The following is a 72,089-nucleotide window of genomic DNA, read 5'->3' as shown; positions in this document are numbered from 1 at the left end:
TCTTAATCTCCACAGAGGTGGTATCAGTTTATTATGCACAATTACACATGCTTAAAGGAACAAGAACACATCTTAACACTAGACACCTTTGGTGGTGGTCTTTCTAAATGCAGCTCTTTTTTCGTTCTTTTCATACTTTTGTTCTACTTGACCTAGTAATAAGTCCATTAGGTACATCCAATGTAATTTATAACGCTTTCAGAATGTCTTATGAACTGCTATTCAGTAAATTCCAATCATTATCTTTTTGACCTTTCTAGCAATATCATGTTTATATAAACTCAGCTATACATAGAAAGAGTTGACAAAGTGTTTCATGTTTATTATTTCCACAGTTCCCCTGAAGAAGGGAGTTTCCCGAAATGCATTGGGCCTTCTTTAAGTTGTGATAATGTTACAAATGTGCAAATATTTGATTGACAGTCATGCTGATTCAACTTTGTACAACAGTAGCGTTATATTGATTGTGTTTTGGTATAAGCAAATACTGAGTTCTTGAATGGTTTTTTGATTACTGACAATGCATATGAATACATAAAATAGAATCAACATTTTTTCAAAAAGTGTATTTCTTGATTGATTATTGGTGACCCAAACTAGGCACAGTTTAATGTCTTTACATTGATATACTTTACAACTTGTTGTGCATTTGGTATACTAGTGGGGATTCCACCAGAAGTTGTTCTTTCAATTAGGCTGACTGCCTTCCAACCAAATAGCACACACATTATGTTAAAATAGTTTTACACACAGAGTACTTGGGGCCTTATTTATGAAGGCCTTGCGTCAGTTTTGCGCCGCCGGTGCGTCACTTTTTGTGACGCACCAGCGGTGTAAAAAATGCGCCTCGTTGCGCCATATTTAAAAAGTGACGCATCTAGGTAGATGCGAAACTTTTTAAACCCCTGTGCCACATTATACCTGCGTCAGGTATAATGTATGCAGAGGGGGCGTTCCCCAGCAAAAAGCCTCGTAATAGTGACGCAGTGAAATCTATGAGATTTCACTGCGTCACTTTTAGGACGCTGTTGCGTCAAAATCTAGCGCCTGCCTCACAGCAGGCGTAAGACTGACGCAGGCCCTTTCACATGGGGCTTTCCCCATGTGAAAGGATGCATTGCTGGAGTTGCGTCACTTTTGTGACACACTCCAGCAATGCGTCACTTTTGCGCTTACAGATACGTCAGAAATACTGACGTATCTGTAACTCCTTGCAACATGATGCGTCATACAATAAATATGACGCATCAGGAATGTCGTAAGGAGTGTGCAGTGAAAAGTGACGCATCGCTGTTTTCACGCAGCGATGCGTCACTTTTCATAAATGAGGCCCCTAGTATATAGGAAAGGTGTGCGCAGGCAATCATCTCATTGTTCTACTTTTTACCACACCAGAATAATTTTGCAGAATATGAAGAATTTTGCATTGCAAATATTATGCTCAAAATTTATTTTTCTATTTATTTTTTTTGTGTACCGAAGAAGAGCCCTAGAGAGTGAGCCTACTAAATATACAAAATCAAACCTTCCATGTGCTGAAGTCTCCTACCTGCGCTTTGTTCATGCCTTGGTCATTTTTTATTTGAGATTTAGAGGGAAAGCATCACTCTTCCTTTGCATGCAATCTCTGCTGCAATTCCACTCTTGAAATCTTTATTTTCTGGGAGGAATCAAGTAAGTTCAGTTCAGTTATTTGTAAAATGTTTTGTGGAGTCAATGCGTTTTTCTGATTATTAATCATTTTATTCCACTTTGAAACCCATTTTCAAGGAGCATTGACATCAGCTGTCAATGTAATTTGTGTTCATTTTTGTTTTTCCACTAATATATATTTCCTGCTATATTTATTTGAGCTTGTGGCTGATTGTAGTAGTCTGTGGTACACATTTGTTGTTTTAATTTAATTTAATGTTGGCATGTCCCCCCTGGGCCCAGGAAGGAGACCAAGTATTGTTATATTATTGTTTTTTTATTTGTGTCTGCTCCTCATTTCTCCTAAAGGGTTCCCATGGGCCCTAGAGGGGCACCAGGTATTAATTTACTATTTTTCCAATGTTTGCCTGCCTGCTTCCCCCTAATTCCCAAAGGCGCACTATGGGTCTGAGGGAATTGTTTCAACATTATGATGATGATGCATTGCATTGGCAAGAATTAAGTCATCTCACTCTCTCCCTTCTTAATTCTTAATACCTACAAGTACATGAGAGGATGCTGACTGGGCCAGAGAGAAGTCGTGGAATCAGCTGACCCTTGTCAAGGTTCCACTCACCTGATGTCCAAGTCTTCTGCCAGAGTGAAGAGAGTATTTCCTACTCCCTTGAGACTAGTTTTGAGAAGTGATAAGTGTGTTCTCCACAGAAATTCACATCAATTTTTCAGGATTAATATCCATTCTTTCCAGATTGGAAAGCCTAACAAAAACATGTTTTATTTCTGAAGAATTATATTTTCGCATTTGGGACACTGTAATTATTTGGAAACTACAACCATTTACGTCATAAAGCTAAACTAGCCTTGAGAAAGCCCCGGCGCAAATCGCCAAGAGGGGGCGAAACACGTGTCGGCTGTCCTTGTCCTATGAACAAAAATAAAGACACTTCACTGCAACTATAAATGTCTCTGTCCTTCATACTACAATCTGGAAAGAATGGATATTAATCCTGAAAAATTGATGTGAATTACTGTGGAGAACACACTTATCACTTCTCAAAACTGTTTCTTTACTTGAAGCCCAAGAGGTCCAGAGCTTCGAGTGTGTCTCCACTCACTTACCAACACAACTTATTCAAGAGTTGTTCAAGCCTTGAAATCCTTGGACCTTTTTGCTATCCCATTTACTCCCTTGAGACTAGTCCTCAACACTCGATTCAAGAATGGGTGCTGGCAGTTAATCTGAGGGGGAAGGGGCATTTGAATAGATAGAAGAAAGAGGGTTTTGTCACCTCGCGCCTTCTAGGGAGAAACACTTCATGGATGGAATGGACTCCCTGTCCCTATACTTAGGATTCCTGATTTAGATATCTCACTCAGCTCACCAATGCCTGAGGGAAAAGATGCAAGAAGTTTTATAAGAGTTTAGTTACCCTCCTTCTGCCATTCATAAAAACTATTATCTCTATTACAACACACCCTGAAACAGCACACTAGCCACAACTCACACATCATGAATCCAAGCTGGACAATGTTTACTGCTTGGCCTCATGCAGTGTGAGTTGCAGCTAATGTGTTGTACTTGACATGAGCTAAGGTGTCACCTACGAGGGAGGACTGCCCTGAACCATGAAGGATCCAGGGTTTGAAATAACATATGAAAATCTTCTCATGTTGGAATTTAGAGTCAAGAAATTAGCCTATGTTATTTTGGTTATATATAACAAGGAGGTCCTGAAGAAGTTCACGGTGGTAAATGAAACGTGTTTGCTTTGTTATTGGCTGTAACGTTTGGATTTTCATGACCATCACACAAGCAAAATAAGAAGATATGGAGCATGCTACACTTTGATGCAACACATGGTTGTAATTGTAATTGTAAATCGGATTTATAAAGCGCAGCTGCTGCCCGAAGGCGTCTTGTCGCAATAACGAAAGATGAAAGAAGGGACATTAGTGCTGGGTACAGGAAAAAGAAAAGATTATTTAGTTCATGCAGTTTGTGTAAATAGCCTCGTCTTTAAGCTTTTCCTGAAACTCAGCAGGGATGAAGCTGTTTTTAGGGTAATAGGTAATTTGTTCCAAAGCCTCGCTGTTGATCTGAAGAGGCTCCTACCTCCCCAGGTAGCCTTCTTGAAGGAAGTAACTACCATGTTCCTAGCCAATCCTGACCGCAAGGTTCTGTTGGGAATGTACCACATTAGTTTGTTCCTCAACTGCACTGGTCCTAGACCGTTAAAAAATTTAAAAGCCATATAGAGTGCTTTAAACTTACATCTCTGCCTAACCAGTAGCCTGTGCAGTATTTTTATAGCTTCTTTTGCTGATACATGTTTGGGGATCTGTAAAATGAGACAGGCTGGCACATTTTGTACGACCTGGAGCCTATTGACCAGACCTGAGTTGATGGTAAGATAAAGGCTATTACAATAGTCTATCCATGAGTGGACAATGGCCAGGGTCACTGTTTTCAAGAGTTCCCCTGGTATGTATTTCTTAATTTTATTGATTAGTCTTATGGCACAAAAGGAAACAGATGTGATTTTGCTAATTTGTTCTTTTAATTTGAGTTCTTTGTCTATGATGATGCCCAAGACCTTTGTTTTGGTAGAGGGTGTGGGCAGCGCATTCAGTACTGGTGGCCACCAGTCGGGCGTCCAGAGGGAGGGTTTGTTGCCAAAGATAATAACCTCTGTTTTTGATGCATTCAACTTTTACAGTTTCCATCCATCCAATCACTCACATTCTTCATACATACACTAAAAGCCTCTCCCGGGTTCTTTTCTCTTTTTTAGGGACACCACAATTTGTGTGTCATCAGCGTATGAAGATAGGGAGAAATCCGCCTCTTTTATAATCAGGGATAGTGGCACAACATATAAGTTAAAAAGTGCGGGGGCTCAGGGCTGAGCCCTGAGGGACTCCACATGGTAGGGAGAGCTGCTTTGAGATTGACTACCCCATTGTTACATTTTGCTGTCGATCTATTAAAAATGATTTTAAAAGCTCAAAGGCTGTGCCTTTTACTCCTGCCTCTTGAAAACGGACAGCTCTAATGGCTGACTACGCCAGAGGCCGCCGAGGTGTCAAGCAGCACTAAGGCAGCCGATCCACCTCGATCAAGAATTACACGGGTGTCCTCAGTTGCTATGATAAGGGCAGATTCAGTACTATGATACTTCCTGAAACCATGTTGTGTTCCATCTAGCAATGAGTTTATTTCAATGTGTTCTGCGATTTGTTTCTTCATTAATTTTTTCATACATTTGGCCGTAAAAGGGTGTCTTGCAATAGGACGATAATTGCTGGGTTCAGTGCTGTCCAGGTTGTCTTTTTTTTAGGAGTGCAAGAATTGAGGTACCTTTCCACTGGAGAACACTTTATTAATAATTTGCCCCAAATGCCCTGCCAGTTGGTTGGGTATCAGATGCATTATTCTAGGCGGGCAGGGGTCGTATGGGGAGCCAGACTTAATTGTCAGGATAAGTTCTTTTCATTGGTCCTCCGAGGGGTTTATAAATGTAGAAAGGCTATTTATGTTTTTTCTAGTATCAGATGTATGCTTAATCTGAGTGTTGTTATCTGCAAATTTGTCATAGATATTGACCACCTTCTTTTGAAAAAAACTGGCCAATAGATCGCAAAAGTCTTGATTTGATTCCATATGACCAGCCTTATTAGGTTTGACCAACTTATTGATAACCGAGAAAAGGGTTTTATTAGTAGTGCAAGCATTTTTTATGTGCTTAGTGAAGTATTCTGTTTTTGCTTCTATGATATCTTTCTTTTTTTTTTCTTTTTTTAAAGTCCTCATTGCCCAGGTGTACAACAGTTAAGACCTTGATCACTTCTCAGGGGTGCCTCTAGTGATCCTTTGGAGACCTGGAGTGGTACACTCTACACCTTGCCATCTGTACTCTACCATTGGTGCATAGTTACCCAACGCGCCATTGGCTACCACAAGAGCATTTGGCAATATGGTGTAGAGGCCAAATCATTGGACTCAATTGATTAGAAACTGTGCCCATTCCTCATAGGGAAGCCAGAACACATTTCGCTTACATTTACGTGTACTATCAAGCATATTAGAATATTTAGCTGAAGCCAGCTATTCTATTTTTCTAGGGGGATTTGGCTTTACCCAATTTTTACAGATTTCCCTATGATACATGATTATTTGTAAGACCAAAAAAGACCAGCTGCTCGCTTACCTGGGGAGCTTCACCGAGTATAGAGCATATTGTATTATTCACGTCCTGCCAGAAGCCTTGGATCACTGGACAAAGTATAAATATGTGAGAATCATCCCCTTTCACCTTGTTGCATTTAGGACATCTAGATGCTGTTCCACTCCCCAATTTAGACAATTTATACAGGGTCCAATAAACCCTATGGAGACAAAAGAGGTGGTTCTGCCCTAAATTGGCGGGTCGAACTGTGGAATATAGTATTTCACAAGATGCTTGCCATAAATCTTGAATCTGTTCTCCTGGCAAGCACTTCTCCCACAGCTCCACCAGCAGGTTGAAGTCTCCCTCTTGTTGAATATAAGACGATAAATATGAACATTGCCGGCGCCATCTTGTGTAACATAGGCCTTTGTGTGCGCGTAAGCGGCAACCATTTTGGACATCACGGTCATTTCATACACTGCTGGTCCCCTGTGTGTCACCCTGACCCGCCATCATCCCCCGCGCTCTGATTAAGCCCGAGCACACATACTGGGGTCATAAAACCATGTCAGCATGGCAGTGCCCCGGAGTCACTTCCCACGCCAAACCCACTTGTCCTTTCATCCTCCATGCACAGGAAGCACCCTTTTATAACCTCCTTCCCTGCACCTGGCCACTCAGTCCACTCCCAGGCACTAACCGACCCCTGTGGACATTTGTTATTGCCTACACATGGCAGGGCTTGTTTCACCAACAAAGGAGCCTGACTTAATCAATAGCCCAAACCCTTAGATCTGACCGATCCCACGTACTTTTAGATCCTGTTGGAATGTCCAGCTGCGAGATAGCGATCATCTGTTACATCTGGATGGGGGACGATTGCAGCAAGGTCTGTGTGGGAACTAGCTTAAGGCGGGGATTCCAAGGATGTTTGAATATGCAATAAAGTGATGTCAGGTATGTTTTACCATGTAATAAACAGACAGAAAATAGTATAAAAGGCCATGCCACAGAGATGCAGTTATAGCACTTCCTGACGATAGCCCCGGTGTCTGATGTGATGTACTCTCCTCTAGAGCAATAAACTTGTTCTTCGCCTTCCAACATTCAGCGCCTGCCTCGTTATTTTGATCAGTAATCTTAGAGTGAATTAGAGGTGGTTTGCACCAAGCGGCAACGAAAGTCTTGGGAGTCTCGCTGCTTTTCATCAATTGGCGCACCAACCTTGGGCCATCAGCGACACGTGGGTCCGGTAGAGAGGTCCTAACGACGGAGTGAACGTCTGCAACAATCGGGAAAGTGCACTTGCCTGAAAGAGACCCTCGTCTGGTGGACGATCATCGGTTCCGAACGGACCTCCCTCGAGTGACCTACGGTCCTGACTGGGACCTTGCGGGAACGCTGCATCTTTGAAGTGAGAGGACAAACGGGCGCTAGAAGGGGACGACGAAGAAACTGTCCAAAATTGTCCGGGTAAGGTCGTGATACACGACAGAGAATAATTGTTTGATTGTATTGAAATTGTTCGCTCAAATACTAGTATTCTGTTCTTTGAAGTTATTGGTAGTAATTGAGGTATTCCCTGCTTGCAAACAAGCGTGAAATAGGAATATTCCTTCTTTGCAGGCAGCGATGGACAGGTAGTGCGGACCTTCGTCCACGACCTATTGAGATATTTATTTTGACCGCTTGTACGTCATGCTTGTCTTCTCAAAATTGTTTGTTTTGGACTGGACCTTTTGTTAGAGGTCAGTCATCCAGCACCGCTGGAGGGCACCCCTAACAAGGACATGTATGTCAAATATGGAGTAGCAAACTATGGCACAAATATACTAGAAAGGACCGGATAAATCAGTGGCCACTGACGGGATCTTTCGATCTCGCTAAAATAGAAATCTTAGAAATAGCGCTCTTTAAAAAGAAAACTACGCAAGCCATGCTCGACAACTTCGGCCTATGGGGAAAAGAAGCAATGCAACGAAAGAAAAGAGATGAAGCCAAGCAGGATGAGGAAACACGAAAGTCTGCTTACCAGAACTGTAAAAAGTTAGAAGATGATATCAAGAGTGCTTGGTGGCCACGCCCACGAGGAACATGGCGGCGGGCTGAGTGCCGGTCGCGGCAGCACCGAGGTGGTTTCCCGATGACCAAGTGAAGACACTGCAGCATTGAGGTCGCGAGATTCTCTATGTTAAGGTGAGCCTACGATGCGCCCTTTCCCCTTAATTTCCCGAGCCTCAACTAAGCCGATCCCATTGTCTCTCCCATCGAGGTAAACGGCCGTCTCCGTGGACGCTGCAGCTGCAGCGGACGGCGCTAGGACCTGCGCACCCTAGGATCCGGGCCCGGACTGGGCTTCTGAATCGCCTGATGCAAGCGAGTGGAAAACATCTCTACTGGGGAATGCTGGCGAAGTTTGTAAGCCAGGATGCGTATTTCACCTAACTCGATTTTAAACTCTGCTTAAGAGATCAGCAGGCGGCAGATTTAAATATGCCTCAGCCCAAGAGCAATATATTACGGTAAGGTGGAGAACAAGGGGGGAATAGTGGCAAAAGTCCTCCATATATCGTACATTTAAGCCGAGTCTCGCAATCTACTTGACTTTCCTTTCCTCTGAGGTCGGGGCAGGTTCACCCACAGGCAAAAAAAAAAAAAAAAAAAAGAGTGTCAGGACGTTCACAGACCTGTGCTCTCTATTACCTATGCTGGAAGAACGTAGACGGTATTTTTGGAGCAGATTTCGCTCCGCACTTCCTAGGCTCAAGCTTGGGAGCCTGGCAGCACATATACCCGAGCAATTGCCCCACAAAACGGAGGCTGAGAGAAAGAAGCTCTACTCTTGCAGTAAGGTGTGGGGAGAAGGGGTGCAATGTGGTAGAAACTCAAACTCAAATATCTACCACCGGGAGGTGGGGTTGTATGGATCCAACGCAGCCCGGTCTTCCAGCGTATAAGAACAGTGAAGCCTCAATACAAGAGCGGGTTGTTTCAAAATGCTCTGAGTCTGAAGGGCCAAAGCTGAAGCTGAAGGAGTTTGTCACACTTGAGACTACTGGGTCGGCCAACGCTGTTATAACCTCAAATCCAGTAAAACAAGGAAATATCCCTTCTACAAGGAGAAACAGGTACCAGTTGAGATCTAGGGTAGAATTAAAAGGGAAGGGGGCTTTAGAATTTGAGGAGAGGGAGCGACCTATGCCACTAACCCCTTGTAAAAGTAAAAAGAAAAAGATTACCTTAGTTAAAAAACTTAAGGGAGTATCTCATGAGAGTCAAGTTGTGAAAAGTACCCCCTCCCTTAAATCTTTTTTCAAAGTCCTAGATCTGGCTAAACGCCCCCCAATTTTGTCGGAGGACAACATTGGCATTGTATCCTTAGAAAATCGTTACGGGGTTTTAGAGAACCTGGGAAATATGGAAAATGCAGAGGAGAGAACAGAAAGGCCGAATATAGCGAGTCCAGGGCAGCACAAGGTTCAGCCAAATCCACCAGAGGATGAAAGCACAAAGGTACTTCTAGGATCAAATGCTCAGGCCAACCTAAATAAAGCACCCCTAGCAGATAAGGCGCGAGGAAAGCAAGATACTAGACCCAAGAGTCAGGCTGTACATAGTAGCTCTAAGGAAGGCGAAGACGGGACAAGAAGAAAAGATGTAAGCAAAGACAATCCACCAGATTCTGTTCAAATGACTTTAGGAACAAGGAGAAGGTCTGAGGACTCATCTGAGCAGGAGAGTGATCGGCTAGGGGATCTTTTTCGATCCCTAAGATGTGATATGATGTCGAAATTTGAAATATCGGAAAATAACCAAAAAACAATCCAGGACAGATTTGACGCGTTAGAGTCAAAGTTAGAGGAGGTCACTTTGCGTACAGGGAACCTTGAAACAGAAGCAGCTGCTTTGAATAAAACTGTACACAGCAATCAAAAGGACATAGAATTTCTTAAAACCCAAAATAGATCACTGGCTATGGACATTGAGCGGCTGGAGACTCAAGCCAGGAGGAATAATTTAAGGATCCTGAAGATACCGGAAGGGGAAGAGTTGGAGGACTTAAAGGGATTTGTTTGTAAACTTTTGAGGGATGGTGTTTTAAAAGATCGCCCGGATATAAACCTGGAGGCAGAATTCCAAAGGGTACATAGAGACCCGTACAAGAGATGCTCAGATAGGAAAACACCAAGGAAAATCCTAGTAAATTTTCAAACTTACAGCGTTAAGGAACTCATTCTAGGAAGATCCCTCTCAAAATCAGACTTACGTTATAAATCCAGTCCTTACATTATAAGGTCCGACATTGGTGCAAGAACGGCACAAAGACAATGGGAGCTGGGCACCAGAATGCCGGATTTAAGATTACTGGGAGCGCATGTTCAGATGAGGTTCCCGGCTATGCTCAGGATCATGTGGAAAAATAAGACCTACAGTTTCACACAACCAGAAGAGGTCGATAATTTTTTGGACCGAATAAAAAGCGAGCAGGAGGAATAGTAACAGATAGAACTAGCAACTACTTTAACGGAAGAATATAATAAAACAAAATTAAGAAAAAAAAAAAAAGGGAAACGTTAGGTAAATATAAATAGGCTGTATGACAAAACTGAGGGACATGTTGATTTATTTGTGATTTAGTTTGTCTCGCCAAAATACAGTTAAGGTCACGGGCACCACCCGGTCGCTCCGAAAGGCGAAGTCATCGCCAGGTATGTTGGGGGGGTTCCTCAGGGGGGAGGGGTTCAAGGGGTGGGGGGTGCAAGGGGGAAAATAAAAAATAAAAAATCCTCATATATAAATAATTATGCACTGAATAAAGGCTTGGATGGGCATGATCCTGTATTAGACCCATGATTAACCTATATAAACTTAAGGTCCTGTCATGGAATATTAACGGTATAGGGGAAAAAATAAAACAGAATAGAATTTGTGAATTCTTAAAAAATTCAGATGCTCAAATTATAATGCTACAGGAAACACACTTAGAGGCTGCACTATGCAATTCTCTCTTTAAGAAATCAAGGTGGGTTCAAGACATAATTAGCTCTAGGCAATTAGGTGTTACAAGGGGCGTTTCTATTATAATTCGAGCGAATAGCGGGATAAGTCTGAGAAAATTCGAGACAGATCAATCTGGAAGATGGTTAGTTGCGGAAGTATTTATTCAAAATACCCCCTATACAACTGCAGTGTACTACGGTCCAAATGAGGACAATCCGGTTCCACTGTCTAAACTTGAACTAGCACTTTTTACGACAACTGGTCCTTTAATCTTAGGTGGTGATTTCAATTTGGTCTTCGACCAAAAATTAGATAGAACTTCTAAGGCGAAATACCATGCTCCCTTCAAATCACTTGCCACTTTAGATGTCCTAATGAAAGATTTCACCCTAGTAGACGTTTGGAGAAAAAAATATAAAACTAAACCAGGCTTCACTTTTTACAGCAAAAAATACAAGAACTACTCTAGAATAGATCATCTTCTAGTAGATCAGCACCTCCTTAAGGATATTAATTACCTTTCCTTCACACCTACAGGTTTATCAGACCATGCTGTACTGGAAATGGTAATTGAATTGAACATAACTTTGTTAAAACCTAGGTGGACACTGGAGAGATCACTCCTACTAGATAATCAAATAAAAAAAGAAGTTAATGAAAAAACATCAGATTTCTTCACGATGAATTTAGGATCTTCCTCCTCCCTGGTTGTATGGGAAACATATAAAGCCTATTTGAGGGGAGTTTTAAGCTCCCTAATGAGTTATAAGAGAAAGAGCATACAAATAAAAAGAAGGGAAGATTTGGCAGTAATAACAAGAAAGGATCAAGAATTACAAAATGCAATTTTAGAGAACTCCAGCAGAGCACACTTGATAGAGAAGGAACTCATCGATTTACAGCTTCAATTAAAAGTATCGGATGAGAGAATTCTTAAAGAAAAATGGGAGTCTAGCAGATTAAAAAATTTTGAGTACGGAGAAAAATGTGGAGCCCTCTTAGCTTGGAAAGCCAGAGAAGAGAGAACTAGAAATAACGTCAAAGCCCTATTACAAAGACAGACAGGAGAATTGTTGGAGACAGACATAGAAATCAGAGAAGAAGCAAGGTCTTTTATGAGACGTCTCTACACTGAGGATAAAGATCCTAAGGGGGAGGATTTAGAATCCTGGCTGATAACAAAACATCTGCCGCAAATACCCGAAACGGATAAGGTATACCTGGAAAGTGAGATAACAGAAGGGGAAATCCTGGGTCAATTGAAGAAAATGAAAAGAGGGAAAGTGGCAGGCTCAGATGGGTTGCCAGTGGAGATCTATTTGGATAACAAAGATCAATTAATATCTCCATTAAAGGAACTTTTCAACCTTTTACTGATTCAAGGTTTCTCAACACCTCCCTCATGGGGAGAAGCCATTATAACGCTTATACCAAAACCAAATAAAGATGTTAAAAGAATAGAGTCTTATAGACCCATTTCTTTGCTGAACACAGACATGAAGATTTACTCTGGTATCTTAGCCACTAGACTATCGAAGGTTATTAAATCTATAATCCATCCTGATCAGAGAGGCTTTATCCCAGGGAGACAGTTAAATGAATTAACATTTCAAGCAATAGGAGCTATAGACTACGCTAACGTTAAAAATCTTCCACTGGCCCTGGTCGCCATAGATGCAGCTAAGGCCTTTGATCAGGTCAATTGGAAGTACCTATGGGCCTCAATGGCGGCATTTGGTTTCCCTCAAATCTTCATAAAGGCGGTTAGATCTTTATACTACAACCCAAAGGCAAAGGTTTTAGTCAATGGAATTCTATCTGAGTGGTTCGATATATCCCGAGGTACTAGACAGGGCTGTCCCTTATCCCCTCTTTTGTTTGATGTTTATATGGAGCCTTTTGTTTGTGGGATTAGAGAGGACAATATTATTCAACCTTTTTTGCTCGGAAATCTGCCCCTGAAGGTGGCGTTGTACGCAGATGATCTTCTTTTATATACTTCTGACCACTCAGTAGCAATACCGAGGTTATTTTACTTATCGGAAGAATTTGGGAAACTGTCAGGTTACCAGATAAATAAGGAGAAAACGGAGATCATGGGATGGAATAACAACACACTTATATCAGGCGCAAAACAGAAAATGAGGTACCTAGGAATCTATTTAACCCAATCATTAAAAGATATTACATCACTCAGTTGGAATATGGTGGTTAAAGATATTAACAAAACACTAATAAGATGGGGAAACCTGCCCCTGAATATATACGGTCGAGTCAACCTCATTAAAATGACTATCCTTCCAAAATTGACTTTCCTATTCAACTGTATCCCCTTATCATTCTCACTGAAAGACATTAATATTTTACAGGGTAAAATTGGATCATTTATATGGGCCTGTAAATCTACAAGAATTGCATGGAAGAAACTGAGGAGGGGTTTAAGTATAGGAGGGCTAGCCCTCCCAGATCTCCTGTCATATTGTCATGCATTTCATTTCAGAAATTTTAGGCTTCTTGCAAATAAGTTAGATGCATCATCACAGGGCCGCTTGTTTCAAGCCTTATTAATTGACTTACCTTATGACCATGATTATTTTCTGTTTAAATTCGGAGACCAGAATTTTTTTTTTTAAATTCGCCTTAAAATCTTATTGACCGCATTAAAAAATTGGGGGTTCATCAGGAAGATATTTGATATCCCATATTACCATACACATACCCCAATATGGGACTCTCCTGGTACACCTTTATGCCTCCAAGATCAACTGTCACAACCTTTGAGAACTGCGGGGTTAAAAACATGGGGAGATCTCTTGGGGGATTCGGGCCTGGTGAACTGGAACTCTTTAGCACAACTTACTGATGGGCAGTTGACTAGGTTCAAATATTATCAACTGTCCGCCTGGTGGTCCAGTCAAAATATGCAAAAAGAGAAAGACACAGATATACTTGACTCTATTGGAAGGAGGGGGAAATGGGTAAAAGAACTTTCATTTTGGTACAAACTGTTGATCAAAGAAGAGGAGAGCAAAACGAATTCAGAGGTTATAAATTTATGGGGACATTGTATATCTGACATCCCTGATGAAGTTAATAATGTATGGCTAGATTCCTTTTTTTGTCACTGAGGTTAATTAAACCAGCAAATTTAAGACGAAACCATCTATTTACGGCTTATAGAGTATATTGGACTCCGGCCAAACTGCATAAGATCACACAAAACAACTATTATTGTCCCCGATGTAAACATAATGCAGCTGACGATATTCATATCTTTTTAGAATGTCCAGTCATTCAAGACTACTGGAAAGCGGTAATGGATTTTTTAGGTGATGTACTCTCAACAACTATTATTTGTTCCCGTAGACTTGTTTTTTTTGGTTTATCGAAAGATTATGATATCAATAGTCTGGACTCACAGTTTATTTTTTATATAATAATTATTGCTAGGAGACAAATTTGTATGGAGTGGAAGTCAGTGTCTCCTCCTAGGTTTGCAGAATGCCTGAAGTATATAATGGAAATCTGTAAAATGGACTTGGCTGGTCGAAAAGAGAACACTGAGAACGTTTGGTCTAAATTGGTGGTCTGGATAAATAGGTGAACGGTCCTGTGATTATGCCAGAGGTTGTGTCGGTCCTGTCCTCCACCAGGCCTAGGGTGCCTAATATAGGCCTGGAGGAGTAGGATAAGGAAAGAAGCCTACCTCTGGGACATCCCTGTATGCTATGATACTGTCTCCATGGCGGACTCGAAAAACAACAGTATAAGAGGCAACAGCGAGACCCATCTAGAGCAAATATATTCTGGTGGCAAATATGAGGACAAAAAAAAAAAAAAAAAAAAAAAAAAGAAGATGATATCAAAGAAAGAGAGAACGATAAAAGTGAACAAGAAGCGAAAATATCGGGCCAGTGCCCTGTTAGAACGCCTTCAACTCTGTACCCAGAGTTACCGGCTAAACAAAGAATAAACAATGATCTCTTACTGGGTCCCCTGATTATCTACATGCCACCTCCTTATGCAACTAACCATTCCATATTACAGCAACAAGAACAGCAAGGTACCAGCGGAGACACCACGATTGTTTCCGCTCCAATCGAGCCACTTACACCCAGTGCCTCATCAACGAACGCATTAGTGATAATAGGACCAATAGAAAAAGTGTTACACCGGGTTCCGCGATTAAGTACACACGAGCGGACAAACATTGATAAGATAGTCAAAACCCTTGTGAATAGGAGAGAAACAGAAGAGTATGTGACTGACATATGCAATTCTTATGACGCAAGCCACAACCGGTTCTTAATTGTGCGCTACTACGCACTTGCTGCCTATGAAGAGAAATATCAGGATGTAGGAGGGAGGCTAATGGCTCTTTATAGAAAAGTTGACATAGGAGACGAGAACAACAGCGAGGTAGAGGAACTCTTCTTGTCCACGTTAGAAGTATTCCGCCACCTCGTAGAACAAGGGTGGATAGATGCAGACAGAGCATCGAAGCCAGTGACTCCCCCAATAGAGAAGCTAGATAACATGATGCAGATAAAAGAGGCTGCCCTATATTGGGTCCCCCCTAGAGGACAAGGGACTCGTGATGACACAAATCACCAGGACGCTAACGGGAAGGTAGTGTACAATTGGGTCTATCAGCCATGGGACAGGCAGGACATCCTGACATTCTGTAAATCTCTTCCAGATTTACGGAAGAATCCCACTGCCTTTTACACCGAACTAAGTACTGCTTTCGGGTCCATGATAATGACACTTGCCGACATTGACTTGTTCTTCGGGTTATGTTTGCCGGCCGATGTGTGGAAGCAGATCAGAAAGATAAACCAAACAGAATTGTTCGGTCATACCTGGGAACAACTCGACACATTAGACAAGCAGCGGAATCCTGGCCAAAAAACAGTTAAAGCTATATTGGACCTCCCCGATAAAATAGTGCAGAAAGTAAAAACATTGATACCAGAGAAAAAGATAGACTGGTCCATAGTGACAGCGTGCCGCCAGAAACCACAGTAGGATGTCTCCGAGTATTTCGCGAGATTCAAAACAGTGTTCTCTGACTACAGTGGACAGGACATGTCCACTGCGACCAGACGCCACTTATTCGTGCAGATTTACGTCAAAGGATTACTACCGGAGGTATCGCAGAAATTACAAACTAGCGAAAGTAGTTGGGCAGCCTCTAAGCCAGCGGAAATTCTCCAAATGGCCCAGTATTGTGAGCATCAGAAAAACGAGAATGACAGAGCCACAGAAAAGAAAAAGAAAGATTTGAAGGAAAGAGTAATGATAGCCCAACTTCAAGGGGTGAATACAGGACGGGAACAGTATAAAGGAGGATACCAACAGAATGTCCCTAGATTGCAGGCCCCTAGAAATGACTCAGTGACACCATATGTACGACGCCAGGACTTAGGACAAGACCAATGTGCATTCTGCAAGGAATACGGACACTGGAAATCTCAGTGTCCAGCCTTATTAGGAGCTAGTAGAGGAAGAGGGATGAGAGAAATACCACATGAACAGGGAGGAAGATGGTGTGGAAGAGGGTATGTGAACGAAGCTAGCAAAGGAAGGCCAGGAAGAGTGAACGCATTTGATCGCCCTAGACAGACCCAGTGCCAACAGACAGATTATGACAATATGTATAACTTTGCATAGGATAGCCAGGGGCAAGGGAGGGATCCAGTCAAGCTCTATGTTGACCAGCAAGGCCCTTATGTCACCGCAAATGTCCTGGGCACAGAGTCGCCATTTTTGAAAGACACAGGAGCAACACCTAGTGCACTATCCAAATGACTGATTCCACTGGCACCCTTGTCTGGCTCATATATAACCTCAATAGGATTTGACAGTACTCCCTCCACCAACCCTTTGTCCAGACCGATCCCCTTCAAACTTGAAAACAATGTTATCCACACAACATTCCTTCACTCCTCCAGCACCCCAGACGCCATTATGGGTGGTCTGGATCTACTGAAACACTTCTGTGCGACTATCAGATGTTCGCCAGACGGAGTACGATTCATCTTATATGACAATCACCAACACCCAAGAGATAATCCATCCCAACACATGTACCCCATTTCCAAGGCAGACACGTCCCTACTAGACACTTTACCCTCACATCTGTGGGCTAGGGCTGATTCTGATGTAGGACGAATGATGATCGACCCAGTGCACATGACTATACAGCCAGACGCAACTTTACCGAAAATACCCCAGTACAAGATATCGCCAGAGGGCGAGAAAGCCTTGACCGAAATCATACAGTCACTCATAGGGACAGGAGTGGTGGAAGAGGTAGTGAGCAATGTTTGTAATAGTCCCATTCTACCAATCATAAAGAGACAAGGAGAGGAAGATGGAAAGGCCTACCGCTTCATCATCGACCTGCGGGAGGTAAACAAAATAGTAGTACCACAGTATCCAGTAATTCCTGACATCACCACCATCCTAACCCTGAATCCGTCAACTGATACCACTTTCACTGTTATAGACCTTAAGAATGCCTTCTTCTCCATACCCATTCACCAAGACAGTCGCTATCTCTTCGGATTCACTCTAATATCCCGCTAATATAGATTTTGTCGAGCACCCCAGGGGTACACAGAGAGCCCAAGCATCTATAGCCAGGCGCTCAAGAGACAGTTAGATGGCGTTCAATTACGGACGGTGTGGTGTTGATACAGTATGTGGACGATATCTTTCTAGCAGCAAACACCACTCCACTAGCTTTCACAGCCACCATACAACTCCTACACTTCCTTGCAGACAATGGCCACAAAGTTTCTCGAAAGAAATTGCAGTTCTGCCAGCCACAAGTGACCTATTTAGGTCACCTCTTATCGAAAGAAGGAAGAAGACTCACACCCGACAGAATCCAGACAATCCTAGACACTCCCATTCCCAAGAATCAGAAGCAAGTCCGCTCTCTGATAGGCCTCACCTCATTCTGCCGACAGTGATTACCAAACTTTAGTCTCACTGTAAAACCCTTTCTCTGCCTCCTAGCCAAAGACACCCCCTCACCTTTTCCTTGGACACCCGAATGCCAGTCAGCATTCAAAGAATTGTGAGATGCCCTCTGTTCAGCTCCTGTTCTAGGTACCCCAGACTACTCCAAACCATTCTTCCTCTACACTCATGAAAGGGAGGGATGTGCATTGTCCGTCTTAACACAGTCGATTGGTCACAAACATCACCCATGTGCATACTTCTCTGCCACCCTCGACCCAGTAGCTAGAGCGCTGCCAGCATGCTTGCGCGCTGTGGCGGCTGCAGCCATATCCATACGCCAGAGTGAGGGAATATTGCTCTCCAACTCCATCGCAGTGTTAGTACCCCATGCAGTCGACACACTACTGAATCAGACCAAGACCCAACACCTGACTAGCGCACGACTGACAGGCTACGAGTTAACCCTGCTAGCACCACACATCACCCTGAAGCGATGCACCACTCTCAATCCTGTGACATTGTTACCCCTACCCGAGACCGACCCTGGTGTGACTCCACTGCATGATTGCGTAACCCTCACTGACGAACAGACAAAGAGTAGAGTAGATCTCCGAGACACTGCCTTTCCAGAACCAGACGGGGAACTATGGGTAGACAGCTTGTGCCTTAAACTTCCAGATGGCACCACCTCAGCAGCATATGCCGTAACCACAACCCGAACCATCCTAGAGACAGCCCGCATTGCCCAGCGATCCGCCCAAGCAACTGAGCTCATTGCCCTTACACGAGCGTGTATTTTAGCGACTGGCACGACAGTCAACATATACACTGATAGCCAGTATGACTTTGGGGTGGTTCATCATTTTGGGCTCCTTTGCAAGGGAAAGAGGGTTCCTGACATCACACGGCACACCCATCCTACATGGAGATCTAGTCTCAGCATTAACGGTAGCAGTCCTCCTCCCCAAGCAGCTAGCAGTAATTAAGTGCCAGGCTCATAAGAAAGTGACCGACCTCATTGGCCAGGGAAATGCACTAGCTGAAATTACTGCCCGAACCACAGCCCAGGACAGAACCACGACACGGATGTACGTGACCAGGTCACAAGCAGAACAATGGACTGAAGCTAGAACGACTGTAAGGGACATACAAACAACAGGCACACAGGACGAACTGACTGAATGGGCTCGGGTGGGACTAAAAGATGAGGCTGCTGAAGGACAAAAGACAAGGGACTCATGATGACATAAATCACCAGGACGCTAAAGGGAGGGTAGTGTACAATTGAGTGTATCAGCCATGGGACAGGCAGGACATCCTGACATTCCGTAAATCTCTTCCAGATTTACGGAAGAATCCCACTGCCTTTTACACCGAACTAAGTAACGCTTTGGGGTCCACGATAATGACACTTGCCGACATTGACTTGTTCTTCAGGTTATGTTTGCCGGCCGATGTGTGGAAGCAGATTAGAAAGATAAACCAAACAGAATTGTTCAAATGTCTGCTGCCAAATGCCTATCTGATCCCTATAGTGACCATTGAACATTTACCCGCACACATAGGATCTGCCCCCATGGCCGAATTGATCACCAGGGTATGGCATAACAGCAAGATAACAGAATCCGCAAAACGCCTAGTGCAACAATGCCTAGTATGTCTGCAACACAGCCCAGGGAAAGGGACTGTAGTACCGCGGGGAAGGTTTGAAGTCCCCGACCATCCCTTTGAAGTCCTCCAAAAGGACTACAACCAGCTAGAAAGGTGCCGCGGTCTTAAATACGTACTGGTGATCGTGTGTGCTTTTAGTAAATGGGTGAAGGCCTAGCCACAGCGAAGGTGTTACTAAAAGAATTCTTCCCCCGATATGGCCTTAGTAGAATTTTATGGAGCGACAAAGGCCCCCACTTCGTAGCAGAAGTTATACAAAGCATATTGAAGGGGTTGGGGGTAAAGCAAAGGTTCCACGCCGTTTTCCACTCCAAATCAGCGGGCCTGGTAGAGAGACACAACGCCACACTAAAACTGAAGCTAGCAAATATAGTCGCCACAACTGGGTTGAAATGGCCAGACGCTCTCCCACAGGCATTGCTATTAATGCACTCCACCGCAACGAAACACCGACTAACCCCCTATGAAGTGGTCTTTGGCAGGCCTATGTACATTTGGACGGCACCAAAACCAACTTTCATCCATGATGTCCCGGACATACTAATGTCTGATTACTTGTACAAATTGACGAACGAACTAACTCTTATCCACCAACAGGTGCTGCATGCCATTCCAGATGTGTCCAGGGGCCCAGGACATGATATCCAGCCTGGGGACTTCGTGCTGACTCGAAATTTCCAGAGGTCGAAGAGTCTAGAACCCAGGTGGACGGGCCCCTGGCAGGTCCTGATTACCACCCGAACTGCCCTTCGAGTGGAAGGAAAGAATAACTGGGTGAATGCGCACCATTGTAAGAAGATACCTCCAACACTGACGGCCCCCGGAGAAGTGAACACCCAAGAAGAGCTCCTGACGAAAGACCGACCCACCCTGAGTTGCTATCCACAAACAGAGACACTTGAATTGGCAATGTTTCCCGACCCCACGGTACCATTCAAGGAGGGGTACAATTTAAGATCGACGAAAGGAGAGTGCTGCGACAAGCAGGCCACTAACTGAGTCAAAAGTCTCAGATCGGTAGCTAACATTAAAAGGCTACTGGGAGATATGCTAGACGAAAGTATGTGGTCCTGCCATTCATCGAGTCTCTTGAAGGTGATGGAAGATCCCGGACGACGGAAGAACCACTGCCATGACTCCAAACTTGCCAAACTGCACAGTGCAAAGACAATAACTCTTGTGGCAGCATCTCTCACCTGCCTCTTGATGATTGTTGCCATCTGGTACCTTGAAGAAAATGCTCCCGCTTACAGGACAATGTCACCCACCATGCAACCCACCACCAAGAAAGAACACTATCGGGTGTCACTGTCACCGCGCCTCAGAGAACGGCGCAAAGAGTTCTGGAACAATTATTTTGTACAATTGTTGCGCCAACACAATCTTGCCGCAATTGCCACCAACCATTGGATCTGTGTGTTGCTACCTCATGCCACTGAACATTCCATTCCTTTCATCCCTTCACCCTTCTCCGTTCATGGATCCTGCCTTGCCTGGTTAATGCTCCTGCAAGAGAGCTACAAAGACAATGCCACGTCCGATGGGACCATCAAACAGTTTTACAATGAGTTCTGGTTGAACAAGACAGGGAGAACCTCTGCTCCCTTCTGCCCTCTGACTTCGAATGCAACCTTTTCTATGAACATCCCCGCCAAAGAAAGAATTGAAATGCAGGTGTACCACAACCCAGCCAGACCCACCTTTTCCTATCTGAAGAAACGAACTGCAGCAACTCTAACAGTGCCCTATCTGTGGTGAACGTCTCAGGCCTCGTCTGCATCGAAGGCCATAGGACTAAGTTCGTAGGTCACAGCTCTTGCCAGATAATGAGGACTATGAACACTGCCGACCCCTCTTCATTTGTTGCATCACCCAACATGTACTTTATCTATGGTACCAAAGCCTACACATGGCTCCCAAAAGGCTGGGGGGGCACTTGCTACATTGCCTTTGTTCTGCCGCCAACCTACACAGCATCTGCAATCCATCACAGAGAGAGGCGGTCCAAAGACACAGAACAAGCATACTCCGCCGCATCACAGTTCCTTGATGCAGCAAAAGGACTTGTCCCGCTATGGGGCCTGATGGCAAACAGCCGAGCCATCCGACACCTATCACTAGCAGCGGAAACAGCCTTGAACGTCACAGCTGGTCCCCTCACGAACAACACAGCCGAACTTCAGGTGGTCCGCTTGGTAGCTTTGCAGAACCGTCTTGTTCTAGACGTGGTACTAGCAGACAGTGGAGGAGCATGCCACATCATCGGTGCCAGCTGCTGCACTTTCGTCCCTCGATTCAGAAAAGGGGGTGGTGATGAACAGAGTGTCTGAATTAAGCAGACCACTCTTACCCAGTCCAAAGATCAGGGCTTGATCCATCACCGTTATTTATCTCACTGCACCATCCCAGTTCAGAACCTGGCTATATGCAAATCAGTCTGTCCCTGGCCCAGTGCATCATGGGAACAGGGCAGACTAAACTACCAAGCCAATTCTTCACCAGAAAGGAGACAAGCTACCGGGGACCGGTTTCTGGCATTTCAGCCGTCGTTGGCCCGGCTTGCTTGAATCCTGATGGTGCAGTGAGAAAGGGACTCATGTCTGAGTATACCCTGCCACACCTATAGTGGCCAAAAACGATTCAGAAAAGGGGGTGGTGATGAACAGAGTGTCTGAATTAAGCAGACCACTCTTACCCAGTCCAAAGATCAGGGCTTGATCCATCACCGTTATTTATCTCACTGCACCATCCCAGTTCAGAACCTGGCTATATGCAAATCAGTCTGTCCCTGGCCCAGTGCATCATGGGAACAGGGCAGACTAAACTACCAAGCCAATTCTTCACCAGAAAGGAGACAAGCTACAGGGGACCGGTTTCTGGCATTTCAGCCGTCGTCGGCCCGGCTTGCTTGAATCCTGATGGTGAAGTGAGAAAGGGACTCATGTCTGAGTATACCCTGCCACACCTATAGTGGCCAAAAACGATTCAGAAAAGGGGGTGGTGATGAACAGAGTGTCTGAATTAAGCAGACCACTCTTACCCAGTCCAAAGATCAGGGCTTGATCCATCACCGTTATTTATCTCACTGCACCATCCCAGTTCAGAACCTGGCTATATGCAAATCAGTCTGTCCCTGGCCCAGTGCATCATGGGAACAGGGCAGACTAAACTACCAAGCCAATTCTTCACCAGAAAGGAGACAAGCTACCGGGGACCGGTTTCTGGCATTTCAGCCGTCGTCGGCCCGGCTTGCTTGAATCCTGATGGTGCAGTGAGAAAGGGACTCATGTCTGAGTATACCCTGCCACAACTATAGTGGCCAAAAACGATTCAGAAAAGGGGGTGGTGGAGCTTGTTTCCTTCCCAGTGTAAGAATTGGCTTCTGTAGTTTGGTTTGCCCTGTTCCCATCATGCACTGGGACAGGAACAGACTAATTTGCATACAGCCAGGTTCTGAAACTGGGATGGTGCAGTGAGCTAAAAAACGGTGTTGGATCTAGCCCTGATCTCTTGACTGGGTGAGAGCTTTCTGCTTAATTCAGAGACTCTGTCCCTCACCACCCCTTTTTGTAAATATTTTTGTCCACCCTAAGCGTGGAAGGGTATTCTCAGATGTGAGACCCTTGCTCATTGCACCATCAGGATTCAAGCAAACCGGGCCGAAGACGGCTGTAATGCCAGAAACCGGTCCCCGGGAGCTTGTTTCCTTCCCAGTGTAAGAATTGGCTTCTGTAGTTTTGTTTGTCCTGTTCCCATCATGCACTGGGACAACAACAGACTAATTTGCATACAGCCAGGTTCTGATACTGGGATGGTGCAGTGAGCTAAAAAACGGTGTTGGATCTAGCCCTGATCTCTTGACTGGGTGAGAGCTTTCTGCTTAATTCAGAGACTCTGTCCCTCACCACCCCTTGTTGTAAATATTTTTGTCCACCCTAAGCGTGGAAGGGTATTCTCAGATGTGAGACCCTTGCTCATTGCACCATCAGGATTCAAGCAAACCGGGCCGAAGACGGCTGTAATGCCAGAAACCGGTCCCCGGGAGCTTGTTTCCTTCCCAGTGTAAGAATTGGCTTCTGTAGTTTGGTTTGCCCTGTTCCCATCATGCACTGGGACAGGAACAGACTAATTTGCATACAGCCAGGTTCTGAAACTGGGATGGTGCAGTGAGCTAAAAAACGGTGTTGGATCTAGCCCTGATCTCTTGACTGGGTGAGAGCTTTCTGCTTAATTCAGAGACTCTGTCCCTCACCACCCCTTGTTGTAAATATTTTTGTCCACCCTAAGCGTGGAAGGGTATTTTCAGATGTGAGACCCTTGCTCATTGCACCATGAGGATTCAAGCAAACCGGGCCGAAGACGGCTGTAATGCCAGAAACCGGTCCCCGGGAGCTTGTTTCCTTCCCAGTGTAAGAATTGGCTTCTGTAGTTTGGTTTGCCCTGTTCCCATCATGCACTGGGACAGGAACAGACTAATTTGCATACAGCCAGGTTCTGAAACTGGGATGGTGCAGTGAGCTAAAAAACGGTGTTGGATCTAGCCCTGATCTCTTGACTGGGTGAGAGCTTTCTGCTTAATTCAGAGACTCTGTCCCTCACCACCCTTTGTTGTAAATATTTTTGTCCACCCTAAGCGTGGAAGGGTATTCTCAGATGTGAGACCCTTGCTCATTGCACCATCAGGATTCAAGCAAACCGGGCCGAAGACGGCTGTAATGCCAGAAACCGGTCCCCGGGAGCTTGTTTCCTTCCCAGTGTAAGAATTGGCTTCTGTAGTTTGGTTTGCCCTGTTCCCATCATGCACTGGGACAGGAACAGACTAATTTGCATACAGCCAGGTTCTGAAACTGGGATGGTGCAGTGAGCTAAAAAACGGTGTTGGATCTAGCCCTGATCTCTTGACTGGGTGAGAGCTTTCTGCCTAATTCAGAGACTCTGTCCCTCACCACCCCTTGTTGTAAATATTTTTGTCCACCCTAAGCGTGGAAGGGTATTCTCAGATGTGAGACCCTTGCTCATTGCACCATCAGGATTCAAGCAAACCGGGCCGAAGACGGCTGTAATGCCCGAAACCGGTCCCCGGGAGCTTGTTTCCTTCCCAGTGTAAGAATTGGCTTCTGTAGTTTGGTTTGCCCTGTTCCCATCATGCACTGGGACAGGAACAGACTAATTTGCATACAGCCAGGTTCTGAAACTGGGATGGTGCAGTGAGCTAAAAAACGGTGTTGGATCTAGCCCTGATCTCTTGACTGGGTGAGAGCTTTCTGCTTAATTCAGAGACTCTGTCCCTCACCACCCCTTGTTGTAAATATTTTTGTCCACCCTAAGCGTGGAAGGGTATTCTCAGATGTGAGACCCTTGCTCATTGCACCATCAGGATTCAAGCAAACCGGGCCGAAGACGGCTGTAATGCCAGAAACCGGTCCCCAGGAGCTTGTTTCCTTCCCAGTGTAAGAATTGGCTTCTGTAGTTTTGTTTGGCCTGTTCCCATCATGCACTGGGACAGGAACAGACTAATTTGCATACAGCCAGGTTCTGAAACTGGGATGGTGCAGTGAGCTAAAAAACGGTGTTGGATCTAGCCCTGATCTCTTGACTTGGTGAGAGCTTTCTGCTTAATTCAGAGACTCTGTCCCTCACCACCCCTTGTTGTAAATATTTTTGTCCACCCTAAGCGTGGAAGGGTATTCTCAGATGTGAGACCCTTGCTCATTGCACCATCAGGATTCAAGCAAACCGGGCCGAAGACGGCTGTAATGCCAGAAACCGGTCCCCGGGAGCTTGTTTCCTTCCCAGTGTAAGAATTGGCTTCTGTAGTTTGGTTTGCCCTGTTCCCATCATGCACTGGGACAGGAACAGACTAATTTGCATACAGCCAGGTTCTGAAACTGGGATGGTGCAGTGAGCTAAAAAACGGTGTTGGATCTAGCCCTGATCTCTTGACTGGGTGAGAGCTTTCTGCTTAATTCAGAGACTCTGTCCCTCACCACCCCTTGTTGTAAATATTTTTGTCCACCATAAGCGTGGAAGGGTATTCTCAGATGTGAGACCCTTGCTCATTGCACCATCAGGATTCAAGCAAACCGGGCCGAAGACGGCTGTAATGCCAGAAACCGGTCCCCGGGAGCTTGTTTCCTTCCCAGTGTAAGAATTGGCTTCTGTAGTTTGGTTTGCCCTGTTCCCATCATGCACTGGGACAGGAACAGACTAATTTGCATACAGCCAGGTTCTGAAACTGGGATGGTGCAGTGAGCTAAAAAACGGTGTTGGATCTAGCCCTGATCTCTTGACTGGGTGAGAGCTTTCTGCTTAATTCAGAGACTCTGTCCCTCACCACCCCTTGTTGTAAATAGCACTTTCGTCCCTGACAGCTCGCCATCAGTCTACAAGGCAATTGAACATCTCCACAGGCTGTCATCAGAGATCCACCAAGAACCAGAGACTTGGACACTGGGAAATTGGTTTTGGGGCATATTAGAGGAATGGGGTTGGAAGATATTGCTGGTCCTCTTGGTTCCGATCTTAGTAATATGTGGCTGTTGTCTGGGGATACAGTGTATACCGCCCCTGTGTTCTCTTTGTTTGAATTCTCTACGCTCAAAGACTTTGGACACTCGATATGAAAACATGAAAGCAATGTATGACAGAGAGGTACAGGACATTATGATCATTGACGCAAACTGACCAGCTGGCCCCTATAGGTTCAAAGGGGCGACTGTTGAATATAAGAATATAAATATGAACATTGCCGGGGCCATCTTGTGTGACATAGGCCTTTGCGTGCGCGTAAGCAAAAACCATTTTGGACATCACGGCCATTTCATACACTGCTGGTCATCTGTGTGTCACCCTGACCCCGCCATCATCCCCCGCGCTCTGATTAAGCCCGAGCACACATACTGGGGTCATAAAACCATGTCAGCATGACAGTGCCCAGGAGTCACTTCCCGCGCCAAACCCACTTGTCCTTTCATCCTCCATGCACAGGCAAGCCCCCTTTTATAACCTCCTTCCCTGCACCTGGCCACTCAGTCCGGTCCCAGGCACTAACCGACCCCTGTGGGCATTGTTTATTGCCTACACATGGCAGGGCTTGTTTCACCAACAAAGGAGCCTGACTTAATCAATAACCCAAACCCTTAGATTTGAATGATCCCACGTACTTTTAGATCCTGTTGGAATGTCCAGCTGCGAGATAGCGATCCTCTGTTACATCTGGGTGGGGGACGATTGCAGCAAGGTCTGTGTGGGAACTAGCTTAAGGCGGGGATTCCAAGGATGTTTGAATATGCAATAAAATGATGTCAGGAATGGGTTTTACCATGTAATAAACACACAGAAAATAGTACAAAAGGCCATGCCACAGAGATGCTGTTAGAGCACCTCCTGACGATAGCCCCGGTGTCTGATGTGATGTACTCTCCTCTAGAGCAATAAACTTGTTCTTCGCCTTCCAACATTCAGTGCCTGCCTCGTTATTTTGATCACTATTCTTAGAGTAAATTAGAGGTGGTTTGCACCAAGCGGCAACGAAAGTCTTGGGAATCTCGCTGCTTTTCATCACTCTGCCAACTCCATTAGCATCCAATAGCCATTTGTCATCTCTTTTTTAAAAGTACCTCTGGTTACCAGACTTTCTTCCAGTTTATTGGTTTGTCCTGCTCCTCAGCCATCCGTAAGACTCCAGCTTAACATTTGCAGATACTTAAATCTCGAATGTTGGCCATTAGACTATATTTGGCTCTCTTCCCAGGGTATTAAAGCACCGTTTGTTATCAATTGACTCCACCTAGAGATTTCTGCGATTTCTAAAGGACATACCTAGCAGTCCTTTGTCCATTCTGGAGAACCAGGAGAGTCAAAAATTGAAGCCATCCCGCTGTAATAATTTATTTTCAACTCTCTTCTAATTTTGTACAGCATCTCTGCTAAGCTCTGTAAGGTCTTTAGACGAATCTTTACAAAAAATTGTGGGTCTCCATATTTATGAATAAAGCCAATTTCTCCCCCTCTTACATTCTTTAGCATTGCTGCATACATCTTCCCTACTTCTGAATCATCTGGCCCTCCTTTTAATAAAAAGACCCAGGTAAAATACGATAAATCCGGCAGCCTTAGGCCCCCCTTCTCATACTGTTGTCTCCCTTTTTTTCCACGAGATGCGCACCCCTTTAGAGGCCCTAATAAAGCTAGATATCTTTGATTTCGTTTTTTTAATCCACTCATCCTTGAAAGCCAGTGGAATATTTTGGAATAAGAGAGTGATTTTCCGGAGGATAGTCATTTTAATAATATTAACTCTACCATATATAGATAAAGGCAGATGAGACCACCCCAACAGTAATTTCCCTATTTCCTTATTGATCTTTTGATAGTTTGATTCAGGAATTTGCTCTATTTTCTCAGTAATTTTGATGCCCAAATACCACATTTCCTTTGTAACACAGCTCTCTTGAGTAGTGATATTCCAGGTCATTATGACAGTTTTCCCTTGATTGATTTCATAGCCTGAAATCTTTCTAAAACCTGCTGCAAGCTCATAAACTTTTGGAAGTGCTGAACTGAGATTCGAAGTGTAAACCACCAGATCATCTGCATATAACACCACTTTTTTTTGCCAGCCCCTGGCCTGAAAAGGTAATATCTCCTCATGCTTCCTTATCTTCTCTGCCAAGGGTTCAATATAAAGATTAAAAAGTAGTGGGGACAATGGGCACCCCTGTCTCATCCCTCTAAAGATATTCCATTTTTCAGATAACCTCCCGTTTATTAGTATTTTTGCCGTAGGGTTTTTGTATATCTGTTTTATTGCCCTACAAAAGTTTCCTCCTAAATTTGACAATCTCAGTACTTCATGCAAGTAAGACCAGATAACACGGTCGAACAATTTATTTGCATCGACTGTAATGACCGCTAATGGTTCTTTTTCCATGGTGGCTAGATCAATTGCACCAATAAGGCTATAAGTTAGATCCTTAATACTCCTACCACAAACAAACCCTTTTTGATCTTCATGAAGGAGTGCTCCCACCACCCCATTCAACCTATCTGCTAATATCTTCGAATAGATCTTATAGTCCAAGCTTAGCAGAGAGATAGGTCTGTATGAGTCACAACAATCTGTTTTTTTATCGGATTTAAGGACTCTCTTCCCCATATTCAAAAATAGCTGTGAATAACTTGCTTATTACTGGCATCAAATATTTGCTTAGTTTCTTAAAAATGTCAGTGGGTAGCCCATCAGGACCCGGTGCCTTGCAGGATTTCCCTGATTTAATAGCATTTTCTATTTCTTCCTCTGTTATTGAGTTATTAATGACAGCCTTATCAGGTTTGGATACTCTCTGGGGTAATTCTTGATCTAACCAACCTAAAACCCCCTCCTCTGTTATACATAGATCTTCTTTGTATACTTCCTCATAATATTTTAACAGTGTATCTTCTACACTAACCCCCACTGTAACTGGGCATCCAGCAATTCCATAGTTGAGTTCTTTTATAAAACTCTTAGCCTGATCGCTCCTTATTTTCCAAGCAAGTAACTTGCCAGAACCCTCTCCATAGTTAAAATGGGCCAGCTTGCTCACTTGCCATCTATCCTGCAACCGTCTTCTGCTACCACAGATAAATCAGTCTTAAGACTTTGGATCCCTAGTTGTCCTTCTTCGTAATCTACCTCATTAGATTGTATTTTAAGTTCCAAACTTTGGATTTCACTTTCTGTGCTTAGAATTTCCACCTTTCGCTGTTTGTTTTTATACAGCTGAATTGATGTAATCCTGCCCCTCAAAAATGCCTTGTATGTATCCCAGACAATCCCTGTTGAGGCACTACCCAGATTATTATAAAAGAATTCCTGAGATTCTAAGCCCAGTTTTGTTAGCACCTCGTCGTCAGACAATATTGAGCGATCCATGGTCCATCTCCGTTGTGCCACTGCGGTTGACGTGGCCAGAACCCTTAATATTGCAGAATGATCCCACAAGTGTGCACCTACATGGTTTACATTACGAACCTGATCTTTTATATTCTGATCCACCAGGAACAAGTCTATTCTGGATTGGTGCCCATATTTCTTATTGTCAAAAGTAAAACTCCTCAGGGATCCCTTCTTCTCTCTCCAAATATCGCACCACCCAAGAGTTTTTATAGTATTTTTTTTTTTGTGCTCTTGACTTGTTATGCATTATATTCCTGCTTTTGGTAGAGCGATCAAGGTTGTCATCAAGAACCACATTAAAATCACCAGCCACTATGACAGGATCAGGGAAATCCAGCAATTCAGTGAGCAGGTTACTAAAAGGCGTAGGGTCATCAATATTAGGCCCATAATAACCCACTAGTGTGTATACTTGATTATAGTATTTAACTTATGCAATAGCCCATCTTCCAGCCCTATCCACCCTGCTTTCAATTACCTCCAACTGCATATTGTTCTTGAACAGAATTGCCACCCCGTATGGTGAGTTGCTGTTCTGTACAGACAATGCTCTGCACCCATCTCCTACTTTTAAACAGGTCTTTCATCTCTTCACCCTTTAGATGAGTTTCCTGCAGTAAGATAATTTGAGCTGACAAATCTTTTAAATGTTGCAAAATCCTCTCGCGCCTGTGATTCCCCCTTAATCCATTTACGTTCCATGATAGAAACTCTATCAATGGTGTCTGTTTTGCTGTCATATCTATACTTTCTTTTCTTTTTTTTGTTTCATGGCTGTGTTTCTACCTGAGTAACGATATATACTGAGGACTTCATTTCTTTTACTTTTCTCCCTATGCTCCCACACCCGTGCTCGCAGAACTACCCGTACCCACCCCTCACCCCTCTGGAAACCTTCCTCTTTCTTCCTAATGGCCTAGGCCAGAGAAGGCCCTGATTACGGGAAACTTGATTAACTACTCACACCCATTGGAAAAATTAATGATAAACCACAAGGACCTTTTTAGTCCAACATTAACAATCCTACGTGCTCTTGCTTGTTTAACAGGATAAGTACTTTGATCATACTCCAGCTTCTGATATTGATCTCAAAAACTCTTCTGCCTCCTCGGTTCGACGAAAGATCTGCATCTTATTATTGTACATAAATCGTAGGCTAGCCAGGAATTTCAACTGAGCCGTGGCTCCCAAGCTTTTGAATGACTATCAGCTTTCCTAGTTCCCATTGCTTGGTAGCCGTTAATTGTGAAATATCTGACATGATCTCAAAACTGATACCATCTACTATCATAGATCTTTGCTTTAATGCCTTAAGAAGAATTTCCTCCTTGAAATGATAAGTATGGAAATTTACCAATATCTTCCTTGGTTTAGTTTTATTGACATTCCTTCTATATGGATCTCTATGGACCCTCTGATACTTTATTCTTCTTCTGTCCATTTGCAACCCTTCCTTAATCAGATGTACCACACATTTCTTTATGCCCTCTCCTTCGGCTCCTTCCGGGACCTTAAGCAACCAAAGATTACATCTTCTTTGGTTATTTTCCATTGATTCTATTTTGTCCTTTAGCTGAAGTTCACTAGCCTTAAGGTCACTAATCTCCTAATGTTAACCGCCACTAGGGAAGCCAGATCCTTCATCCCGATCTCCAATTGGGAGGTTCTTTCCGCTACGTTGTCTAGTTTTTTCTCCAGATTTTCGCAAACAGCCCGTATTTCTTTCTGATTTGACTCTGATGTTCCAAACCTATTTCTGACCTCAGTTGTCAGTAAATGAATTAGTCCCACATAGGTCTCCCCCCTCTTTAGATACTCTATAGGAGGATCCAGACAAAATCTCGGGAGTCTTTATCAGTGGCTGGGCTTGTAGAAAAGTTTGCACAGATTGCTCCTCCATTCTTCCAGAGGTGGAATACTGATTTTCCTAGGAGCTCATAGATCCTGTCAGGACCTGATATCTATTCCTGCACACTATGTCTGCCTCTCTTTGCAATCTGGTCTCGGGAGGCCTACAGAAGGGTTCTTTAAAAGCAGTGTCTTAAGGGCTATCTTGAAAAAAGTTCTCAGAGAGGAAGTGATCTTAAGGCCTAAAGCTTGAGCCTCACTGCTCACCTTAGATTTCCTCTTTTTCTTTGGGGTTACCCACTCTCCTAATTCTGAATCCCCTTGCTTAGATGGAAGAGACTGTTTTATTCCCCTATTTGGGTTAAAAGGGCCTTGCCCTCCCTTCCTGCAGTTTTTACTTAGCTCGCTCCTTAACTGATATCGATTTTGCTCCCCTTCGCCCTTTACTACTCCCACTGCTTGTTGCTCTAAACCGGAAACTACGGAGGTGTAACGACCGGATTTTCAGACCAGATATCACCAGCTCACCAAGACACCACCAATCCAGCCGAAACGTACCCATCTCCCTCCCCAGAGCCTACTTACCACAGTACCTAGGTACCTTCCTGGGGATGGGGAATTAGCAATATACAAGCTCATATCATCAAAAACTCCACTAAATCTATAGGATTACTAGGAATACTCACTGATTACTAAGGAATTCCATGTCCCATCCTATGATCTCACCTTATAGTCTCACGGCAATCTGGCCCAGACTATGCTACTCTCTTCCTCATGGTGGAGAGCAGTTTTAATGCATCTACCATTACACACTGACCTCAATCAGTGCTCACGCAAGCCACAATCCTGTGGGTATACACACCGTATCCTCCCGGTGCTCTCTCTCAAGCCGCAATCCTGCGGGCATACACACCGTATCCCCCGGTGCTCTCAGTAACGCCGCTACACAACGGCGATCACTGTCCTATTGATACCTTCAACTCTCTCTTTCTCTCTGTTGGGAAGTTTCTCTATATGTCTAATATCTACTGGGGATGTCTCCTACACAATTGTTATCCCTTATGTGGCGAATAGGAGATCCAATCCTCTCACACAAGAAAGGCCAAATTGTACCATTTAAAGGTTATCTCCTGACCTGATCTACACACAATCTTCCATGCTCAATTATCTGCAGGGAAGGGAATGTCACATCCTTCTCCTGTCAGCATTTGGGTAAAAAGAAGGGTTAGCTCTGTCCTAGAAGATAACAACCAAATGTAATTACTATATGCAAAGGTTATTCCCTGATTTAGGCGCTCCTTGCTCCCTTGATCAGTTACCCCTTACCTGGACGGGAAACACATCCGTCCACATAACAGCATCTGGCTAGAAGAAAGGTTAGTCATGAAGAAATAACACATGCACAGCTGTTCACTAAGAACTGGCGTCCCTTTATTACACAATAGCAAATGATATCATCACAATAACTAGCAATCTAGACATAGCCTGAAAAGTAAAGGGAAATAGACACATCTAAGGAACACATAGATCTGCGGGGTCTCTTTATTAGAATGGAAAACAAGAAAGCTTTATTACTAACACATCCACATATAGCTGACAGGAACTGTAGATAGCTAAAAAGGGAAATAATGGATTATAACAGGACTGCACACCGCTGAAAGAAAAGGGATTATTCAGTGCAACAATACAGTAGGGAATATAGCTTAGAAAATAAAGGAAAGGATTAATTAAGTGTAAAGCAAACTAGTTTAGAATACCTCACCCTATAAGAAAGGAATGTTTCTCTCTCTCTGGTGGAATCAGGGCTCTCTCCCTCTGTCACCACAGCTTCACTCCACTGGCTCAACTGCTCCCAAAGCTCCAACTGGCAGCTACAACTCTTCCATCTGACTGGCAACTGCTTCAATACATTCTGACAAACTGGCAGCTCCAGCTGACAGTTCCAACTCCAAGGATCATCTCTGACTGCTCTCTTCAGCTCCAAAGACCAACTGACTTCTACCATTCCAAGATTCATCTGACCGCTCCAAGACCCATCTGAACGCTCCAAGATCCATCTGAACACTCTGCCTCTCTGCACTTCGCTAATATGGAATGCTCTCTCCTAGTGGAAAGTTCCAGCCAGTAGCCTCCTCCCATCAAATCCATGTACCAGTCTCCCTGCTCCAGATGCTCTCACTGTGATCAGCTGCTTGTTTCGTCTAGAGACTTGAGCCCCAGGTACATTTCTTGATAAGATTCAGCTCCGGCCGGTTCTCTCTAGTTTGCAAAGAGCGAACAACACCTCATAACTAAAACATCACACTTTGACCTACAAGCATCTCAGTCTGCAGAGGCAGAAAGCAAAATGGAGTCTCTCTGGTTCTGGGCCTTGTAGGCCCGAAAAGGATGAAATAGACACATAGCTCTATCAAAGTACATACACAAACCCTACCAATAGGTAATATAAAGTCAGAACTACAGGATCCACCCTCTACTATAGGTCTTCAGGCCTGAGAATGATGAAAGGACACATAATTATGTCAAAGCCAGTAGGCAATAGATGGATTAGAGTCAGAAATAAGGGATCTATCATCATATAAAGCGGCTATCCTCTAGTTTAGGCTTCTAGGTCTGAAAAGAGGCCTGAAAAGGACCAAAACAAGCTAAGAATAGGGATCTAGGATGGTAGCAAGCTAAAGTCACCATCACTCAGAAATAGAACCAAAAACCCGGTCAATACAGGAGGTCAAAAGGTCCTTTACTCCCTCCCCCTTTACCACAAACGCCCCCGAGACTCCTTTAATATCAGCTATGGGCCTAGTTTCTAATCCTTCACCTCCTGCAGCTGTTCCCTCATTGGTCAGACCCTGCCCCTCTTCCCCATGTACTCTAGCACACTTGCTGGGGCTGACCTGCTTCAAGTAGCTTTTAACCTTATTGACCACTTTTGTGGTTTCCTTGGGCTGCTCCACTTTATGCAAGCCTCCGTTACCAGTGTGCTGCATTAACACCCTCCGGCCCCTGACGAGCTCCCGAGCAGCTCGTGCCCAGCAGGGTCCAAGATCAAGGGGACCTGCCACCCGTCTACACTCAAGGGACAGGGAGCTCCAATTTAAACCCTGCTCTCCGATGTCTCCACCTCTCCTTCCAGGCCGGCAATCTACACACCAGGGAGGGACCGGCACAAACAAGCTACTGCTGGCAGAAAAAGAAAACCGCTTGTTTTAAATAAAATACAGTGAGCCCACCACGCCATCAGCCCCCACAGCTAAGCCAGGCTGCACCCCCCACCCCCCAAAAAAAGACGACCAGCAGACCAGGCAGCTAAACAGAGTACTTTCCACCGCCAGAAGAGAAAGAGAAAAGCGAAAAGAAAAGGATCACACCGAACAACCGCCCCCCAGAGAGGCAGGATCTTCTGTCCAGTAAGTGTGAGTGTGTTCCTTCCAGAGACGCTGCAGCTACAGTGCCGGCATCCCCATCTGCTGAGCGGAGCGGAGGTTAAAGGGGCGACGGACCGGCAAATCCACAGAGCAAAGCACTTTATTTTACCGGTATGAAAGATTAGTCATCGCATATCTTTCTTATGCCTTGCAAGTTTGGCTTTATATGTGATTTTCTCCACTACCTCCTCTATCTTTACCACGATTTTGTCTTTTTCTGCATTGACGCTATATGGTTGCACCCGTGAGCATAGGGTGTTTTGAGTGAGTACACGCCATTTTCTTGGAATTACTCATTTTGGGACAAAGGAGAGACGCTGTTCATTTGTGGCTCACTGCTCAGTCGGTCCTCTGTTGTAACACCTTGAAACAACAACTTTAGAAGTTTTTCCTAGTTACTTCATAAAGATGATGGGCTTTGGGAGACAATCATTATCATTTTCATTTGCAGTTTCTGTAGTGACCTTATCAAACTTTTCTTGCATTGATCCGTGCTACAGGTTGATACACCCAAATAATTTTCTTTCTTCTTTGTCTTTTCAAGATTTGCTGGACATCATGTGTCGTTGAAGGAAGTGCAGGAAGCCAAGAGGGATCGTCGCTGGACAGGAAAACTACAAAGGTTCTGAAATGGTTAGCAGGAGTCCAGGAATGGGAGATCCTGCTTCTTTGCAATCTCAGAGTCTAGCCTAAGTTCAAGAAGAGAGGTGCAGTATTTACAATACCACAGCCAAGATGGCCACCACATTTTTCAGGAGTTTGAAATCATTTAAGACATTGCAGGATTTTAAGCCCATCTTTTTACTAGTGATGGTTTCAGTAAAAGGGGCCACATTTATACTGGGGAACCTAGCAGGAAGAGGGTAAGGTGGCACAGGCTTGGAGAGTATGCTTCTGCTTCAATATTTTCCAGGGGCCATACAATACTTGCTGATTGAGAAGTAGAGGGAAGGCTATGGGGTCATGACAATTCTTGTAAACACTGGTAATAGCCAATAGAGTGTGCAAGCAGAACACATCACAACAACAACAGAATCCAGAAACTGCTGCTGACCAAAAGAAGAAGTAAGGAACATGACCCCAAAGAAGCGGGCTCCTGTTAACAACGCGACCAGTGAAAAGTGTGTTGCTGCCACTGACATCAAGTCCTCATTCTTTTTCAGGCAATGTGGTATTCCTGCGGTACCATCTTCAGAGCAGGTAGACACTTGGAGGAGGAGGGAACTCCTGGGTCAATAGCAGCACCACCCACACCTCCAAAACTGAAGCTGATGTCTCTCAGTGCTGCAGGGAGTGCAGTTACAGCTGAAAGCAGTACATCTGAAATTGAACTGTACCAGCAGAAAATGTAATCTTTACAGGAAACTCAACAGAAAATAGAATCTGCTTTTCTTCCGAAGGTAGGAGCAGAGCAGGAAGCTGAGCTGGCTGCTGAGGAGCAGGATGTTGTGACTACTGTTCTAATAGACTCATTGCCTCCAGGGTCGGACTGGGAACCAAAACCGGCCCTGGAAAAGTGCTCGGCCGAATTTGCCCACCAGAAAAACAAACATGCATTTGCGTGGGATGAGTACTTTAATAAGATAGGTGCTGTTGAGAGACATGAGTTTGCTAAACAGATAATAGGAGATGAGGAAGAAAGGGATGTCAACTTCATGTGAAAAAGCCTTGTCCCTCTTAGTGTGACATAAACACCAGCAACAACATCAGAATGGCACAAAAAAAAGAGTAATATAGTAGTGGTGTGTGAAATCAGTATAATTTGCTTTAGCGCTGTTCTGCGAAATGAAGGCAAAATTAAAAAGAAGTATTGTAATTACGCAAAGTACGAATTTCTCATTCTGTCCTATGTTTTAGAGCAAAATGCATCCTCTTGTCAATTGTATCGTACCCATGAGCCCAGGAGAGCTTCCCATTTTTGTTCAAGCCCTCCGAGCTGGAGCATGTATGCTCTTCAACAGTGTCGGGATCTTTAGTGGTTGGTGTTATGACACATGGTAATGTTTTTTTAAAAGCCTTTCTTGAAGCCTCTGGCTGATAGCCAGAAACCGGTCCTAGGATGCTTGATACCGGTCCAGGGAAGACATGGCTTGGCAGTTTGGGTTGGACTGTTCCCATGAGGCACAGGGTCAAGGCTGATTTGCTTATGGGCATGTCTGAACTGGGGTGGTGTGGTGAGCAAAAAAACGATGGATTTAGGCCCAGATCTCTGTACTGGGGTGAATGTATGACATTGTTCAGCATTCTGTCCATCAACTGTTTTTTTGGCTTTTTTTTTTTTTTTGCATTTGTCATTTCAAGCTGACCACGATGGAGCCCAGGTCGGATGCACCAAGTGAATTGGTGCTAGTGAAAGTCTGAAAGTCAAAAAGCTTGAAAGAGTTTCTAAATCACACTTTAGAAATATGTTGACATTTCTTCTAAGCCGCAACCCTGAATGAAAATGTGTCTTTTTTTTAAAGAAAAATCCAGATACTGAAGCATGTTGGTCAAGCTGATGTGTATCAAAAGGGAGGGACTCGGAGCACATAAATGTCCAGGATACATGCTCCAAGTAACTAGTCAAAGTGAGAAGTCTATGCAGTTTCTAATAAGATATGTTTGTCTACTCAGGATGGAGTAGTTCCATAGAGTTTGCAGGGACCGTGACTCTGTAGGAACAAATGCCCTCACACCTAGATAGGTGTCATGCTTCATCATTGGACTTTTCTTTTACATCAGGCTTGTGCTGCAATGCCCGCCCGGCACACTCAATGGGGGCTCTTTGCTGCCGATCTTTTATTAAGCCATTTGGTGAAGTGTGGGTGTGTGGGTCTAAATGTAGATGGGTAATCTTGTGTACTGGTGAAAATGTGAGGTTAAAAATTAGGACAGGGGGGAACTCCTCAGGATAATTTTAATGACGGAGTCCTCCTGCCTATGTTAAAATTCGTAGCGCTATCTACTCGAATTTATTATCTAAGATAGCTATAGGTCGACATGTTTCAAGCCCAATTTAGTCATATAGATGACCTTGCAGCTTTTTTACAGGAACAGTTTCACCTAATCTACGTAGTGACTAGAGTTTCAATGTATAGATTCCTATGGCTACTCCCAGTCACACATACCTCTCAGGGCATCAACTTAAATATCTATTGAGGCAATGGCCCAACTTGGGTTGTGTACAAGACTCCTTGAGTCATGGGTGGCGGCAGACTGATTTGTGTGAGAATCCTGCGGACCAGAGCACTGGAATACCTACCCACACTGGTCTTCCGAGTCTGCCAGTGTGGGTAGGTCTTCTAGTGTGCTGATCTGAAGTTTGGTGGTCTCACAGTGGCCTGCTATGCCAGCGCCCCACTGCGAGACTGCTTAACCTGTACGCCTGCTGTATTCCAACTTGAATACAGGTCAGTCGATCCTGCAGCGGCGGTCCCATGGTGGTGCCTTTTAAAGGCTCAAGGGAGAGCCTTTAAAAAGGCAGAACCGTGGGAGCGCTGAAGCAGGTTCCTGCAGAGGACCATGAAGTGCATTTCGTTCTGTGCACAAACAGGGGGTGCACAAATACAGGGGGGGCACACTATGCACTCTTTAGCATGCACCCCATGCATAGAGGTAACTGGGAGCCCTTTGGTGGCCACCTGAGTTGCCTCACTACCATCCTTTTCATAGCAGGGGTCACTGCCATGGAAAGGGCTGCAGCGAGCAACTCTTAATATGCTCGGCAATGCTGCAGTGGCACCACCAACATATTGCAGTCACAGATCGCTGTGCCATGGCTGCGGGATCTGGTTGTTGCAGTGGTCCTGTGGCGGTTCCGCCGCCAAACTCAAAATATAGCGGTTGGACTAACAGTGCAGCAGTACACGGACTGCCACCATGGGTTTGGCGGTCCTATGGACCACTAAACTTGTAATCAGGCCCTTAGTCATTTTTCAGAACTGTGGAAATCTCTGCATAGCATGAAACTGAAATTAAATCTATTGCCATTCAACTGCTGGTGGGAAACATCTTTAGAGGGGTCCCTCTGAATCTCTGGAGCACTGGAAGAAAAGTTTTGAAAAGTTTATAAGCTGTCTTTCTGGCAACCACAGAAATATACTTCTAAGGCCCCCAGAACCTCAGAGGAAGGCTCTTAGAGACTCACAGGAGTCTAAGGCGGTTAATGGATCTTCCACAAGGCAAACCCCCTTTATTTTACACTTTGAACTCTACTTGGAATATGGCTCAGACAGAATTAAATTGTCTCCACTCCTGCTTTGGGTGAGTTTGTGGACAAACACTGAAGGGAGTTTTAATAGAGATGTTATTTTAGATTGTCTCCGTTTAGACACTTATCTTCCCATCCCCTGTTTAACATATGTTAGAAAGTGTTTCACTGAAATTGGTCTACATCAAATGTTTCCTGGCCCAGACACATTAAGGAAGCATGACAATAGGCAGGTAGGCATGTACTGTTGAATGCGGTAGGTTTTTAATAGGCACTCGGTGTGCAACTATTGTATCACACTAGCTACAGGTGATTCAGTATTTTACCTAACTCTAGACACCTTGTAGTGGGAGAGGTCCCTGCTTTTTATATTTAGGTCACGTACCGTGTGACACCTGTTTTGTTTTTCTGATGGGGCGAATGCATGGGACAGTAATTTACCATCATGTCCTTGTGATGGGATGTCAGAGCAATCTTTACTGCACTGTATGTACTTTTGCAAATGTTATTGTTGCTTTTTCCAACTTTGTCATTACCATATTTTGAAATCACTTGCTTTTATGACGTTTACAAAGGCTCTAACCTACCTTCGGATGTTAGATAGTCCCAACATCTGTCAGTGTGTGTTGCTTTCTTAAAATGTCTGTACGGAATACGAAAATGATGTACGGGTAAAGGTAGTAGAAATAGTTTATTGCTTAGCAAATGCACTTTATGTAGCAATTCATTCTGCACTTTGGCTATGTTTTCTTTCTTTTTAATGGATCCTGTATCAAAGTTTTAAAGTTTTTTGAACATTTTTTGTGTAATTGTGATGAAGTGTGTCAGTGATTCTGACTTATATTACATAGGAAGTTGATGGCGAGGAAAAGCAGAGGAGATCATAAGTTTTTTTAATTAATGCACTTTATCTCAACAGTCTATTTTGAACTGTCATTATTATTTATTTAAAATAAATATCTTTATAAATGTTTTAAACTGTGAATTTGCTCTTTTATGTTTTAGATCAAAAAATTTAATAAAGATTCTTTGAATTTGACTCATAGGGTATTAGACAAAGGTCAAAAGTAAAGTCCTGTCCATTTGTCACTGGTCTTCTTGGATTCTTCATAAGAATGTTCTCGTAAGCTTTTTTATGTTCTTAGTGCCACCTATTCTATCAGTCTTAAGACCCTTAGAGGTCTTTCTGACCTTGGATTACAAATTGAAGGGTGTCCAACCTCCTCAAGTCCGTCTCACAGGTCACATATGCGAAGTGCAGCACGTTCAATCTGCCTGGTATCGTTTCATAGGTCCAGAAGTATTCCAAGGGTGGATAGTGGAGGGTCCATCTTTGTAGGATTAGACAGATTGTGGGTATCTGATAACCTAAACACACCTCCCTCTCTTACCAATGGTGTAAATGTTTCATGGCTTGGCATATGTAATTTTTCAGTAGTTTCTGTTTACCTTAGTACAAAAAGGCCGATAATGAAATGTGTTGCGCCAATCCAAGATGGTCAAAATCTTTAGTCACATTAAACTTGGGCTCTGAGAGCTAGGAGGGTATAGGGGTGAGTATAATGGAAATTACTAGTGTCCTCCCACATCTAACACTAAAATCACATTTGAAAGGCATCGGACCCACAACATAAAATGGGAATCAAATGTATTAAAACAAAGAAGGGTCTTCAGTAGCCAAACTGGGAATAAAAAAGAATTGTGATTTAGGCCTGTTCGATGCCTTTTAAGGTTAGAGGCATTTTACATGTTCCTCATGCATTATTTGACACTGTTGTGCTAAAAGGAGGGGAAGCAGCACCCACACTAAACATTCTGCTGAGTTCAGAAGGGTCATCCCTGCCCATTCGGACTGACCTGTCAATCACAGTGCCCTATTTTGCGACTGCTGGAAAGAGTTTTACACCTCATTACAGTCGAGGCAAAGAAGGCCAACAGCTGCAGACTAGGGGTAATTAGCCAATGGAGGCCCAAGCAAGAATATATAACTGTTCTGAAAAATATATTTCCAAAGTAGTTTGGAAAAATCTAACTTTACCAATAACTTCGATATTTTTAATCTGCTGGAAAAAGTTCTTTAACTTTTTCCGTATTTGTTTGCACTGGATATTGAATAAACATATATTTAATTTGCTTTACCAGTATTTCCTATTGGAACAGCTAAATCAACTACATGAAAAATAGCTTTGTAATATTCCCATGTACATGCTGTCATTCATTTAGGCATGTACCACTTCTAGGCACTAAGCACCCTATCTTATAGGCAATACGATAATTTTAAGGGTGACTTATTATGTGCTTAGAAGCTGGTTTGTAGGCCTGTAAAAGTTTTTATCATTATAGGTTTGTCTGCAAACATTAGAATTTGAAGGCTGCATGAGACAGGGCCTCAATGGCAGTCTCTGTCATGTTTTCTGGGTCACAAAGTGAATGATACAATGTAGTGCTTCAATCTCGATTTGGCATTTAATTTTAAATGCTGTAGATGTAGTTTTTATATTATATGTGGTAGCCTTATTGTACAATTAAATATGCCAAATGAAAATTTAAGCCAATTTCAGCTTCATTTTTGGAGCCAGAGCACACACACTAGGTAATGTATAGCAGTGTCCCACTGTCAGTGTTCAAAATGGATGTATGTCGTTACAACGCATACTTTTACAACGCCTACCTTTACAACGCATTATTTACACCGCAACATCCATTACAACGCATTCCATTACAACGCATGCCATTACAACGGAATCTTTGAAACTACCTTTACAACGCATTCCACTACAACGCATACTACATTTACAACACATACCATTACAACGCATACCATTACATTGCATGTATGGTAAGTATTGGATAGTGCAGCAGTAAAAATTACTATTCTAACTCCAGGGGGTTCAACAGTAGGGTAAGTGTTGGATAGTGTAGGTGTTAAAATTACTATTCTAACTCCAGGGGGTGCAAAAGTAGGGTAAGTATTGGATAGTGTAGGGGTAAAAATTACTATTCTAACTCCAGGGGGTGCAACAGTAGAGTAAGTGTTGGATAGTGTAGGTATGCGTTGTAATGGTATGTGTTGTAATGACTGCTTTGTAAAGGTATGTGTTGTAGTGGTATGGGTTGTAGTGACATGCGTTGTAATGGTTGCGTTGTGATGGCATGCGTTGTAATGGATATTGCGTTGTAAAAGTTTTGCTGTAAAGGTAGTGCGTTGTAAAAGTTGTGTTTCCCGTTCAAAATTACCAGTAGGTGAGTCCCCCAGAAAAGATTGAAAAAATGTCATCACCAAAACAAAGGAATCACTTTGCAATAGTAATGATATACTATTTAATTCACAGGCTAAAAAAATAACACCGAACAAATGTAAAATTATTAGCAGACAAAGTATTGCTTTGACAGGTTTGCTTCTACATTTTAAATCTCAAATGCTATAAAACAAATTTGTAATAATGGGACTAAATGGCTTGAATACTCATAATTGAAGGAAGAAAAAGGGAATGGACAGTCTTGAGAAATGAAAAAGTGTGGTAAACGAAAAGTTCTTGTCACAGTAAGAAAAAGGGGGTGAGGGAGGAACAAAAGAGACAGGGGGGCGTAGCCTGCATAAACAAATGTGAATATAAAAGGAAACACTAGGAGGTGTGCTAGGCTGATCTACACTAAAGTAGATAAAGAGGAAGCTGGGGAAAAGTTAGCAAAAATACATACATAGGGAAAATGGAGAAAGCCATGCTTCATATTAGGTATCATTTCATGCCCCAAATATACGATCGAATTTACCGCAATTTGACATTTCTTATATTCAACAGTTAGGCCTTTCGCACACAGTAAGTTTAGGGCGTTCTTGAGTCTGCAAACATATTCTTCTCTATTCCTGCCCATAATTCATAATTTGGGCAAACACCCGCTGCACCAATATTCACCAGTTAGCTAGATCCATTATGTTACTTACAAAAATGTATTTAATTATTTTGTTAATTTCCAAGTAAACCTCACTGGCAGGTGTCTCGCCCACTAAAAGTTGGAAAGGCTGAGCTCAAGTTACTAATTTTGTTGCCCCCATCAGCCGTTTCTCACTCAGATGCAATAGTGTCACTCTAAAGACTCACCCCCAAATGGCGGGCTATATCATGGGCACAACAGCTCTCTGTGGTAGAATGGCCACTAAGGAAGGATTGGCTCTCCTGCTCACCTAACTGAATATTATTACTTTCTTTTCTGTCTAAATCTAGCTTAAGGCATCTTTATGTTCTTAGTAGTGTGGTTTTCTACTCATTGGGTGGTGGTGCCTGGCTGTATTCAGCATCTCCATCTTGGGCTGGTGTTCAGTAGGTTTATTTTATATATATATATATGTGTTATTTTAAAATGATTATTTTGATTACTCTATTAGTTTCCAAATAAACTTCAATAGTAAGGGAGCCTCCTCATGAGGGTCTAAGTGCTTGGGCTCCAATTACTGTTTGTGTTGGTCCTCTCATGTTCCTCACTGAGATGCGATTGTGTCATTCTTGAGCAGGGGTCTACAATAGGTTGAATGTGAGATACCAGTGGCTCATAGGGTCTCACTGAGTAGCTCATATTACATTTTCTTGTCAAGTGATTTGAGAATGTATAGCTGTCTGGCTGCAAAAGCAGCACTTTAAACAGTGTGAGCCTAGTTGTGTGAGGTCTGGAAAGCTATTAATGCAGGATGATGGAGCCCACTCTTCCTAAAATGCCTTCGGGGCCTTGTAAGTAAGGCCCCCTTTCACGATACACTTAGCGTCAAAGGAGCGGCCAATGGGTGTTGCAGTGGGTGTTCTGCAACACCCATTGATTTTGACACTGCCCCGATTTACAAGGGTGGCGTTAAAATGGGCGGCACCAAAATTGAGACCAAAAATTACCTGGTCTTAGCATGGCGAAATGAGGAGAAAATATTAATATCTCCTTGTTTCTGCTGTGTCTATGTGTTGCATTGTGAAGCACATATATAAGCCGCAAATTGCCATTAATGATTGTTTATATGCAGGAAGATGTCCATTCCTGCACATAAACAATCATTGAAAAAATTACGATTTGCAAGTAACTTTTATGTATGCTGCACAATGCAGCACACATGGGAGTGACAAATCGCCATTAGTGACTGTTTCTGTGCAGGAAGGGACAACTTCCTGTGCAGAAACAATCATTTCCTCAATCCAGGCACCGTTACACTATTGTTCAAGGGTGCCTGCATTCACGCTAGGCAGCCGAATGTAGCACCAGTGCTAGGGAAAAAGCAGGAGTGTTCTGTATCATTGTAAATATGGTGCCTCCCTGTGTTTCAGAATGGCGGAGTGTAGCGTTAGCATTTTTAGCTTAACGCCACGCTCTGCCATTCTATTGTAATATGCCCCACTCACTTTTGTTCTAAATACTTCTTTCCTTTTCTCCTTTCTTTCTCTCCTTTCCTATGTTGTTTTTCTTTCTTTTGTATTTTCTTTTTCTATTTCTTTTCATCCTCACATTATTTGCTCATGTTCTTGCTCTTCATACTTACTTTTCCTGCTTTGTTTTCTTTTATTCTTTCTTCCCATCTCTTTTTCTTAAATTTTTTCTTTCTCTAATTCCTACCTTCATTTCTCTTTCTGCATTACCTTCTTACTGTTTCTTTTTCTATCTCACTGTCTTTTTTTTCTTTCTTTCTTTTCTCCTTACCATGGCTTATGAATTTTTTCTTCGACTGTCTTTTATATCTTACTTTATTTGAATCCTTTTCTTTCTCTTCCTTCATTCACTGCTTACTTTTTTCCCCTTGCCTTCTGTTGTATTCTATTGTATTGGTGTTTACATCTCTTAGCAACTGCTACTCGGCAATGGCAGGCTTCCACTACTGGAATCCAGCTTGTTGGAATCCAGGAGACGGTGGAAGACGTTGTTGGAGAGACAGCCTTTAAGGGTTGCTCCTGCTTACTAAATTAAAGTACCTTCTTACAAATATCCTGGGATTTCTTACTCAAAAATGGCGACAAGGATGGGATCAGCTGAAGAAGAAGAAGCAAAGTCAACTATCATCTAAATTCGAAGTTTTTGTGCTGTTGGAGCCGTGTTGATGATATCTACAAGGTATTTCTTATTACATACCAAAGACCTCATACCGAAGACCCCTAGCACTGTGATGGGAGTTCCAGACATTTGATGGACATATTCCAGTAGCAGTGATTCAATGTAAGTAATTACATAAAAATCCTTACATGGTAACGGTTCTTATGTGGAAGCGTGAGCTGAAGTAGTGCACGAGCTGAAGAGAACACGAGCTTGGGAGTCGGGCATTTGAATCATTACAGTATTGCTCTGGTTCTCGTGTGAGTTCCAGCATCTTACGTGAAGAACTCAAGCCGGAGTGATGTCACATTGATGCTGCGTGTTCAACGCAGCGTGACCTGTTGGTTTAAGGTCACGCATACGTGCCGCCATATTGGTTGGCATTTTGTATCACAGACACAACAGGTTGAAACACGCTGACTACGGAGCGTTTTGCCAACCACGTTGGTAATAAACGATGAAAACAAAGTAAACTCTTACGTTAAGTGCATACATCATGTGCGATTCTTGTCATCCGTGAGAAAGTGACAATGCAGGATCAAGCACACAGAAGAAGGAGGCATCGGTGACAGGCACACCGCTTGTCGTTAGAAGCTCACATTTGCTGGGAGAGACCATTATTGAAATATTGGTGCTGTGCTGAACTGAACTGAAGTCATCGGTGATAGGCACACTGCCTATCATTTCAGATAACATGTCTTCTCAAGTTATTTCACCACCCCCTACATTTCTTCAAGAACCTGGTTCTCCTTGCATGGACTGGGAGGACTGGAAAGAGTCCTTTACAACATATTTGGAGGGAATTGGTGGTGAAGATTACGTTCCCAATAGGAAATTGGCATTTTTAAAACACCATTTGGGGGTGGAAGGAAGAAATGTGCTAAAAACACTCCCTAAACCATCCTCTGTATCAAGAAATGACAATGCTGATTCTGATGAGGAGGAGGATTCCTATGAAATAGCCTTAGCAATGTTGGAGGAGAACTATGGCAAGAAATTAAGCATTGTGGTTGAAAGGCATTAATTTTTTTCTCGCAAACAGCTATATGGGGAAAAGATTGAACAGTACGTTGCATCCTAAAGAAGATTAGCAACCATTTGTAGATTTAAAGATCTCTGAAATAAAATCATAAGAGATCAGATGAATAACGCTACTAATAAGAAAATATTCAGGAAAAGTTGTTGGATCTAATTGACCTCACGTTAGAGAAGGCCATAGGAATAGCCAAACATATTGAAAATACATCTTTATATGTTAAAGAATTGACAAATGTTGAATCCAAAGTTGATACCAATTCATCAAAAGTCAAAGATGATAAGAAAAGAAATGTAACTAGTATTAACAAATTATGTTACAGATGTGGTAGTGACAGACATTCATCTGATGCTATTCATTGTCCTGCAGCAAAAAGCAGATGTTACAAATGCAAAAGAATAGGACATTTTTCAAGGGTTTGTAAAACGTCCAACACATTTCACTCAAAACCAGTCATTAATGTTATTAATGAAGACGCTTCTGATGAGTTAGATGAAAGTGAAATTGAAGTATATATGATTGATGATATTGGTATTGGTGAAAATTATAACCCTCCATTTGTATTGATAACAAGATCTTACCGATGTGGGCAGATTCATGTTCTCCTTTCACCTTATTCAACAAACAGAATTGGATAGATATGGGTTCGAAAAGTCTTCATGTTACTGTCGTCAATCCTGTAGGATATTGTGGTCAGAGATGACCTGTTATAGGTTATTTCTAGTCAAAGATTAGGTTTCAAGATAGAGGAACAGTAGCTAAACTGTATGTTGTCGAAAAAGGAAAATCCTTACTAGGATGAGAGATTAAAAAGCCTTCAATATCATTCTTAATCCTAATCATCCTATGCAAGTACTCTCAACTGAACCCCAAAATGATAATGAATGGGTGTCAAAATTTCCTAATTTCTTTAAAGAAGAACTAGGATGTTTGAGAAAATTTAGACATCGTATTATACTTAAGGAAGGGGTTATACCGAAAGTACACAACGTACGGAATGTGCCTTTTGCGTTGAGGGAACTTCTAAAAAAAGAGTTAGATAGATTGTGCAGAGAAGGTATCATAGAACCGATCGAAGCATCTGAATGGCTTAGTCCAATTGTTATTGCACACAAACCAAATGGCAGTATCCGCATGTGTGTGGTCTTAAGAGATTTAACTGAATGCATTTGGGTTGGCCTCCACCCCTTGCCCTACATTAATGATATGCTAGCCACTGTTGACAATGGGACATTTTTTTCCACTCTAGATTTGTCAAGTGCATATCATCAAATCTTGCTACAACCAGAATCTAAGCACTCAATGTCCTTTATTACTCCAGAAGGAGCTTTTCAATTTGTTCGTATGCCATTTGGTCTGGCATCCCCTTCGACAGTTTTTCAAAGAGTTATGCAAGGAATTTTGAAGGACATTTCTAATATTCTTGTGTTTCAAGATGATATTTTAGTGTGCGGAAAAGATAAGGTGGAGCACAAGAACTTCTTAGGAATTGTTTTAAACAAATTAGAACTAGCTGGTCTTACCATTAGTTTAAAAAAATGCAAATTCTTCCAAACGAAAGTGGACTATCTTGGTCACACGCTAACTCAAGAAGGTATCAAACCTAGGTTTAAGTTAGTGGAAGATTTAGAAAAAGCACCTGTTCCACAAAATAAGGATCAATTAATGTCCTTCCTAGGACTTGCTGAGCATTACTCAAGATTCATTCTTAATTTCTCCAACTGTGTATTTCCTCTTCGTGAACTGATAAAGAAAAATGTGGCATATGAGTGGTCTGACAAGTGTCAATGTGCTTTTGAAGAAATAAAAAAAGCGGTCGCTAGTGCCACTTCCTTAAAACCTTTCAATGCTAGTGATAGGTGCATAATCGTAACAGAGGCACATGGGCATGGGTATGGTTTGGGTGCGGTTTTCAATGCAAATCCATGAGGGCAAAGAAAGAGTAACAGGCTTTGCATCAACGACAATTAAATGTGCTGGGAGCACATATTCCACCATCGAAAAAGAGGCATTGGCGTGTTGGTGGGGAGTGCAACATTTCCGGAATTTTGTGTGGGGTTCTAATTTTAAATTACACATGGATCATAAACGCTTAGTTGACATTTTCTCCACTGCAGGTGCAGCCAGAGACGCACCACACATTGCTAAATGGATTTATCGCTTACAAGAATACAATTTTAATCTTAAGCATGTACCTGGAGTGAAAAATGTAAATGCCAACTGTTTATCACGGTTTCCGGTTGAAAAAGGGGACAGTGAAGAATTGGATCCAGAGGTTCAAGATTGGGTAGTAGCCAAATTGAGGGATGTATGTCACGCCATAGAGGAGTCTGATTTGAAAAAAGCTATTTTGGATGATGTTACCATGAAAAAGGTTGCTGATTGTCTTCCTATGAAAGGAGGTTGGAAATGACATGATGATTTATTAATGTATAAAGAAGTCTGGTGAGTTATCCTTTGTGGATGGCATCATGAGGAGGAATGATAAATTGGTAGTTCCTTTCACTATGAGACCAAGATTGTTGCAATTGTTGATAGATGGCCACAGTGGTATGGTCGCTATGAACAGAAAGGCCAGAGAAGACTTCTGGTGGCCTGGCATGGACAGGCAGATTGAAAGGTTTGTTAGGGATTGTGTAGCATGTTCCCGTAGTGACAAGACACATGATATTCAAGAAACTGCTATTCATCATGTAAATTGGCCAAAGCAAGCTTGGGAAAGATTGGTAATTGACATTTGTGGCCCTTTCGAGTTTCTTGGTATTGGGTGTAAATTTTCCATTGTTTTAATGGATTATTTTTCTAAATGGCCAGAGATAACTTTTGTGTGTGAAGTCAAAACGAACAATGTGATTGATTTTTGTGAAGAAATTTTTCGTAGAGAAGTTTGTCCCGCAGAAATGTTAACTGATAATGGACCCCAATTTACGTCCAATGAGTTTTGTGAACTTCTTAAAAAATGGGGCATCAAACATTTAAAAACTCCAGTTTATCATCCAAGGGAAAACGGTCTTATAGAACGCTTCAACCATGTCTTGGATGAATGTGTTCAGATGGCTGTTTATAATGAAGTTGATTGGAAGAGTTTGGTAAAAAAAATGTTGTGGAATTAAAGAACGACTCCACATTCAGTTATGAACGAAACTCCTTTTTCTCCGCTCAAGGGTAAAGTTCCATGTTCCATTGCTGTGCCCGCATTGATGGGTAGATGTGGTAAGAAATGTATCGATGAAAGTATCATTAGAACACAAGTTGAAGATTATCAAAGTTCTTATGAGCAGAGACATAAATATAAGTTGTTCAAAAAACCTAAAACATTTGAATTGGGCATGTTTGTAAGAGTAAAGTTGGCGACCATTCAACACAAAGAAAGTTCTAGGTTGTCTGATCCCAAGAAGATTTAATCCATTAATGGTGAATTCTTGAAACTTTCAGATGGAAAGTGGTGGAATGCTAATCGTGTGGCCAAATACAATGAAACAGAGGTGCGTGAGTGGTTAAAAGAAGATCTGCGCATTTCCAGTTCAGTTGTGAACAATGAGTTTAAAGAAGTTCCTACCAGAGGAGCTAGTACATCTCTCAGTACTTTGTCAAAAAATAGAGTGACCAGCACACGTGTTAAGAAACTACCTAAGAAATTATTATCCCTGAATATTTTATTTTGTTTGTTTTCTAAAGAAAAGGAATATGTTGTATTCTATTGCATTGGGGTTTACATCTCTTAGCAACTGCTACACGGCAACGGCAGGCTTCCACTAATGGAATCTAGCTTGTTGGAACTCAGGAGACAGTGGCAGACGTTCTTGGAGAGACAGCTGCTGGGGGTTACTCCTGCTTACTAAATTAATGTACCTTCTTACAAATATCCTGGAGATTTATTACTCAGAACCTTCCACACTATTTCTCCTTTTTTTATTCCATATCCTTTCTTTTACTCCGTTCTAGGATTGTTCATCGTTTTTCTCTCCCTTTTTCATTCCCCTTCTTTCACTTTCTATTTTTCTGCTTCTTTCAGTCTTATCCACCTTTCTCTAAGGCCTATTTTCCTTTTCTCTCCTTCTCACCTTTCTGTATCTTCTCTATTTCTTTTTCTCCTTTCTTCCTCTTTCTCATTTTTTTCTTTCTCTTTTTTCTCTGCTTTCTCTGCCTTCCCCTTTCTCTTTGCCTTTCTTTATCTCGTTCACTGTTTTTATTTGCCTTTCTTTCTTTCTGTTCCTCTTTTCTTTCTCTTGCCTATTTTTCTTTTTCTATCTCCTTCATGCCTGTTTCTATCTTTCCCTTTCTTTACACTTTTCTTCATCACATTTAGCTATCTTTTTCTTCCTCTCTTTTCATTATATATTTTTGTTTTCCTTCCTTTCTCTCCTCTTTCTTCATTCTTTCATTTAAAGGTACAAGGAATGTTAAATACAAACGTCAGATTTGCTTTTCTAGGAACATTAACTAAAGGACTGCAGGCCAACTCACCACACTCTGGATGTGCTTTAAGCCCTAGCATTCACAATGAAAGTAGTGTTTTCTATGTGTTGCATGACAGTAAGACCTCAAGCCACAATGAATCACTGACCTTGCGGAGGTGATACATGAACAAGAGAAAAAGACAAAACTAATCATCTGGAATCCCACAGCTACATGTTTTGAATTACAACTCATGTGCCATTAATGCTGAATGCTCACTTTAGTAGGCCTGGGGTGCTCCAGGAGTGTTCTCTAAAAAAACATGGCCTTCGTGTATCCTTATTGAAATACTATATTAGGCAGTAACTTAGGGTTATGTTAAATGACCATGTTTAACTCCCATAACAGGAAAGGTTGGAAAACTCAGCTTTTAAGTCATGGCACCCAATATGGCAGGTTATATCATGAACAGTAGAGCGCATCCATGTCTGGCCAGCACCTAGTGTTGGAAATACTGCCTTGTTAGCAAATAACAAGGACTCCAATTGCAAGGTACATCAAATAATACCTGCTGTTCAAATGGCCTTACCGTTACTCGTATTTATTGTGTAAAGCTGTTGGTTTCAAAACATCCTTATTAAAGAAAGTGTAGTCAACTAATTTACCATGCACCTCACTGTTTCTGCCCTCACTAATCACACCTGCTCAGGACTCCCCAATCAAATCTTGTGCTATCATATTATTGTAAAATCACTCACAAGGTGTTTAAATATTTGAACTTTTTGATTCTCATAAACCTAATGTTCTCTTTCTCATGGAGACATGGTCGAAAGATTCATCCGGCCCAGACATTGTCTCCACCTAACTATAAAATAATCAGACTGGATTGAATCAACCATATGAGTGGTGGCACTGCCATTATTTACAATTCTGGCCTCAGATGCACAATTGTTGAAGATGGTTTCCCTTGCACAGATGATATTATCTACTCTAACCTCTTCAATTCAGGCACTTGTTTCTTTGGAGCGCTAGTCTATTACCCTCCAGGCCCCTGGAAGAATTTCTTTAATACAATGTATGTCTTTCTAGCCCTGTTCATTATTAGATATGCCTATGCCATCATACTTGGTGTCTAAACCTTTCACTTAGAAAATATTAATGATCAAGAATCTACTAAGTGCCTTACCCAATCGAAGCCCTTGGCTTCAAACAACTACTGAACAATGCAACACACCCGTTGAGATACATTTTGGATCCCACATTTGTCAGCCATAAGTTGATGAAGGTAGAAAAATCCTCTTCCCTCGCTTGGTTTGACATGAGGCAATCACTCTGGGATTTACTACTCCTACATTGTGATCCTACCACCAAGCATTCTATGCCTCAAGTATGCTGTCCCTGGGCTAAGATATACACAGAAGGCCTCATTCACAAAGGTAAACGCATGTTTTATTGTAAGAATATTTTTTTTTTTTGCTATTCACAAATAAATGTTATGACTGTGGAGTCTCCACACTTGTGGCATTGACTCCACAAATAAAAAGATAGGCTTGTCCCAGCTTTACACCAAATGTCATCTTCTACAGTAGGACCTAATCCTGAGATTTCAATAACCCCAACAGTTTTTCTACTGATACAGTTTACTATAAACCACAAAATGAATCGCCCTCAATGGAAATGATGCCTTCGCAAGAAACAACCCTTTATGAAAATGACTCTGACATTGAATTAGATGAAATGGCATCATACTCCACAGCTGTTCAACTTATCACTCGTTCTCTGTTTGGTATGCTTATCTTATACCACAGTGGTCCTATTTCTGGATTTCTAATAGAGTGTTTTCCTTCTAATGTGGCTCATCATGTGGATCACACTATTGCTATTAATAAATGGACCATAAATTCCTGATAAAATGGTGCCATTTCCTGTAGTTCAAGAACTGCACCCGCATTCTTATGTGCACAGAGGACGACTGGATCACCCTGCTATGTACATCACTATACATCCTGTGCTAGACAGTGTAGTCTGGGAGACTTATCAGATCATAGGACCACCTGAGATTCTACAGATTCCCTATGTTTAAAAAGTTGTTCTTAAAGATGTTTAATGGTTTCCATTCAGATCAATGGGATATAAAAAATGTTTAAAGTATGTTGAAGAACACCAGGCTTACATCATCTTGGGTAGTGAGTATCCATTATAAATGGTGACAACCATAACGAAAACATGTGTTTCCATCAGTTTGGTCATCATTACATACATAGAACCAGCACTCCTAGACAAATATTTAAATACTTACAGGGAGAGCATTGTGGAGTTCCACTCATAAACAACCACCCAAATTATCATCATAAAATCCCTTATTTTATTAAGGCTTCACTCAGCAGCTTTCTAATATTTACAAAAGGAATAAATTCCTCAGAAGAATCTGATAAATAATCACAAACTGATACTGTCAGGGTTCGGGCTCCCTTCGCGCCTACCTAGCGTAGGAACTACAATTCCCATGAGCCTTCATGAAAGGAAGGTACTTAGCGTCATCGCGCGCAGGTGCGGATGCACGTAATTCTGTTTTGGTTCCTGTTGCTTGCTGGAGGTCTGTTAGTGCGGGTCTCAATTCTCGTCTTGTCTGCTTCCCGCCTCCCGTGATTCGGAGGCTTCCGATATCCTTGTGCGTCGGCCAACCACACTTTACCGTTGTTCTTAGACAGTCTCCGATCCTTGGTGCCCTGTTGAATTCCAGCGCGGCTGCGCTTTTACTTGGGACTGAACGCTGTGAGTTTCAACGCGTTCTGTTGAGCACTTGCCTAATACTACAGTTTGCGGAACATAGTGGTGCCACCACATGTCACCGTGATATCCTCGATTCTTCCTTCTTTAGAGCGGAGCGCTGTGTGTTCCTTGCCACGCGCTACCGTGATGATTAATCATTCGCCGATTAAAGCGGAGTAAGGTGTGTTGGCTAACCACTTACTGCCGTATTCCCTGGTGGAATTGATTCTTATACTTATTTTCTCCCCCACGATCTGGAAATGGTGCTATAATAGTCAGGTGTTTCGAATCCTTGTTTCATTCCTAAAAGGAACAATTGGTGTACTTTGCTGTGCTTATATACTGACAGTTTGCATAGAGTCAGTGGATCTCTCATGTGAATATCTAAGACACTATCCTTGTTTTTCTGCATACTCTGCTGGGTATTATTGGACTCTGTGTTTCAGGTGTGTTTATGTGCCCACAGGTGTTTCACTCTTAGCGAGAATTGATGAGAGTAGACATGTTATTGCTATGCATTGTTTAACTGTGTATTCTGTTATTATATCGTTTCAGAGCCTTTGTCCCAGCAGTCCCCTCCCCGTTCCTGATATCCCTCGCCTAATGGTTCCAATTCCCTGTGTTCTAAGATCAGGGAGCTGGTAATGTTAGGAGGTGGACCCCCATTAGCAACGACCAGATCCTGTGGAACGTAATCCTGACAGAATTGCGCGCCCACGAATTGTGTTCCACCGGATCCGGTGGTTCTGGGAATTATGGCCACCATGGATGATGTGCTTCAAGCACTGGTTCTAGTACAACAGGAATTGATAGCCTCTAAGTCTGAGGCAGCTGCGTTGCGGGAAAAGGTGAACAAATTAGCTAGAAACCCTTTTGACGCTACAGCAGCTGCTCCTCCTATTCAGGTCACGGTACCCCTTCCCATTCCTCTAGCTAACCCTGATAGGTATTCTGGTGACCCTACTAAAACACAGGTTTTCCTAACACAAGTATTGATGCACTTTTCTTGTAAACCTTCTTCGTTCCCTTCCAACCATTCGCGGGTAGCCTTCGCGATTTCCTATTTAAGCGGTGATGCGGCCATTTGGGCAGTGCCTCTGGTGCGAAATGACGATGCCATCTTATCTAACTGGACGGCATTCCATGCAGAGTTTGAGAAGGTGTTCGATAGGAGGGCCACCACCTTTAGCGCTGACAGGGAACTGTTAGAGTTAAAACAAGGGAGACAGGATCTGGTGTCATACCTTACCACCTTCAATAGGTTGGTGGCTGAGACGGCATGGCCGGAAGAGAAGAGAATGTCTATATACTACCGAGGGCTACGCGAGGGATTAAAGGATGTCATAGCTCAGATCGATCCTCAGCCTCTCACATGTTCTGACATGATTAATCTTTCCCTACGATTAGATGGGAGGCTCACAGACAGAGGAAGTGAGAGACGCAGAGCCGAGAGAGGATACTATCGTTCAGAGTCTTTTTATTGCAAAGTAAATCAACCAACAGATACAGGTAGTGAACCCATGGAAATAGGAGCAGTAAGGGCCCCTTTGTCCAGAGCAGAGAGGGAAAGTCGTAGAGTTCTAGGCCTATGCATGTATTGTGGGAAAAAAGGCCATTACGTCAAAGACTGTCCCACTAAACCTATGGCTTTGGGGGCATGGTCAAGAAACAAGAAAGCAACCGTGTCCACAATAACCATGGAAGATATAGCCCCAGTTGAGAAAGAAGATAAGAACTGGAAACTCATTTCTCTCACAGCCTCTGTACTACAGGAACATGATTCTCACATAGTGCTCACCATGTACCTAGAAAGTCAAGCACAGGTTCACCAGGTGATGGTAATGGTTGATTCAGGGGCTACGGGGAAATTTTGTGGATAGCGGTTTGGTAACATCCTTAGCTTTGAACAGGATACGGAGAGACCGTCCTGAGGAGGTATGGGCAGTAGATGGCAAACCGCTGAAATCAGGGCTCATAACAGAAAGGACAGAAGAACTGGTGTTATCCTTATCTGTCCCCGGGGGGCTGCATAGAGAGGAGATAAATCTGAACATAATAGAAGCACCCCAATACGAAATCATCCTGGGTATGCTGTGGCTGAGCCATCACAACCCTTCGGTGGATTGGAGGGGAAAGACTCTAAGGTTTGAAGATCCTAGTTGTAGGGCCCATTTCAGATCTGAACAAGCCCCTCATGTAGTAGCGTTGTTGTACTCCCATCGTCTAGCTACTGCAGTGGAAAAGGTGGTGGTTCTGCCCCATGCTATCGAGAGTTTCAGGACGTATTCAGTGAAGCTATGGTGGAGCAGTTACCTCCACATAGGGAATACGATTGCCGAATAGATCTAGTGGAGGGTGCTGAAATCCCCACTTGTAGGGTGTATGCCTTATCTGTCCCTGAGACACAGCACCTGAAGGAATATTTTGAGCACTATGTGAGAATAGGGTTTATCAGGCCATCACGCTCGCCTTCTGCTTCTTCTTTGTTTTTTATCTCAAAGGCGAATGGTGATCTGCGGGCCTGCGTAGATTATCGCAAACTCAACAAGGTCACTGTTCGTAATAGGTATCCGTTACCCCTCATTTCGGTACTATTGGATCAGGTTCGCAATGCAAAGATATATACCAGGCTTGATCTTCGAGGGGCATACCATCTGGTCCGCGTCAGGGAAGGGGATGAATGAAAGACCGCATTTAAGACCCACTACGGCTTGTATGAATATCTGGTCATGCCGTTTGGGCTGTGCAACGCCCCTGCCGCTTTTCAGTTCTTTCTGAATGACGTATTGAGAGAGTGCATGGACATCTGCGTTGTTGTTTATATTGATGACATTTTGATATACTCTGATGAGGTAGGAACGCACACCTCGCAGGTTATCATGGTACTCCAGAAGCTGAGAGAACATAAATTGTATTGCAAATTAAGCAAGTGCGAATTTGGGGTAAACTCTGTTGAATTCCTGGGGGTCATGTTACACCCAGAGGGTCTACGCATGTCTGATCGCAAAGTTTCAGCAGTCCAAGAATGGCCTACTCCTAAATCAGTAAAGGAGGTACAGAGCTTCTTGGGCTTTGCTAATTACTACAGACGTTTCATTTTGGGGTTCTCGCAGATGGCAGTTCCTTTGACACGTCTGCTTAGGAAGGGAGTGAAGTTCTGTTGATCGATGGAGGCTGAACAGGCCTTTGGGTGTTTGAAAAAGGCGTTCACCTGGGACCCTGTGTTGGCCCATCCTAAAACCGAGTTGCCTTTCATCGTAGAGGCGGATGCTTCCGATGAAGCCCCTGGGGCTATCCTTTCACATAGAGACTTAGAGACCGGACAATTGCATCCGGTGGCATACCTTTCCAGAAAATTGAACCCGGCTGAAAAGAACTACACAATCACAGAAAAAGAACTCTTAGCAGTGAAGAGAGCATTCCAGGAATGGAGACAATACCTTTGGGGTGCTGAACACCCGGTGACGGTGTATTCCGATCACCGGAATCTTCAATACATGCAAACAGCCAGACATCTGTCTCAACGCGAGGTGAGATGGATGCTGTTCTTTGCTGAATATAACTTTGTCATTACATTCAGACCAGGCAGTGAGAACAGAAAGGCTGACGCATTGTCCAGACAAGGCGAAGGAGAATCCACAATAAGTCCTGCAATGGAATCCATAATAGAACCCACGAAGGTGGTTTGTGTACTTAGCGCTGAAACATTCTTGAAGAAAGTACGGACAGCTAATAAACATTCTCTTTGGGATTCCTGGGCAGCAAAAGACAGTCACAGATCCATGAAACAGGGATTGCTGTTCGTTAACACTCAGCTGTTCTTGCCATCCATCACCTTACAGCAAGAGGCTTTTCGGTGGTGTCATGTGGCTACTCTGGCTGGTCATCAAGGATTGCTCAAGACTATACATTTGGTACGGAGATACTTCTGGTGGTTGTCTCTGAGAAAGGACATCGCCTTATGGGTGGCTAGTTGTGAGGTTTGTGCACGTTCAAAGACAGACAGCGGAATGAAGAGAGGTAAATTGATACCCATGCCTACGCCCAGAAGACCATGGCAAACAATAAGTTTGGATTTTGTGACAGGTTTTCCATCTGATTAAGGCAAGTCGGCAATTCTGGTAGTGGTGGATAGCCTAACCAAACTGGGACATTTTATACTATTGAAGCTCAGTATTTAACTGCAAGAATAAAAAGATCAATGACAACAGAAAAATAAACAATCCGCTCTCAGCATGTTTGAGTATGCAAGATTTATTGGGAACCCAATTAGAAAGTAATCACAATGCAATATACGTGCACACGGAGACCTCAGCAAAGCTCACTGAGTGCCCAATTGGTATGACAGTGCAGAGACATTTTATAGGTATAAGCCCTCACAGGATGGGCATCATAGCATACGTAATCTGGATCAGGCTATGACCTGCTAGATCAATCAGTGAAGTGCACATATGGTGTGATACCCTTTTAAGGCTCGGAGTGTGCCTACACCCTAATATTGTTACCCACGTGTCATCTACAAGAGCAGATTTGGGTTTTTCCCTAAAGGTGAAATCTGCGTTTCGAGTGTACGTGTATTTTGGCACGTACTTGACCAGCTAGGGCAGGTCATGTTGACATCTTTTACTGGAGATATGAGGTTTAACAATAGCAAGCTAAAAGCTGGAAGCTGGCGTGTTTTGTTCTCGGAAGCCTTGCGTTTGCTTTGCACGTTGCAGCTGACTGAGACTGACTTGACACACAAAAATGGAGCGTGCGACCATTCTGTGGATTTCTGCTGGTGTCTTTCTTTAGTAGTTCAAAGAAGACTATAGGCCTGAAAACATATGTATTTGGTATCATATAAATGTCTGCTTCGTCATCCCCAAATCTGATACTAAATCATATGTTAATCAGAAGTCGTTCATCTTTATCATCTCCTGTCCCTCATCCTCATCCTCATCCTTATGAGTGTGGTGTGGTGAACCACCTTTCCTGAATATGCAGTTGGCACAGGGCCTGAAAATTGCTGCATAACAAGATGGGCATATTCTTATCAGGAGGCACAGTGTCAAAAGGGCTGCTACCACTATTATGACTGCCTCAAGTATCCATGATCCCCAGCCTGTTAACCATTTCATCACCTCTTCCCATAGACTACCTGTGTGTATCCCGTGGGCCTCATCACTTATATCCTTAATTTTTTTAATGGCTTTTATTATATTCCCACTGTTATCCGGAATAAATACACAGCATTGGCTCTGAGCCAGGGAAGATGCTGGGGAAGATGCCTCATGGAGGACGGAACAGACTCCTCCCTCCTTGGCCAGAATCATATCGAGAGCAATCCGGTTTTGAATTACGACAGCCCTCATCAAGGTGAGCTCTTCTGTTATATTTCCTAAGGCATCAGTAGTAGAGTCCGCTAGATCTTCAATCATCCTGGACAACTGGTGTATCCGTTCTGAAGTATAGATATTGCCTAGTATTGGAACCATTGCCCCAACACCTGTTAACACGTGGTCTACCCAAGCGGCCGTTCTCTTGGCCCTCACCAGTGTCACCTTTGTTTTTTCTGCTGGCACTAATTTTGTGAAGTGGGTCATCGGTAGGATGATGGATGCTAAGTAGCAACTTCCATACCATCCTGGGGGCAGGTAGAAGTATGCCCATGGACCACAAACAAAGAAAAAGCCTTTGTAACCTACCAGACCTAGTGACGGCTCGTCACGACTCCTAACTCGAGTTAGTCTGGTTGTGTAGTTACAGCTGCTCATTCCCATGTAAATCTGGGGAACTGCCTTTATGGGTGGTATGCCTTTTATCTTGTTTATCCTGTCCTCGCAATCAAATAGGCCCTGCTCTCCTTGAGTGACCTCCTCGAAGGTGCATCCAAATGAGATGCACTCTATCCAGTTGTCTTTGGACAGCAGTTCTGAAAGAGTGCATGTTCTGGTAGCTCCCTTTGGAAGAACCGGCACTCTTTTGGGTGTTACTACTTCTTCCTTGAGGATGCAGGAGGGGGCTGGAACTTCCCCTACCCTGAACCTTGGTATTTTCAAGTGGCCTGTTTCTATGTCATCCCAACCTGCCCTGCCCCTCCATTCCTTATTTCTAGAAGCCCTGTCAAATCCTTTCAGCATCTCTAAGTCTCCCTTGGTTGGCTGCATATTCATACAAGGGATCCTCTTAGGTCTGAGAGGGGGGTCTGTTGTCCTTCTGCTATAGCTATAGCCATTGCTACCGCTGGGATCAACAGTCAGTATTTCAGATGAGGGTGTACCTATTGATACTGACACAGACATGCCGTGTTGACTTTGTAACATGTCTCGCAAAAGGACACAGCCTACATATTTGGATAATGGCAGGACGTTGTACTTTAAACTATGTGTGGTGTCTGTGGGCAGGTGTGTGCAGACATAGCAGTCAGATATATTCAAAATTGTCACATACAGTTTCAACATTTCCACATATTGGTTCCCTTTGTAGGTATCCCACAATCCTTCTTGGTCCCCTTTATTCACATCCACCCCCACATTAGTAATCTTTCTTGTCATATTTGGTTCATAGTTTCTTGGTGTTTTTGTTGGCTCAGTTCCATCACTACCTTCCCCCACCCTTCCATTGAGGTGTGGTATTTCAAGCTCAGCAGAATATGCTATTATAATTGCTGTTACTATAACCGATGGAACTGGTAACAATATTGCAAGAATCACTGCTCTCCAGTTACATGTGTGTCTCTCAGTGGACTGCATGACTCTGTACAAATCTTTCCCTTCCCTATGCTATGCAATCTTCTTGTGAATAGGCCCTAAATTTATTCTTGGTCCACTCGGGCTTGTGAATAGGCCCTAAATTTATTCTTGGTCCACTTGGCGCTATGCTAGCTGACCCTTAGAGTCAAGCATTTAACCACTGCTCTTCTCTCAATTTTCAATATCTCGAACAGGTCCAGGACCAGTGACTTCTGTTGCAAAAGCGGCACAATGGATGGTGTTCAAGGTTTTGAATAATGCTAGAACCAGTACTCTGTATCGCAAAAATAGAACTATTGAGAATGTCAAAATGTAGGTCTGTTAACTCTTGCTCAGGAATTTGCTCTTGGCCCGCCGGAAAGGCAATGTCATTGAAAATCAAACGTATTAGCTCACTGAGCAATAGTGGCCTCGGTACCAGCAGGGTCAGAGTTGCAGTTATGTCTTTTCCCGGGCATAAAATGGTTAATTGTATCCTGGACCGTTGTCCGCAGGCTTGTATTGACACAGATCGAAGTCTATTTGTCAGGAGCATTGCATTTAGCCAGCAGTCCGTTGATCATTAACTTCCTTGGTCATGTTTCTGTTTGCTGTGAGAGCGAAGGTGGAATCCTTTGCTGGGCTCCGCGGCAGATATCTGAATCGGTGGCGTCTTTTCTCCGTTCGTTACTTTTTTTGTGTGTGACGTGTGAATCCACGAAGCTACGCCTTCACACTTCACAGCTGTGGCCGTCGTGAGGATGACCTGTCTTGGCCCCTTCCACCTCGGCTGCAAGCAATTCCTCCGTGTGTGGGCCTGGATCCAAATCCAGTCACCAGCTTTTAGGTCATGGGCTGGCGGCGTCGTGGCCTCTGGAAGGGACGTCAGCACCTGGCGGTGAAGGTAACGTAAGACATGGGTTAACTCTTTACAGTAACACAACAATAAGTCGTCCATTACTGACAGGGGGGCTGTTGACATATGGCCTGGTATTTGCATGGGTCTGCCAAATACTATTTCGTGGGGACTTAACTTTGTTACTCTGTCTGGTGTACATCTCATTGCTAGAAGCGCTAGAGGCAGCGCATCTACCCATGAGAGGTCAGTTGACGCACAGATCTTGGCAATTTTATTTTTCAGAACCCCATTTTTTCGTTCGACAGCCCCTGCTGCCGGCGGGTGATAGGCGCAGTGTAGCTTTTGCTTTATGGCCAATCCTTTGCACAGTCCCTTTATGACGTTGGAAATGAATGCAGGTCCATTGTCGGATGCCAGGAGGGAAGGTACCCCAAATCTTGGCAATAGCTCCTTAAGTAGACACTTGGCCACGCTCTGTGCACCACAATGTTTGGTGGGGTAGGCCTCTATCCATTTGCTAAACATACAAACGATGACCAAAACAAATCTATATGACTGGGTGGGGGGCATGTCTATAAAATCAAGCTGAAGGCTTTCAAATGGTCCATGGGTGGGTGGGAAGTGGCCAGGCGCAGTTGGGATACCTTTTACAGTGTTGTACTGCGCACAGACAGCACACTGCTTGCACAGCCTTTCTGCTGTCTGGCGGAATTTCGTGTTGTACCAACACTGGGAGAATAACCTGACCATACCATCACGCCCCACATGTGAGGGGCGATGGAACAACCTACTCATTGAAGGGAGCATGGTTGAAGGCAAGCATATCCTGCCATTAGGTCCTACCCATAGTCCCTCTTCAGTTTGTTTGCATCCCTGTTGCTTCCACTCCTCTCTTTCATTGTCAGCGGCCTCCCTCTGAATACGTATTGGATCAAAATGCAGTGAACCCTTACCCTCTTCTGTGTCTGTCTTGTTGCCTACTAGTTGTACCATAGCTCGCTCGCAGCCTGTAAGCGCTATTCTCTTTGCTTCTTGGTCAATGAAAGCATTGCCTCTGGAGATGGGGTCTTTTGATGAAGTGTGGGCAGCACATTTTATTATGGTCACCTTGAAAGGTAATAGCAGTGCTTGGAGGAGGTCACAAATCAATTGTGCATGCTGTATTTGCTGGCCTGCTGATGTAACGGAACCCCCTCCTTGACCATAACTGGCCCAAATTGTGGACCACCCCAAAGGCGTACTGACTGTCCGTGTATATATTTACTTTCTTCCCTTCAGCCCATGCACATGCTCTTGTAAGTGCCACAAGTTCGGCTGCTTGTGCACTTTTTGCTGCTGTCAGTCTCCCTCCTTCCAATCATTTAGTTGCTGTGCCCACCGCATAGGATGCTTGTAATACTTCTGTGTCATCCCTTAAACATGACCCATCTACAAATAGATCTCCTTGAGCATCTGGGAGTGGTGTGTCTTTAAGGTCTGGGCGTATCTTAGTATGCCTGTCTATGGCCAAGGCACAATCATGAAAGGAATCATCTGAATAAAAATCCTCCAGCTCATGCTCCGTTGGTAGCAAGCATGCAGGGTTCAAAGTGGTACACCTCTTGATGATAATGTGTGGTGTCAGGAGTACCAACTCATACCTGGTGAGGCGTGCATTGGTGAGGTGCTGTGTCTTAGTGGATGTCAGAAGTGTGTCCACGGCGTGGGGCACATGTAGCACTAGTGTGTGTCCTAACACTAAGTTGTCTGACTGTTCCACGGCGAGTGCTGTAGCAGCTACTGCTTTTAGACACGGTGGGAGCCCTGCAGCCACTGGGTCTAGCGTGGCAGAATAGTATGCCACGGGGCGGTAGAAAGCTCCATGTTTCTGAGCCAAGACTCCCGTTGAGCACCCCCCCTTCTTGTGGCAAAACAAATGAAAATCTTTTCTATAGTCTGGTATGCCTAATGCTGGTGCTCCTTCCAATTCTCTTTTTAGCGCATTGAAGGCTGCCTCGCATTCTTGTGACCAGGGTATAGTGTCAGGTATGCCTTTGTGTGTCAGTGCCTGCAGGGGTTTTGCAATGAGAGAGAAGTTTGGTATCCAGCGACGACAATATCCTGCAACTCCTAAGAAAGCTCTAACTTCCTTCTGAGTGCGGGGTCTGGGAAAATGTGTTATTGTCGAGATTATGTCTGGCAACAGTTTTCTTGTTCCTTCTGTTAACTCATGGCCTAAGTATTTCACAGAGGTAAGGCAAAACTGTAACTTCTTTGGGGAGACTTTGTATCCCTTTAATGCTAAGTGGCATAGGACAGCGATGGTGTCCTTTACATAAGCCTCCTTTGAAGGTGATGCCAATAGCAAATCGTCAATATACTGGATAAGTGTGGACCCCTCCTTTAGTACCAGGGAGTCTACATCTGTTTTTAAGGCATGTGTGAAAATGGATGGTGACTCTGTATAGCCCTGTACCAGCCTTGTCCAACAAAATCTTTCTTGTCTAAAACTAAAGGAGAAAAAATGTTGGCTGTCAGGGTGCAAGGGGATGGTGAAGAAGGCGGAGCTAAGATCCATCACGGTGAAAGTGGTAGCCGACACAGGTATATTAGATAATATTGTTGCTGGGTTTGGGACCACTGGGAAAGATGGCAGGACTATTTTGTTCAATTCTCTGAGGTCCTGAGTGAATCGATAGACAGGGGCCCCGTTCGGGCCCTTGGATCCCTTTTTCACAGGAAGTATAGGGGTGTTACATTGACTGTATTGAATCTCTCTTAAAATTCCTTGCTTCAGAAGGTCTTTTATTACTGGTGCGATGCCCTCCTCCCCTTCTATTGAGATCTTGTATTGTGGCACTCTTGGGAGAACTGCCCCTGGCTTCAGTTTTATCTGTACCGGTGGGTAGTTCAATACCCGCCCTACGTCATTGGCACTTGTTGCCCAGACCTCCGGCGGCACACAATTGCGTAATTCTAGTGGTATTTGGAGGTCGGTGCTGGAAGGAGTGCATTTCATAAAGGCTTGTATCATTAAACCGTTTGCCTTGCTCTCTAAAAAGACCCCTGTTGGTGAGCAGTGTATGGTGCATTGTAATTTGCATAACAGATCTCTCCCCAGCAAATTCACGGGGCAGAACCTGCTAAGAATAAATTGGTGGTGCACTGTTATCGTGCCTACTACAAACTGTAGTGGCTCAGTAAGGTATTCTGTAATAGGTTGGCCAGTCATACCTACTGCGGTTATCGTAGTCCTAGAAAGTGGAGCTTCAGGCGTTGTTAGTGCCTTCAGCATTGATCTTTGAGCCCCTGTGTCAATTAGAAATGGAACAACCCTGCCCAATACCTCTCCCTCTACATATGGTCCATATTGATCTACTGCTATTGCTGGTGCTGTTATCACGCAGTTTCCCACTTTCAGGCATCCCTAGAATGATGCTGGGGGTGGGGGCCACTCATTCATTACTGGAGTCCATCCCTCCCCTCCTGCCCATTGCTGCTGGGACTCATTTTCATGTGGCGTGTTGTCTCGGTACTCTGTGTGCCGAGTGTAGTTGGCGTGCTGGTGTCTGCCCTTTTGCCCGCTGTTCTGTTTGCACCTACTGTCCTCATTTCTTTTCTTTAATATTGGACAATCTGCTTTCCAATGATTAGGGTCCTTGCAATAGAAGCATGCTGTTCCTTGGGGTGGCAGGGAGGTTGATCTGCGGGGTAAGGAAGGTGTCCTACCGGTCTGCTGTCTTCCTACGCCTCGCCCCCCCTCTGCTCCTTTCCCTACCTCTGTTATTGCTATAAAACCGTTCTTGTGCTACCATTAACCTCACTTTTTCTTTCTTTAATTTTTCTGTCTCCATCGCCTGCGCGCTAGCCTGGAAATCTGCGCAGTATTTAGCAGCCGATAGCACTTTTTCAATTTTCTCCTGCCTGCCAACAGACGAAAGAAGTTTGCAGGTGTGTCCTGATGGGTGGTGCAAGACCTTGTACAAATGTAGTTACCAGGGCTGGCATTGCATCTCCCATAGGATCTTTCAATCCACTGTTCTGCCTATATACTTGCAGGAGGCGGTCAAAGTATGCATTCACACTTTCATCTTTCTCCTGTTTGGTACTTGTAATTTTGCTCCAATCAACCCTATCTTCAGGTACCTTCTCCTTCAAGTGTTCCACTACTTTTTTGTATAACTCCTCTACTGCTGGGCCTGGCGTCCCTCCTTTCCCCCGCTTTGGTTCAACATCTGGCCACTCAATCTTTCTTTTACAATCTTCCCAAAGATCTTTTGGGATGATGATGTTAAATAGCGTGTCGAGGTCACGCCACAGTAGACCTCCCAATGCTGTCATTCTGCTAAGCTCTTCATACCATCTTCTGGGTTCTTCTCTTAAACGGGGAAAGTCTCTGCTGAAGGTGCTAATGTCTTGCCTTGACCATGGGACATAAACATATGCTAAATCATTTGGCGCGCTGCCAGGTGGTGGCGGTATCTCTCGTAGGGGCATGATAAGTGATGGGACCTCTGTTGTCATAGAGTTGCCTGTGGTGATGGAGTGGGCCAGGGAGTGAGCTATGTCAATTACTGCACATGTGTGTATTAGCTGCTTCCATTGTTGTAATTTATCTATGGCATATTCAAGCGTGTCCTGCAACTTAGACTCCTCCCATGTTATTAAATCTGGGTCTGTGAATCCGAACTTCCCTACCTCCCAATCATATTTTTCTGGAAGTTGGGCACGACTACCTGTGGTCGTCTGGGCGTCAGCCTGCTTTGCATATGCTAAGTGGGCCTGGGGTGCTTTGTTCATTAACTCTGCTCGTGCTAAAGACAGTGTTTTCTCTAAATACCTCCTATGCTGTGTTTGTATAAAGGAGTCCACAGTTAGTGAGCCTTCCACGAGCCGCTGTAGTAGCGCTTGACAATTTACAGAATCACTTTTTAACATCAGTTTTGGTGAATTTGGGTTTGACGCCGAAGCTCCTCCCACCATTCCCCCCAAACTGCCTCTTCTTTTGTTCTCTGGAGCTGACTCTTTTTCTGTTAAACACTGCTCTAGTGTTGAAATGTCGTGTTCTGTGTGATGGACATATGTAAATGCATCCCATATTAGCGAGTGCCATTGTTGTTTGCTGAATGAGTCATCCTGTGATTCATCCTCAAATAATTGCTGCCACGGTCTGTCTATTAGCTTAGGTATTTTAACCTGTTTTTTAACACATTCTTTGAGAATACTGCGTTTTTTCTCGATGTAGTCTGAAGCGGCTTTGACCGCTATCCCTCTCATTAGCTTCAGCGTACCCAGGTCTTGGATAGACTCCAATTCCGGTCTCGCAACCTTATCTTTCAATGCTCTGTGTACAAAGGTTATGGCTGCCTTTCGTTCCTCGGGAGCTAGCTCAGTGTGTTCTGACTCAGGTGCCTGCAGCGGTGAATCACCACCCAGGCATCCCAAGAGAATCTCTTCTAAGACTTGGTCTTCTGCCTCTTCTTCTTGGGAATGCGCCTATTGTATCTAATTGGTCTTTTCTCCATCTGCCCTCCAATTTTGCCTGTAATATTTGTTTTTTCATTTCCATAAGTTCGCTGTGGACCTAAGATTTGACTGCGCTTGTTGAACGCATATCGCTAAACACAGAGTCCCAATTATGGTACGCCTCCCATTCTAAACTTCTAATCTTCTTTCCCTTTATATTTAACATCTGGCGCAAGTATGATAGTTTGGCCATGTCATATGTGCCATTACATGGGAATTGGAGATCCTTGTTTTTAGATGTCAGATCATGCCACTTATGTGTGTACATGATTGAGCTTAAGCCTCTCTTTATAGCTACATTATATGCAGGTGAGTTCTTGGGTGGGGCTGGCTGAGCCGTATTTAAATTCTTTTTACTATTGAGGTTTCCCATGGTTGAGTCGTGTGTGGCAGCTAGTCCTAAATGCTTAACAAATAACTGTTCAAGTATACCAGACAGATGGCTTGCAGGGTGGACTTCAATAGAGTAACATGTGACACAATATGTTGACAGAAATACTTCACTTATATTTCAGCCGCACAGTATTTGCAAGAGGGCAACAAGAAAGCCATACATCAATCACCCCAACAGGTCATGTAGTGCCAATTCACCAAAGCATTTTCACAAGGGAGAAAGAAGCCAGATCCTAGTTTGTTTGTTTTGGGCCTTGACGGCCTGTGAAACAGGTAAGGTAGGGAAACAGACCCTGTCTGCGGCTGTGCCACAGGGTGCTGGCATTCAACAATAGAGCAATAGTGGTGAATTGTTTCGTTCAGTTCAGTCAATCACATAAAACATCTAGGACAAATACGGGGATCCTACGCAGCAGCGCTGTAGAAAAAACTTTCTGTGCAGAGAATGTGTGTGGGTCTGCTGTACTTAGTCCCAAAGAAGTGAGGGGAATATTAGAAATTCTATCAAATTTTCAATTTTTTTTTGAGAGGTGCACTTTAATCGGTCTTTCCAGCCAGTCACTTCCAGAGGCCAGGGGGTATTGTGGGCGGGAGTACTTATTTGACAACGTTGGTAACTGGGTGTGTGAGATGGAGGTTTTCTACCAGATCTCCTTCAGTAACGTTCTAGTATACAGATTGAATGAATAAGCCGGTAACCTAGAACCTAGCCCTAGGCAAAAATACTCCTTCTTCCTAGCAATATATGGCCACTAAATAAGCCAAGCACATCACAAGTACACAATAAAAAAATGCAATGAAACCTATAATGATTGAGAAAAGAAACACTGTTGTACCAGGTGTCACACCCCCCTCTTCGTGCCGAGGATATCCCCTAGGCACGAACCTAGAACCACTCTGGCCCCTAGGTGGACGTCTCCAGGGGGAGGGTGGAGGCGGAACCCAGGCAGGGCGACGGGCGTTAGCCAAAGAGCTAGGAGCGCCCGGGGTGTTCCTCATAAATGCCAAAATATTAGGCCAGCTGTGCGTGGGCGATGGTGGTGGACCCAGGCCAGAGCTCATGAGAACAAATAAAATCACGATCAACAAATACACAGTAGAAACTAAATCCAGTAGCCAACCTGGCCACTCGTATCGCGATACTTAACAGGAAAAAACACTATGTGCCAATCTGGGGAGCGAAACTGCCACGCCCTAAAACGGCGAGCTACCTGCTACCACCCACAGGGGAGCACAAACTGCCACAGCTCACAATGAGGGGCCAACTGCTACAACCCAAAACCGGAGAGTTAAAATCCCCTCCTAAGTGTACTCACCGGGCTTTGTCCAGTCTGTTAGAGCATACCGACGTCCACTGCACCCAATGGGAATGGTCTGGCGATGGTATCCCGCATCCCAGCTGCCGGTGACTCTCTGCGGCGGGGGTGGGGGTTGCAGACCTTCGCCCTCAATGGCTGGCCAAGGGCCCACTGACACGAAATCACCAAAGAGTTACTGCCGGCCAGGAATCCTGCAGAAGCTTGCCGTCACCAGCCAGCCAGGGAACGCAGGGGACCAAGGCCAGACCCTATAGGATAAAAAAAAATGTATGTGAGAAAAGGCAGTGGACTTCAGGCAGCAATGACAGAGGTGAACACACGCCCGTGGCACAGAACGTAAGAAAGGTCAACAGCACCGAGGGCTGGGGAAAAGTAAAGAGAGCTAGACGGGAGCTACCTCCCGGGCCGTGTGGTGACAAAAACACACGTAAACCATCAGAGCCAGAAACAGCAGAATGAAGAAAGTGATCAGAAAAGGAACCACGAAAGACATGGAGTCTGAACAAGCCTTGTAAATATCCCCAGGACACAGGCACACCTCGTCAGACATAGAGAGCCAAGAATAAGAAGAGTCAGGAGCAGAAACACAACACAAGCGTGCCGAGAGCGAAAAGAGCAGGACAACACCAAAGACAACAGAGAGGCCACACACAGATCATCCACCGGATCTGATCCCCTGCAGCAACCAACCAGGCCGGGGAGAGATAAACAAACAGAACGTTATCACCTCAAATCCCCGCCCTTAGATGGGTGCCGAAGGGTCCGATCACCAGTGCTCCGTCGGTGTAGCCAGTCAGCTGTAATGAGTCCGCATTCTCTCCACCAAATGTTGAAGCTCAGTGTTTAACTGCAAGAATAAAAAGATCAATGACAACAGTAAAATAAACAATTCGCTCTCAGCATGTTTGAGTATGCAAGATTTATTGGGAACCCAATTAGAAAGTAATCACAATGCAATATACGTGCACACGGAGACCTCAGCAAAGCTCACTGAGTTCCCAATTGGTATGACAGTGCAGAGACATTTTATAGGTATAAGCCCTCACAGGATGGACATCATGGCATACGTAATCTGGATCAGGCTATGACCTGCTAGACCAATCAGTGAAGTGCACATATGGTGTGATACCCTTTTAAGGCTCGAAGTGTGCCTACACCCTAATATTGTTACCCACGTGTCATCTACAAGAGCAGATTTGGGTTTTTCCCTAAAGGTGAAATCTACGTTTCTAGTGTACGTGGATTTTGGCACGTACTTGACCAGCTAGGGCAGGTCATGTCGACATCTTTTACTGGAGAAATGAGGTTTAGCAATAGCAAGCTAAAAGCTGGAAGCTGGCGTGTTTTGTTCTCTGAAGCCTTGCGTTTGCTTTGCACGCTGCAGCTGACTGAGACTGACTTGACACACAAAAATGGAGCGTGCGACCATTCTGTGGATTTCTGCTGGTGTCTTTCTTTAGTAGTTCAAAGAAGACTATAGGCCTAAAAACATATGTATTTGGTATCATATAAATGTCTGCTTCGTCAATACCTTATATCAACCTACCTACGGCTGGTCAAACGGCACAACTGCTCCTTGAGGAAGTGATCCGTCTACATGGGGTACCTGAGGTTATTGTCTCAGACAGGGGCCCCCAATTTGTCGCCAGGTTCTGGAATATTGGTGCACGGCATTACAGATCAAGTCGTCATTGTCCACGAGCTTTCATCCTCAGACAGATGGACAAACGGAGAGGTTAAATCAGAGACTAAAGAAAGACCTCCGTTGTTATGCCAATGCAGCACAAGACTCATGGGTGTCGTTGTTGTGGATGGCTGAACTGGCATATAACAACGCCTGGCATTGCTCTGCAGGGGTGTCTCCTTTCTATGCCACTTATGGGGTTGACGCTAACATCCTTCCTGTTAAAATACCTGAGAGCGTGTCTGCTCAGCCCTCTGTGTACACCAGGGTGAGAAAGCTACACTCAGAACAGAAGATGCTTATCACACACTTGAACAAGGCTAAGGCGACTTACAAACGTTGGGCCGATGCACACAGGAGGGATGGTCCCGACTACCAGGTGGGTGACAGGGTATGGCTCTCTACCAGGAACATAAGATTCAAACTACAGAGTGTGTTCCATCCTCGTTTCATTGGCCCGTATGTCATCATAAAGAAAGTGAACCCTGTGGCTTTCAAATTGAAACTACCTGCTAGTATGCGAATCCACCCTGTGGTCCACGTCAGTCTTCTGAAACCCGCCTTGTCCAGAGTCAGGAGGGCAGCTCCTCCAGTGTTGGTCGATGGTGGGAATGAGTACGAGGTAAGATGCATTCGGGACTCCAAATGGGAACATGGCGTCCTGTGGTATTTGATTGCCTGGAAAGGGTATTCGGCTGAGGTTGATACCTGGGAGCCGTGTCATAACGTTCATGCTCCTGCTGTTGTAAGTCGCTTTCATGCTCGATTCCCGGCTGAGCCTGCCCCTAGGAGGCACTGAGGAGGAGGACCTACTGTCAGGGTTCAGGCTCCCTTCGCGCCTACCTAGCGTAGGAACTACAATTCCCATGAGCCTTCATGAAAGGAAGGAACTTAGTGTCATCGCGCACAGGTATGCGCGTAATTCTGTTTTGGTACCTGTTGCTTGCTGGAGGTCCGTTAGTGCGGGTCTCAATTCTCGTCTTGTCTGCTTCCCGCCTCCCGTGATTCAGAGGCTTCCGATATCCTTGTGTAGAAGCGGGTAAGTGGATGACGGGCTGCTGCCTACCTTTGCTTACAACGGAACGTGGTGCGTCGGCCGACCACACGTTACCGTTGTTCTTAGACAGTCTCCGATCCTTGGTGCCCTGTTGAATTCCAGCGCGGCTGCGCTTTTACTTGGGACTGAACGCCGTGAGTTTCAATGCGTTCTGTTGAGCACTTGCCTAATACTACAGTTTGCGGAACATAGTGGTGCCACCACATGTCACTGTGATATCCTTGATTCTTCCTTCTTAAGAGCGGAGCGCTGTGTGTTCCTTGCCACGCGCTACCGTGATGATTAATCATTCGCCGATTAAAGCGGAGTAAGGTGTGTTGGCTAACCACTTACTGCTGTGATCCCAGGTGGATACCTATACTCTCATATACAGTGGAGTATAGTGGTGTTTGCTACATTCTGCCGTTTGTATTGTCTTCTGGTGGAATCGATTCTTATACTTATTTTCTCGCTCACGATCTGGATATGGCGCTATAATATTCAGGTGTTTCGAATCCTTGTTTCATTCCTAAAAGGAACAATTGGTGTACTTTGCTGTGCTTATATACTAACAGTTTGCATAGAGACAGTGGATCTCTCATGTGAATATCTAAGACACCATCCTTGTTTTTCTGCATACTCTGCTGGGTATTATTGGACTCTGTGTTTCAGGTGTGTTTATGTGCCCACAGGTGTTTCACTCTTAGCGAGAATTGATGAGAGTAGACATGTTATTGCTATGCATTGTTTAACTGTGTATTCTGTTATTATATTGTTTCAAAGCCTTTGTCCCAGCAGTCCCCCCCCGTTCCTGATATCCCTCGCCTAATGGTTCCAATTCCCTGTGTTCTAAGATCAGGGAGCTGGTAACGTTAGGAGGTGAACCCCCATTAGCAACGACCGGATCCTGTGAACGTAATCCTGACAGATACAGTCTCAATGAAATGTTGAAATTCTTGTAGGACAAAGTTATGAGTACTGGAAATAAAATATTGAGGAAACCAGTATTTGGGGAACCAAATTTTGGTAGATTGAGGGCAAAGAATCAATTCCTAAAGAATTGCTTTTTTCTGAAGAAAAACGTCCCACAGACTACATGTCTAGAATTTAAGTCCATTAGCGATTTAAAGAAAGCCTCTATTCCAAAAGTCAATTTGACCTAGCTTCCAAAATGAAAAAGATAAAAGAAAGTGACCAATTTTCAGCTAAAAGAAATAACCATGAATGGTACTTGAAATGTGACCTTGGACACCCCAGAGTTGTAGCCTTTTGGCCAATTGCTATCGATGTATGCATTCACTGATTTATTTCCAAAACCTCTGGTCCTTTAGCTAATTGTCTACACTCCAGGTGTCGTAAATATGTAACTGTCTCCACATACAGTGCAGATAAGTTGGCCCGATGATGGTTAGCACATTCCAGCCTTTTGGTTCTAGAAGAGCA

This window comes from Lissotriton vulgaris, chromosome 8 (genome assembly GCF_964263255.1).
Source record: "Lissotriton vulgaris chromosome 8, aLisVul1.2, whole genome shotgun sequence".
Lineage (NCBI taxonomy): Eukaryota > Metazoa > Chordata > Amphibia > Caudata > Salamandridae > Lissotriton > Lissotriton vulgaris.
This window is presented reverse-complemented; position numbering follows the sequence as displayed.